The sequence below is a fragment of the Quercus robur genome, chromosome 2 (assembly GCF_932294415.1).
Source record: "Quercus robur chromosome 2, dhQueRobu3.1, whole genome shotgun sequence".
Taxonomy (NCBI): domain Eukaryota; kingdom Viridiplantae; phylum Streptophyta; class Magnoliopsida; order Fagales; family Fagaceae; genus Quercus; species Quercus robur.
This window is the reverse complement of record NC_065535.1, coordinates 56,201,119-56,273,207: the sequence shown is the minus strand read 5'-3', so window position 1 is coordinate 56,273,207 and position 72,089 is coordinate 56,201,119. Positions and strand designations below refer to the sequence as shown.

The window sequence follows — 72,089 nt, the reverse complement described above, 5'->3', positions numbered from 1 at the left end:
CAGATCTTTAGTAAACCCCAAGGGATACCACAGTCAGTTGAGAACCCTCTTGAAGTGAGGTTAGAAGTTTGAATCTTCCCTTCCCCTTGGGTCTAAACCTTACTAATAAAAAAAAAAAAAAATTGTGACTAAAAAATCCAGTGGAACCTCATTATGTTGGAAGAATTTGCCTTTTTTATGTAATCTTTACATCTATGAATTCATATTGCAATTATGATTAAGGCTTAATCGAGTTGACTAATGTTTGCTTTGTTATTTTAGGTGTTGAATTTTTTTTTATTCATGTTGAGGTTGTTCCATTTTGTTAGACATCTCCAGCCAAGAGGCTTTAGGCTTTACTTGAGGACTTGTGTTGTGTTGGTTATCTTTGTTTTTGTTCTGTGTGTTTGTTTAAATTTCTCAGTGAATAAAATTTGTTCTACACTATTTTCTTGCATAAAATCTATATTTTACATCTAAAATCTGCAGTTTTTTACAACCAAAATTTGGATTACACTGCACTGTTTCAAACTTTCTACACTGCACTATTTCTCTTCTATTAATGTTATTAATGTTTCTTAAATGTCGGTTGGAAATTGGATTCTTATTGTTTTGCAAATAAGGATTTGGCATTTTGTTATCTAGGTTATTTGAACTATGGATCTTTATTTGTGTAGGACTCTTAATACTACTGCAAGATGACAACAGTCAGGTATTTATCAGTCTTCTCCTTTATTCAATACTGTTTCTTGCATATTTATTGGTAATATGTTTCTATAAGAATTTGAAGTTGGAATGTGATTGCATATTTAAGTTTCTTGGTCATCTCAAACTTGGTTTTATGTACAAATTTGATATTTAACTTGTATATATTGTAATAGCAACTTATCAAGTGAACAAAGTGGTGATTCTACAAAGTTTCAAAAATTTGATGTTGAAAGCAATGTACAACTCACACCAACATTTGTAATCAAGGAAAACAAAAGGAGTTGTTCAATGACTTCTATGAAGCAACAAGGAAGAAGATACAAAGATTAATTTAAAGTTGTTTTTCAATTTATTTGAAACATTGATTAATTAGTTTTTTAAATTTTTGTTTCATACATTTAATGGATAATTGATGAAGTTAAGGATTGGAAACCTAATTTTAATTTAAGTTTGATTTCTATTTTTTATTATGTAATTTAATTTTTCATATCAAGGATAGGAAACTTTGAGATTTCCCATGCATCGCATAGATTAGCGATTAGTTTCTTATAATTTGAAAACTCTCAACTCTTGTTCCCATAACTTATAAGTCACTCTCACTTTCTTGAGTGATGAGTTATGAAAGTTGAGAGAGAGAGAGAGAGAGAAAAAAAAAAAAAAAAACTAGAGAAGAATTGTTGGAGTCCACATAAAACAAGAAATAAGTGATGGAAACAGAGTGATATGGGCTAAACCAAACATAACCTAAATTTTTGTGAACAATTCTGATGAATATATATATATATATATATATATATATATATATATATATCATATACTATATAATAAAAATTAGGTTTAGAAACCGTGGTTGCGCCAAGTAGTTTTACCAAATTATAGAAAATTTTTAAAATTTTTTAAGAAATATATTCTTCTCCTATAATTTCTAAGTTCATTAGAATCTTAATTTGATTACAATCAAAATTCTAAACCTTTTATTATTAATTTATTTTTTTACTATTTTTTTCATCTTCATAGTCATACATGGTTACTTTTTTTTTTTGGCTTTGGATTAAAAAATTATTAAAAAAAAAACCCAACATGCATAGTTAAGAAGAGTTAGACATGTGCATGAGTTGGTGAGTTATAACTTATATCTATTTGATTATTGAGATAAACCGATCTTCATTGTGATTTTTTCCTCTTCACACACAATTACTTTTTTTTCTTTTCCTTTTTACGTGAATAGAAGGAGTTACATACATATTGGAATATACATACACATCCAAGTCTACTTGGTAACCCCATGAAGTCATTTATTTATTTATAAAAAAAAAACATAAATTCATTATCTGATATTTTGTATTTCTGATAACTCAAGTCTTTTTCCTGTAGAGACAGACCAATTAGAGAGAAACATTCACGGTTAGGACTCTCTGAAATTATCAAGTTAGGACTATGGGTGCCATTTATGTGAATTGAAAAATTATTATGATTATTATTAGGGTAAATTCCACAAACCACCCTTGAGGTTTGTGATAATATCAACTAAGTCCAAAACATTTTAAAACCTACCAAAAAAAAGCACAACATTCACAGAAATGAAACCCAAAAATTCACACACCCAGAAAGCAGAAACCCACAAAAGAGAGTGTGATATAAAGTGAAGCAAATATAGAAAGAGAGGATGTGGGGGTGGGGGACCTAGGGTGGTCGGAAATGGCATTCCAGTACTGTAGAGAGATGAGTGGGATCTGATGTGGCACGATGGGATCTGCGGGTCTCTCTCTCTGACTGGATGTGTGTGTGTGTGTGTGTGTGTGTGTGTGTGTGTGTGTGTGTGTGTGTTAGATAGAGAAAGAGAGAGAGAAGTGGAAGTGAGGTGGTTTTGTTTTGGTGGTATATTGTGGGCAATTGTTGTAATTGAAAAATTGTAAAATTATGGGAAACTTATGGCCTATTTGGAAGTTTAGAGAGGGAGGAGAGTAGAGGGAAGTAGAGGGGAGGAGAGTAGTGGAGAGGAGAGTAGAGGGGAATGGTTCTCCTCTACCTTGTTTGGATGTTTTTAAAATTAGTAAGAGGGAAGGGAGTAATTAGCCCTTCCTCTTGTTTGGATGTTTTAAAAATTAGGATGAAGAGGAGAGGAAATGATTTAAATAGACAAATTTACCCCTATTTGAAAATGGAATTGCAACATTGGTCTATGATTAATTTATCAGTTTTGTAAAGTCTTGAACCTGATTATCATTTGTCCAAATCTTAGAATATGTTAGCGATTTTTTTTTTGAGAAGAATAAATAAAATTAAAAAAAATAAAACAAAATAAAGTATATACCTAAAAACTAAAAAAAGAGTAAAAATCCTTGTCTAGACCCATAAATTTTAATTACACAAAAAAAAAAAAAAAATCAAGAGAGTTTAGATTGACCAGTGAGGATCATCAGGCCTGGTGGCACACTGATGAAAGGCCATGACAACACGGACCTTCAAACCGCACCGTTTTGCTAAGGCAACAAGGTCCAAATACCCTTGCCAATTGTAAACCCTAGGTTCGTCTCTCTCTACTAGTCCCCACCAGACCTCGACAACGACGCCTTCGACATTAGCGACTGATAGAGCTTTGAACGACTGCGCCATGGCCTTGTGACGCGGGACTTGGCTGCTGGTACTAAGGGAGTTGACGGGGAGAGTGACGAACACCAGCGATCCTAGCCTTCGGCGTTATGGCGAGGAGAATTTGTGGTAGAGCTCATATTGGATGTGTTCGCTTCAGCCTCCGTTATCCAGAGAGATGAAGCTGCCGACGTCGGAGGGTTTGGAGGAGTTGAAGCTGAGAAAGCTAAACAACAATGAGGTTCAATTTTTTTTTTCATTCACTTAAATTTTCTCAGGAAACAAACAAAGTTTATTTATATAATTGGTTTATAATTTTGTTAATTTAGAAAGGGTAAATTGGAGAATTCATTTGATTAATAATTTATCTACTCTACTCTCTCTCCAAATCTCTCCAATTTGGGGAATTAAAAATGAGGGGTTAGAGGTAGTTGAAACCCCTCTAAACTCCTCCTCCTCTTTCCTTAAAAAACTTCCAAACAAAGTAATTAAATTACTCTCCCTCCCTCTACTCTACTCCCCCTCCTTTTTTCATCATCCAAACAAGCCATTAGAGAAGAGAGGGGGAGAGGCAGAAGAAAAATGAAGAAGAGAAAATAAAAAAAGTAACAGTGTTTTTATTTATTTATTTTTAAGTTTAGGGACAAAATTGTCTTTTAGGATGAAATTGGTAGGTTTAAGATGTTTTGGACTTAGTTGGTAGTATCACAAATATTAGGGGTGGTTTGTGAAATTTACCCTTATTATTATTTTTTGAGATTATCTATTAGATGAATTATTATGATTATTATTATTTTTTGAGATTATCTATTAGATGAAAACTTTTGAATCCTAATTGAGTTAGGATTTCTAATATATATAGAAAGTTTTTTTAGTATATTCTTATATATTTCTACCACAACAGCTTCTTCTTCTTTTTACGACTTCTACTTTCTTTTTCTTTTTCTTTTTTGATAGAAAGTAGAAACACTACTTATTATTCTAATCAATTCTCTCCACCATTATCAATAAATCTCCTTCTCTAATAATTTCTATGTTGATTATAAATCTAACTCTCCTTTTGTTTTGTTTTTTCTTATTACTTAAGCAATTTGATGTTTGTGAAATCCATAGTAGAATGTTTTATCAAACCTACCATCCATACTATTGCAAGTATGTATTTCTCTTCTTCGTTTTTGTGTTTTTTTTTTTAAAGGTTTTGCTTATAAGTCATAAAGGCAATTTTAAATCCATGAAATCCATTATATAAACCCCTATAAATATTTACACTTTATCTATTTATTATTTAAGAATGATCAAATTTTGTATTTTCTCCTAAAAGGGCTTCATCTTTTTATTTCAGCATTTTTGTATTTGTGTTATGTTTATATGTGCCTTATTACATTTTTATTTTTGCTCAAAGAGTTAAAATCTCCTTTATAAGTTCAAAGTTTTTAATTTAATTTTTTTAAGATACGTAATTTAATCATATTATTGAAATAAATTGTTTAATTTACATATACTTTTTTATTAAATTGTGTATTGCATGAGTATAATATTAATATTAATATATATATATATATATATATATATATATAGACGTGGCAAAGTGGCCCTTTAGTATGTGAAAGAATTTAATGTGGGCTAAAAGATCGGGCCCTTATTTGTAAAAAATGGGACTAGGCACACAAGTCAGAAACGGGTCGGTTCGGTTAAAGTTAAACCCAAAAAAATAATCAAACAACCCATCAAAAAATCACTTGTGTTTCGGAAAAAGCGTTGGGAAATCCACGCATCCCATCCCATTTCCTCAAACTTCTTCATTCAAACCAAACCCATAATATAATATATATATCAGAAGCAGCAGCCAGCAAGAGAAGCTGAAGCTCACTCACAAAGAGACACAGAGATAGTGTGACTCAAAAAACAACATTCATGGGGTTGGGTATGCTCGCCTCAAGGGTCATCAGACCCACTGCTTCCAAGCTCTCTCGATCATCGTCCCTTCATTTCATCCGACCCATTGTCTCTACTCCGGAGACCTCGTCCGCCCAATCCCAGCCACAACCCGACCCGACTCCAGATCCCCCTCCTCCGTCGCCCCGACCCTCTGTGGCCGGAGCCCGAGTCCATTTCCCCAACCCGGAAGACGCGATCGAAGTGTTCGTCGATGGGTACTCCGTGAAAGTCCCAAAGGGCATGACGGTCCTTCAAGCCTGCGAAATCGCCGGCGTCGATATCCCTCGATTCTGCTACCACAGTCGCCTCTCCATCGCCGGAAACTGCCGCATGTGCCTCGTCGAGGTCGAGAAAACGCCCAAACCCGTCGCCTCTTGCGCCATGCCCGCTCTTCCCGGTTTGTTTTTCTCTCTCTCTCTCTCTCTCTCTCTTCTCGCTCTTCATTTTAGCTCACGAACTTTGTAGCTCAAGTAACAGAAAATTCACTTTATATGCTGATTGGGTATGTTGCTAGAATTTGTAACTCTTACATTTCAATTGGGTCTTCATTATATCTTGATTTTTTTGCTCTTATAATTCTATAATCTGTAATGTATTCACTTTTGGTTTTGGGCTTAGTTGAGTTGAGTTGACTAGGATGGATATATGGTGGTTTTATGTTTGGTATTGTGTTCCAGTGTAAAGTCAAATAAAGGTCTTGGGTTTGAATCCCGCGTACAAGGAAAACCCAATTGGTGTCTTGGTCTATTGATAACGAGCAATCATACCATATGTTCAAATTTATTGCATCTATATATATATATATATATATATATATAAGTTTTATGCTTTGTTAATTTTTGTTCATGTCATGATATGAAGCATTTGCTTTTCATTATCATCTAGACTTTAATTGTACCGTTCATATATTGTAATCTGTAATACTGCTATTTGATTTTGAATGGTTTTGGGCGATTAGGGATGAATAGTGAATAGTTAATTTTATTTGGATGATTTTTTAAAATATTTTTGACTCATATGAGAGTGCTTGGTTTATAGGGATGAAAATTAAGACGGATACACCGTTGGCAAAGAAGGCTCGGGAAGGAGTGATGGAATTTTTGCTGATGAATCATCCCTTGGATTGTCCTATCTGTGATCAGGGTGGAGAATGTGATCTCCAGGATCAGTCTATGGCTTTTGGATCTGATCGTGGTCGGTTTACTGAAGTGAAGAGAGCAGTGGTAGACAAGAATCTTGGTCCTCTAGTGAAGACTGTGATGACTCGGTGCATTCAATGTACAAGGTCAGAAGCCAGCATTTCATCTCCTATCTCCTATATATATAAATTTTTCTTCTAAATGCAAATGGCCTTTGGCCCAAATGGCATTTCCATTCCCCTTTAGAATGTGTTAGCATATGGTCAACTTCCATTGGGTGTGTGAATTACTGACTTAGGGAAAATAGGAGAACTTGTCTACATGTGCTTGTTGTGTGTTTAGGGTTAGGAGAATTTGTGGGTCTAAGGTTTAAAATTGTGGCAGAACAACTTTTGTGGTTGTGTTGGGAATTAATAGGTGGTTTAATGAGTTATATGGCTATGTTGTAGAGAAAGTATATGGGGTTTTAGGTTTTGATAGGTAAAATAAAGGGCTTATTTGGGGTTGTAAGGAAGAAGGAAAAGAGAGAATTTTATGGCTTTTAGGGGCTATATAAATAGTATCCCTGTATAGTACCATAAGAAAGATAAAAGGTGAAAAACACACAGGCTAACTTGCCTCAATGCTCAAATCACTAACTAATTTTTTTTATCGACTCCATCCTCCTTTAAGTACGTTGAACACAGATATATATAAGGACTCTTTCTTGTATTAGTAGCATTAGGACCCCTAGTTTGAATAGTAAACTAAAACCTAATAAAAGACTAACTTGGATCTAAAGAAAATAAAATATAAGATACTTAGGACCTTCTGACTGCAAAACTGACCAGAATAATATTGTTTTAAAACCTAAAAAAAGGCTCATACCTAAACCTTTAGAAAAACACATGATGTTTACTTGAATTAGACTTCACACGTGGACCCCCTAATATAATTTTTAAATAGGTGAATTTGCAAAGTAATAGAAAATCAATTTTCCATGGCCCCCTCTCCAGAAAAAAAGGAAGGAATGAAAATGGGGCTGAGGGATGTGGAGATGGAAATTATATCTAGATACTTGTTTTACTTGGAGCAACATGAGTTGGGTTGTCCTGGTACTACTAGAGTTGAATGAATAAAAGTTCATGCTTTTTAGCTACTTCCACAATAATATTTCAGTGGCATTTTGTTTGCTGCTTAGGCAAGGAATGTTTGTAGCTATAGAATGCCTTGCTGATGTGGATTTGAAGAGAAGACACTAGTTTTGCGTTAGGGATTGCAACTTCAAGGAAAATTATATTTAAGGTGCCAGTATTGGTCTTTTATAGTAGAACTATATATATATTATTTTAAATGCTGAAGCAATGACTTTTTATTATTTTTATTTTATAGTTAAACCTGTACGTTTTTAGACCCCTTAAACACAAACAGATTAACTTAGTTATTTAGCCAAGTGATTAATTTAGGTAAATTATATAGATCTAGGTTAACAGAGATAAATCATATCATTAAAACAGTGCGGAAAATAAAGAACACAACGATATGATAACCTAGGAAAACCAAACCGGTAAAAAACCTAGGGAAGATTTAACCTAACTATCCTCAAGGTAAAACAGATCCATTATGAAAGAATTGAAGTTTTACAATAGTGACTTAGACCACTAATATCCTATTGCTACCTCGAGTAGAAAACTTACTACCAGGACTACGTGACAGCTCCGAGTTCACGGACTACTTCTTTCTTGGATTCACAGCAACCACAAGTACTCCCACTTGTGTTTTCTTTAAGCTTTTTATGCAACAATTGAAATGATTACCAAGCTCTTGACATCAATCTTGATCTTGATAACCCTAAGGGTACGTTTGGTATACTGTAATAACTTTTGTAATGGAATAGTTATTCATGTGTAATAGCAATTCGGTCATTTGGTTGCATATTTATTACATGGATTAGTTATTACATTGGAATGACTATTCTTTAAATTGAAGAATAACTATTCCTCTTTAAAATGGATGTAATAGATATTCCTTAGTATATATAATAGGTTTTAAAATTAATATATTTCCAAAAATATAAAGTTTCCTTATACGTCATCTTTTACAAGTTTTCCATATGTAACAACCAAACTTATGAATAGTAATAGTTATTCCATTACAATGTCTTCTATTTCCATTAATAAAGATTACTATTCCTAATGTAATCTATATTTAGTGTACCAAACGTACTCTAAGTATGTATGAAGGCAAACACCTCTAGATCTCACAAGAGATTCACACACACAGCATAAACAACAACGATAAAACGTGGTTAGGGTTTTTCCTTTTATACTTAAGGCAAAACATAAAACCTTACACGTCATATGGGCTTGGGCTGAATTGGAAAATTTTGCAGAAAAACAATCTGCACGAGCTTTGATCAATCGAGTCTCATTTTCGATGGATCAAGCCTTGCAGATTTACATAGTAAATCCTGCAGTATACTCGATTCCAACTTTACACAAAAACACACTTTGAGCAGCCTAAATCTAGACTAAATGTTTTGATCATAGTTTGCCAACATTACACATTGAAGTTCTAATACATTAGTTTCTAATTCCTTAGAACCTAACAAAACCTATAAGTAATTAGTTCAGCTTTGAATTGGCAACTAGGCATCAATTTGGATTTAGATTGTATAATGTATTGCAGTACGAAGTTATAGAAGTTTTACTCTGCCGTTTATTCTCAAAAAAGTTATGGAAGTTTTATTAATTTCATTGCTAGTTCGGGTTGAAAACTATTTGTCGCAAGATCACGTTGTTCCATTCCTTAACAATTAAAAGATAGTTTATGCCTTGTTTTAGTCTTTGACATTTCTCGTATTTAGTTTTTTGACCTGCTTAGACCATTTTTCTAGGGTTTCCTGGTAGCAATACTTTTGGGCTTCATTGCAGAGGTTTTTATTATTATTATTATTTTTTAATTTTTAAAGTTAGTTTTCTGTTTAAGAATTACCTCTAATTCTCTTGATTTGATGCATAGCTATTTGTACATCATAGAAGCTTTGTTTTAATCTATCTATTTTGTGAGTCCACTAAATCGTAGATTAATTAGATTGCTTGTACAGCTTTGCTAACGTGTGATTACTGCTTCAGCCATGGGTTCTGTGAGTCTTAGTAGTACTTCTTGGTTGCTATTGATATTTTTTTGGCTTATGAGACTTGGTAATTGAACATTATCAACATATAAAATATTTGATGGCAGCATCCAATAAATAAGAAATTCTTGAACTTTTGTTACAGAAACAATGCGTATGCGGCTTAGTTGTAGCTCCATGAGCCTTAACAAGCTTCTGATGTTAACATTTTTGGGTTGAACAGGTGTGTTAGGTTTGCAACGGAGGTTGCTGGGGTTCAGGATCTTGGCATGTTAGGTCGTGGCAGTGGAGAGGAAATTGGAACGTATGTTGAAAAACTAATGACTAGTGAGCTTTCTGGAAATGTGATAGATATCTGTCCTGTGGGAGCCCTTACCTCAAAGCCTTATGCATTTAAAGCTCGAAATTGGGAGTTAAAGGGAACAGAGAGCATTGATGTTACTGATGCAGTTGGATCCAACATTCGAATTGATAGCAGAGGTCCAGAGGTCTTGCGCATCCTTCCGCGGTTAAATGAGGTACTCTAATCTACATTGTAGGTTATGTTTGTTATTTATTTGAGTGTTACTTGATTGTATTTGCAAAAGCATCATAGTCCCTCTTTTATTTTGCAAAACTGTCTTGTGCAGCCGAAGACTTGAGCTTTTCATTCATCACATATATGACGCCATTTCTGATTTTTGAAATAAGAGGGCCTGACAAGTAGATTTTCCATGTACCAATTAGCTTTTCATTCATCACATATAATATGATTGTCACTAAATTTGAGTCCCTGATAGAACTTTGGTAAAATGAACTGTCTCGTATGCATTGATTGCCATAGATTTTGTTAACAAATCAATCTAAGTAGTTATATTTTATTTTGATAAGTCTCAATCTGACTAGTTATGGATGCCATTTTACTCTGGTTGTTACCCCAATTTACTGGTTCTTAAAGGCATAACAGTTAAACGTGTTCGATAAGATACAAAAGTAGAAGATGATTGACATATCTTAGGAAGTCCTTTGATAACATGGATTCCTAAATATATAATTATTTTGGCCGTTATATTATCATGTAAGGTTTCTATTTTTTGGCTAAGTGTGTAAAGATTAATATTTGACATTTTTTTTAATCAGGACTTAAATTTTTGTTTTATCTTTCAACTATAATATGTTTCTTGCATTGAGTTTATCTGAAAATTGAGGTGTGTGTTTTTTAGCTATTTTTGGGTATAAGTAATAACCTTTTATTGAAATGAGGAGATATGTAAGGTATCTAAGACCATTGAAACAACAATCATCTTTAAAAGTCTGACTGTTCCTTTCCCAAACCAGTTTCTCCATTTAATAAGCAATGCAGCTTCATGCTCAGTTTTTCATTTTTATTGGACACTTATGATTCTAGGAACTTACCTGGCTTAATTATTAACTAAATGAAACCCTAATATGCGTGGTCTGGTACCAGACTTGTCTTTTACCTTCTTTTAATGTGCCAGTCTATCTGATAGCTGCTCTGACTTGTTGCAGGACATAAATGAAGAATGGATCTCTGACAAGACTCGTTTTTGTTATGATGGTTTGAAGAGGCAGAGGCTAAATGACCCTATGATTCGTGGTGCTGATGGGCGGTTTAAGACTGTTAGCTGGCGTGATGCTCTTGCTGTGGTTGCTGAGGTAGCACTTCAAGTTAAACCAGAGGAAATTGTTGGTATTGCTGGTCAGCTGTCTGATGCAGAATCCATGATGGCACTGAAAGATTTCTTAAACAGAATGGGGTCAAATAATGTATGGTGCGAGGGAAATGGCCAGAACCCTGATGCTGATCTCCGATCAGGATATATAATGAATAGTGGTATTGCTGGTCTTGAAAAAGCAGACGTTTTCCTTTTGGTCGGTACCCAGGTAAATATCTTACATCTTTAATTCAATTAGTAGGGTGCACATGGTCCAAAGTAATTCTCAATTTACTGAAGTTTCTTTCATATATGTACTACTATTACAGCATCTATCAGTGCACCCTCACTTTCTTTTCCCTTTTTCCATTTTAGTCCATGTTTCTAAAAATTGCCAAACCCTTATTTTTTATTTCTTTAGTTGTTCGGTAAAATATGTCCTCTATAGTTGTTTGATGTGTTGGGCTTGTGGATGGGTGGGGGTAACTTGGTAAGTTTCATGTTTTGAGTATTCTGGATGATGGTGTCTAATGCTCTGTAACAAAATTGCCAGCCAAGGGTTGAAGCTGCCATGGTAAATGCGAGGATCAGAAAGACAGTTCGTGCAAACCAAGCTAAGGTTGGTTACATTGGCCCTGCAACTGATTTGAATTATGATCACCAGCATCTTGGTACAGGCCCTAAAACACTTATTGAACTTGCTGAGGGTCGCCATCCCTTTTGCTCAGCCCTAGCGAATGCCAAGAACCCAGCAATAATAGTTGGTGCAGGGCTTTTTGAGAGGGAGGACAAGGATGCAATTTTCTCTGTTGTTGAAACAATTGCAAAGAATGCGAAAGTTGTCAGACCTGATTGGAATGGTTTCAACGTATTGCTTCTTAAGGCTGCCCAAGCTGCAGCACTTGACCTTGGACTTGTGCCCGAATCTGCAAATAGCATTGAATCTGCCAAGTTCGTGTATCTGATGGGTGCAGATGATGTGAACATGGAAAAGGTTCCATCCGATGCCTTTGTGGTTTATCAAGGGCACCATGGGGACCAGAGCGTGTATCGGGCCAATATCATTCTTCCGGCAGCAGCATTCAGTGAGAAGGAAGGGATCTATGAAAATACAGAAGGGTGCTCACAACAAACATTGCCTGCAGTTCCAACAGTTGGTGATGCCAGGGACGACTGGAAGATTATTCGAGCACTGTCCGAGGTGGCAGGAGTAAGGTTGCCCTATGATTCACTTGGTGCCATTCGAGCCCGGATCAGGACTGTGGCACCAAACCTCTTAAACATGGATGAGAGAGAGCCGGCAACCTTTTCAGCTTCATTGAAGCCTGACTGCAGTCATAAGATGAGTTTGACTGATTTCCGGCCTGCCATTGATAATTTCTATATGACTGATTCCATTACAAGGGCATCAAAGATTATGGCTCAATGCAGTGCAACACTGTTGAAGAAGTGAGCAGTATATGTATGGTGCTTTTCTAATAAAAATGCAGATTCACTTTTTATTTTTTGTATTTCCCTCCTGTGATCATCATTTGGGCCGTGTGAGGCCGAGGCCCTGATTGACCAGAGCTTCCGGAACATTGGAAGTACTTCCAATAAAAGTTTTTTAGGCAATGTTTGTTTCACTGTAATATGTTATTTCAATGTAATAGAATTTTCCCTGTAAAACTGTTCGCATGTAAACTTTGGGATTTTCTAATGCATATTCTGTTATATTGGCTCAACTATGAAAATATGCTCAAGTGTCCTCCACATTTTTCTCATCCATCTACAGCAGCAGTCTCTCAGAAATAATAAACCCTCTGTTTGGATCATGATTTTACATTATTGTTCTGTTGGGCATTACATTAGCAAGAAAGTATCTGTTACAGCCGACATACAAGGTAAGCTATCTGGTTTTGTGTAGCCAATCAATGCAAAATATGTTACATCTGCAAAATGCAGATACCAACTGTGTCAGCATTGGAGTTGCTTTGAATTTCAAAACCAAATAGTTGGGAGTTGGGACAAAGTTTTCCTCCAAATATAAGAATGTGGGGGTTAGGACATGAAGGAAAAAAAATATATGATGTGCTATTACAATACTAGGCCATGGGCACTCCACTGCATAGGATCTTTTCAGCTACACAAAACCGTGACAGCATTCAATTTTTTGGGCGGGTTGAAGACATTTTTGCAGGTCCAAATGCTTAGCACCTCCACGGTCAGACGATCATATTATTCTTTTTACCCCAGGAAGTGGTCCAAAAGTGATCCAATATGTGAGGAAGTGACTTGGGAAATGGGAAGATTGGGTGTGTGTGCAATGACTATTTCCAAATTATTCGCTAGAGAACGAGGACCGATTTTAATGGGGGGAGGGGGGAGGATTGTGTTGTCCTTGATAAGTGGTGATGTGGTTTTAGCGTCCTGTTTGAATAATCATGCCTCTTTTTTATTTTTATTTTTATTATTATTTACAAAAAGGGTATTATATATATGTATATATATATACACACAAAAGAAAGCCCATACAAAATTAGTGGTGCATTGGGCACTCCTTAGGAGTCCCAATCGTATCAAATCCCATACATAATAGTGATAAACAAAAGATGGACAACTATAAAATTCTTTCATGGTCCTCAATTGCACTCTTCCCCTCTTTGTTAATCTATCTGCACATCCATTAGCATCATGGTATACACAAGGTGGATGAACGGTCTAGTCGTGTGCTAGCAGAGTCCTATAATCACAAACCAAAACAAAAATATCTGGTGCCAAAACACCATGGGTTGTTAGCGAATTAACTACAAGCTTAGAATCTACTTCTAATATGACATGTTTATAGCTTAATCTCCGTGCGAAACTTAATCCATATCTAACAGTACATAATTCAGCAATATTATTTGTTGTAATATCAAATATTCAACAAAAGCCCTATTACCTAATGACCATACCAAACTCTAATGACACCCCCTCCTCTAGCTAGCCTTACCTGGATTGCCTAATGTACTCCCATTTGTAGTTAAGGTGAGAAAAGGCTTAATCATACTGGTCCTACTCCCATTTTTGGCTCCCGGTTATATATTTATATATTTTTTTTTGAGAAAGAGATTATATATTTATATGATTATATTTATATATGCACAAATTTTAACATTAATCTTTTTTTTGATGATTTTTTTTAATGACATTTTAACATTAATCTTATCCTTAAAGCGGCCACCCATTATGATTTAGGATCGGGAATTGTGTACCCCACAAGCCATGGTCTCTCTTTTGCACAAATTTAACAAAAATATAGCATGCCATTCTATTTGTATCATGAAATTATTGAGACTTTTTTTTTTGGTGTGGAGAATGTGAAATTATTGAGACTCGGTTCTTTTACTATCAAAATTCTACATAATCTCCAAGATCTAAACTCTTTTAATAACTCCATGCATGGACGAATAATTACATAAACAACCCAAACAACTCAACTCTAATAGAATCCAATTTAAAAAAAAAAAAAAAAACTAAACTGTAATACAAGTATATAACATCAAATAATAGGATCTCTCGATATACATATTTTATAACTTAACAGAGAAATAAAACAAGCTATAAAACGGAGAGCTTTATTCAAGAGAAGATGATAATGGACCTTCTACTGCTATGGGAAAGTGGTCTTTTACAAACAATATTATAGCAAATTTGATATGAATGAGCTACAACACAAAGGATCTTTGTTAACGAGTGTCATTCATGTCCATGAAGAGAGTGATGAGAAGTTAGAACCTGTTTTTTTACAAACCTGGTAGCTCATGGGATCCACACATAGACATCATCATAATATTCCCTGATGTGCTCTTCGTAACAGTGAAGTAAGTAATTTGCCATATGTTGATCCACAACTTTGGCAATTTGGAAGCTTGATTCTAGGCACCATTCAGCAAGTAAATAAATTTCTATATCAGCACGTTTAAGATATTTACGATGCTTAGACATGCACCTGACCAAACTTTTGATGATACACTTCCCAAAATCTTTGCTCTCAGGCCTATATTTTTTACAAACACCAGATTTAAATTCAAGGCAGATGTATAATGGACCATGGACTTTATCGAATTGAGAAGGATTAGGAATGCTGATGGGAAGTGAAGAAGGATAGAGAGAAGAAGCCATACCAGTAGCTTGCACTTCAAATAGTATGGGGATAAGTAGCTCCATCAAAACTCTAACTGTTATAATAATTGTGATTCCTAGCCATCGGGTTTCTCTAAATCTAGAATTTTTTATTTTTTATTTTTAAATTTTACATTTGGGAGTTAAATAGATATCAACTATTTTTGGGGATAAAGATAAACCCATAATTTTACTATTCCAATTAAATGGTTTGACATCATTAAAATTAAGATATACTCCCTAGTTTGCATATTGGATTAACTTTTATTAAAAAAATTAAATGAAGATTTGTTTAAGAATCGTGAATTTGGAAAGAATAAAAAAAATCATGAATTTGGAAATATTATTAATTTTCAGGGTTTGTCTTTTGGCTAGGAAATATTACAATCTTTTGGTTCAAGTAACGCCTTTTGGATAGGAATATGAGATCCAAAAGAATTTTTATTGAAATAAAAGAACATGGATGCATGGCAATCGGGATAGGTTATTTGGAATAAGGTAGACCAAATTACCAATTTTTAAAGTTATTTAAAATAAATTAGGATAAAACTTACTACATTTGTGTGCAAGTGAAAAACAGTCAAACACTTCAAAGAAACAGTTATAATAAACATGCCGTATTGGAATTCATGGAGAGCACATAATCATACTAAGAAAAGGCATTAGATTCTCCACAAAAAAGAAAAAAAAAAAGAAAAAGAAAAAGAAAAAAAAAAGGGCATTGAATGATGAAACTTACATATAACGTGACTCATAAAAAAATAACTATTTTGCTCCCCCCCCCCCCCCCCCCCAACCCCCCAAAAAAATAAAATACTAATAAAAAAGAAAACTATTATTGAAAAACACAAAAAAGAGTTATAAAGATTACTAGTCTCTGAGCACGCGCGTAAAACTCTTCAATTTTTTTGAGTAAAAGTTAATAATTTGCATCTATTATAATTTAAATATATATATATATATATATTTATATATTTTTCCAAACAAATAAAAATGATAAACTTTGAAAATAAGCATTAACTGTAATTTTTTTTTTTTTTTTTTAACGTGAAGAGAAAAAAATCCTAAATTTTAGAAATTCACTTTTTGAATTCAAAATGAAATTTGTTATTTGACATTTATGATCCTATTTCTAAATGAAGTTACCCTTTATTAATGAGAGAATTTTTGAACCACATAAAAGTCAAGTTGAAATAAGGGAATCTTCTTATATATAGTATAGATGAAGAGACATTTTGAAATAAGCAATATTACAAATACAACAATTTTGACAACAAATTTCAAAATTGTTGAGTTAGTGTGACATTGATTTTCATATGGAAACACTATTTTATTATCTACTATTAACAAATTTCTACTTCAAACAGTTGTGAAATTTGTTGTGTCTCTAAATTTATTATTTTAAAACAAATTGAATATATCCACATGGTGATATGCAGAAGGAAAACCGAAAATGTCAATAAGAAAGGAGAAAACAAAAGTTAGTAGTTATTTGCCTCCACTAATCCCTTTTTTGTTCTTGACTTGTCCCATTAAATATTCCTAATCTTTAGGTAAGTAATGGAGAAATAAGGAAAAAAATTTAGGTCTATCGGGAGGACTACTAAAGTGATCCTCTCAACCAATGAAATGATACCAGAGTCAGCTTCCTAATCAATACAAGAAAAAAAAAATTATTAGGTGATGTCACATTTGCATAGATAGTAAAGTTTTATTGTTGGGAGAATCACTTTAGTAGTCCTCCAATAGACCTAATAATTTCTTAATAAAAGACGTACAAATTTTTTTTTTTTTTTAAAGACCAAGAGATACCTAGTGCTAAGCGTAATACACATTTTACTATATTAATTTTACAAATTCATGTGTCACTAATCACAAAAAAACAATTCAAATATTCATGAGGTGGTGTGAGAGATCGGGCCCTCGACCCAACTTTTAGAAATTGGTTTGGCATAACCCATGTGAATGGGTGGAGTTGTGTTAGTGCCTCTCAAAAGAAAGTGAAGGTTCTACTGATATTATTATCCCTCTTAGCTCAATGTTTTTATAATAGAACCGCCACTTATTTAATTAAAATAAATAAATAAAAACTAAAAGAATTGAAAAGTACATCTCTTTATCGATGAATTAGAATTGAAATTGTACATCTCTTGAAAATAACTAAAAAAATACATGGCTTTCGTCCTAGATACAATCTAAGAAAAGAACATAACTTTAATTCCTAATTACAATCTAAAAATTAAAATTACAAGGAAAAACATTATCTACTAAATGTTAGGCACCCATCCTACATAGTAAAATCAGTCTTCTAGTTTTTAGTGACCAATGATCATATCGCATCATTCAAACAGTTTATATCATCTAAGAACATGTGATTGAAAAGTTGAAACAAGCATTTAAGAGCATGATGAAACCCTATTCTAGGCGTGCAAAGTGTTAACACCCCATTTTGCAACTCGCATTTAACCTCATATGAAGGGTAAAAGGGTAATTTTACCTTGGAAATATGCATCTTAATTCTGGCAATTGGATTCTTAATCTCATTTCACCAAAATGATCTTTATGTTGTAATGATCCAATCGACTGGTTATAAGTCTTAATCTGACCATTAGATTAAAAGTTATCATCAAATCAAGATTAAATAGTCGAGATGCACTATCACAAATTAAGTCCGACTACATATGATTATGAACAATTGATTTCAGTTGGTTATAATTATAATCAATTTGAGATTAATGACGTGTCATAATTTGATTGGCTAGGATTACATTTTATGGTAAGGTTGCACCCAACTCTCTTGAGTAGAGTAGTCTTGCCATATCTTAGTCTTCCTGAGAGTCAAGGTATTGAATGAGACTCACTCTCTCTCTCCTAAATATTTTTTTCTTCCACCCTTAGGACTTCCACCAAGAGTCTCCTCCTCCATCGTATGGATCTTGCATGAAGGTATAATCCCTTTCCCTAACTTTTTTTTTTTTTTTTTTTTTTTTTTGTGTTGCCATAATGAGAATTTAAGATTAAAGCATGATAGTATTTATTTAAATTCCTTTGAATATGTTTGAATGTTCTTAAATGTTATTATGTGTTCTTCACATATCCTTGGTTGTTCATCACACGTTCATGCATAACACTACCTTTGATCTTAAATTCACATAAAAAATATGAAAAAGATGTTTGCTTCACAATTCTTTCAAATCCTTGAATGTAGGATATCACCATCCACACACATTTACTAAAATTTATTTTTTAATCCAAATACAATGCTTAATAAATTGAATTAGTGTTTATCACATGCACACACATTAAATTCAACATGCAAATTGATTGATAACATATTGGATGATATGATATGAATGTTGGCCACTATAATTTAGAAGACTAGTTTCACCGGGTAAGGTGGGTGCCTAACACCTTCCCATCTTGTAACATAGCCTCCGAGCTTAGATTAAGGGTTGATAGATCAATGTTTATCTTTGTAATTTTCAATTTCAAGATTGTAACTAGGAAACAAAACCATGTACTTTATCTTAGATTGTATTTAGGACCAAAACCATGTAATTTTCCCATGATCAATGTAAATTCAACTTTAAATTAATAAAATAAGGAATTTTTCAATTTTGGTTTTCTTATCTATTCCAATAATTAAGTGTCGACTCCATTGTAAAACCCTTAATCTAAAGGGGAAAATATAATTAGTCGACCTTTCATTTTGAGATGCAATAACATGACTCCATCTATTCACGTGGATTTGGCCCAACATCCAAAAAAAGGGCCGAGGGCGCGGTCTCTCACACAAAGATAGGTTGAAAAGATTGAAATTGAAAGGCATGGAGAATATGTTTTTAATGTGATAAATCATAATATAAGAGCAAATGAGTATGTTATTTGAATTAAAATCCTAAAATATGCAAAAGACTAAGAACGACCTAGATCTAACATACTAGCATTCTTAATAGAAAAACTAAGAACATGTGAAGAACTAGAAATAAAAGCATGCTTGAATCTAAGAACTATGACATAATTAATAGAAAAAAGGTTTAGAAACCTTATTTGCATGCACCAACACGTCTATGTACTCCAAGCAAGAAAACTTCTCTAGAAGGGTATTCATTAATAGAAAATTGATAGCTTGAGACTAAGAGGACCAAATTAACCCTTCTAGTAAGTTGAGACCAAGATGACCAAAACACCAAAGGAACCTTCTAACTACTAACGTGCGCATGAGAGAGAGAGAGAGAGAGAGAGAGAGAGAGAGAGAGAGAGAGAGAGAGAGAGAGAGAGAGGTTTAAAATATCTCATTTAAAAGTTTTGTAATGTTTGTGTGGGTAGGGGTGGGGGTGGGGGTGGGGGTGTGGGGGGGGGGGGGGGTGGGAGGTACATTCCCTTATTTCTTTTATAGAATATAAATAAATAATTGAAAATGAACCTTCTATTACTACCCTGGAATATATATATATATATATATATATATATATAATGGCTTTAAAAATTGGTACGGTCAAAAAATCGATTTTGGTTGTGGTTTTCAGTTTTGGTCGATTTTGGAGCTTTTTATTGGATTGAATTGGTGCTTGGTTCCCGACTGAATTGGCCAGTCCAATCTGGTTTTTAAAACTATATATATATATATATATATATATATATATATATATATATATTTATATAGTTTACTACAATATTTTTTAAAGAATGTATAAGCACGAGTCACGTAACAATGTATTCCTCATAAGTGTGTGTAGTCGTGTCCATGAAAACAAAGATATGCCGTTAGGAACCTCTTAGTTCATCAAATCCACGTATAGATGACATCTCAAAGGTTCCTGATTCTTTCTTCATAACATTCAAGTAAGCAAGCTGCCATATGGTGGTTATAGCACCTCCCGCTTCTTTGAAGCAAGATTTTAGGCAACCTATAGGAATGTGATAAATTTAACTATCAGCACGGTTTGTAGAGACGCTGTTGACAAAATTCGTAATAGTACACTTCCTATAGTAAATTTAACAATAAATTGTTCTTTTACGGACACAATAAATTAAATTCCATAATATTTTCACAATAACCTACCTAAGTGTCAATCTATTATAGGTCAAAAAAAAGTAACATAAATTATATTGAGTCTTATCACAACTCAAAACAAAAGTATTGATAAAATGTTGTGAGATTTTTTTTTTTTCATATTCTTACAAATTCTCATAACTAAATAGTTGTTCATGTGTATTTTTTTTAACCAACTAGTTGTTTTAAGTTTTTAATTTTTTCGTTAAAAAACACTTATCTAAAATGAGATTAGAAACATTTCCACATAAAAACCTAACTCTTTTAATTATATTCCTTTGAAAACCAAAACTTTAAATTTTAGTGTTTTTTCACATGCATATTCCCACCAAAGATTAGTTTCAATTGTTTTTATGAATTGCAAGCTAATTAAAATTATTTCTGATATGATTCTAGACAAATTAGATAAAATACAACCATTACAATTTTAAACTAGTTTTAATTTTTTTTACATCAAAACTGGTGCTGTTTTGCTGAACACCTACCATTTCTTGAGTACAAACTACAAACTACAAATTGTCAACCGGTTTTGTTATTGGTATCAACTTCATCTCTCTCTCTCTCTCTCTTATTATTTATTTATTTTCCTTTTTGTGTTTTACTTGTACTCTTCCTCCTGTGGAGGGCATGAAAATTCTTGATCCCCATTGTGGCGGAAGCATTTCTATTAATAATAATTTAAAAACTGGTTGCTTTTAATAGTAATTGATCTGTTGGAGTGTATGCCTTGTACATGTATACAGTTGCTCTTCTTCGTGCTTTCAATTCCTACAATATATTATAAACAGTACGTAGTTCCTTTGATGTTAAGGCCAAAAACCTCAAATCTTCCAAGCAATTCAAACATACCCAAGATCATGATCCCCAGCAGAGTTGCTTTTTCTCTATACTTCTTCTTTATCTTTCACGTTTTCGTGGCCATGGCACGAAAGGTAGTAATCCCACTAAATGTGGGTGTCCTTCTTGATAATGATACATGGGTCGGGAAAATGGGGTTGAGTTGCATCAACATGGCCCTCTCAGACTTCTATGCCTATAGAAATGTGATAAATTTACCTTTCATATGAAACTTACCTTTCATATGGTGGTTATAGCGCCTCTCGCTTCTTTGAAGCGAGATTTTAGGCAACCTATAGAAATGTGATAAATTTAACTATCAGCACGGTTTGTAGAGACGCTCTTGACAAAATTCTTAATAGTACACTTCCTATAATCAGTGCTTTCAAGCTCATTTTCCACTTTACAACCTTCAAGTTCACTTCTAACGCAATTGTTTAACGGGCCATGAACATTATAAAAGTGAAAGGGATGAGGAAAGCCGATGGAAAGTGCAGAAGGATGGAGATAAGGGGGCATAAGGTCATTAGCACACACTTCAAACATGATGAACTCCATCGTCACCATCATAAGTGAAAGCTCGAAAATGTATTAAAAACATAAGAGCTGTTTAAACCCCCAAATAAAAGTTATGGCTCGATAGATTTTACACTAACTTAATTCTAAGTGCAGAATAGTGTAAATGTGAGCGGATAAACAAACAAGCTACTCTAACACATATTCATATAATCATAGCAGTAAAATGAAATGTAAAAGAGTAGGAAAGAAGAATGCAAACACAGATAACACGTCGATGTGTTATTGAAGAAGAAACTGAAGAACTCGACGAAAAACCTTTCCGCCGCCCTCCAAGTGATAATCGATCTACTAGACAATCAATTGGGATACATGGGTTAGCAAGAGACCCTCCAAGCCTAATCTACCTGCTATACCTAAGCCCTCCAAGCTCTTACTCCAACAAGGCTTCTTGGAACCGTGTCTTGTCTAGCTCTCCGAATCCCGCAACAAGCTCCATGTTGCATCTGCCATCCTTGGCTTCTTCCAATGCTTCCCAACAGCACCAAACGATCACTTGACACTCTGAAAGAGTGTGTTAAGTGTTTGGGCTATTAACCTCTCAATGGTATGGAAATGGAGAGGTAGGAGTTGAAAAAAATCCACAAGTTATTATGTAGATGATTGTTGGTATAACAATCTCTAACTCTCAAGGTGTTTGGCTAGGGTTTTCTCTCAGAAGTACTCCTTAGCATTTGTGGGTAATGTGGATATATATAGTGTGGGTACAAAAAGTGTGTATCAGATAGTACAGTCTGGCAGAACAGAATGTCTCGCGGATATCTCGCGGGAAGGCCTTACCCACGAGCTACTCGTGAAACACAGCTGTCTCTATCTGTATTGACTCTTTGCATTTCAGTCATGTGCAAGGCACATGCTTCACTTCGCGGGATGCTTAGTCGCGAGCTACCCGCAAGAACTCTTCTGGCTTCAATTGCTTGAGTCTTCACACACTCTCTCTCTATCACACAACCCTTACAATCAAATCCCACAATAAATACAAGGTACAAAAAATTGAATAAAATTACAATCAATTTTGGTACGGAATAAAAGCCAACTAAAACCATAATTGTAAATCACAACTTTGCAATAAGATTTCTCAAAGGCTCAAAGGCACTTCTATTTTTTTGAGTAAAATTTAAAAATTTGCTTCTATTATAATTTATAAGTATATATATTTTTATTTTTCAAACAAATAAAAGTGATAAACTTTGGAAATAAGCAGTAACTGTAATTTCTTTTTTTAATGTGAAGGGAAAAAAATCTAAATTTTAGGAATTCTCTTTTTGAATTTAAAATGAAATTTGTTATTTGACATTTATGACCCTATTTTTAAATGAAGTTACCCTTTATTAATGAGTGTATTTTTGAACCACATAAAAGTCTAGTTGAAAGAGGGGAATCCTCTTATATATAGTATAGATGAAGAGATATTTTGAAATAAGCAACGTTAAAAGTACAACAATTTTCACAACAAATTTCAAAACTGTTGAGTTGGTATGACATTGATTTTCATATGGAAACACTATTTTATTATCTACTATTAACAAATTTCTACCTCAAACAGTTGTGAAATTTATTGTCTCTAAATTTATTATTTTAAAACAAATTGAATAAATCCACATGGTGATATGCAGAAGGAAAACCGAAAATGTCAATAAGAAAGGTGAAAACACAAGTTAGAAGTTATTTGCCTCTGCTAATCACTCTTCTGTCCTTGGCTTGTCCCATTAAATATTCCTAATCTTTAGGTATGTAATGGAGAAATAAGGAAAAAAATTTAGGTTTATCGGGAGGACTACTAAAGTGATATTCTCAACCAATGAAATGATACCACTTATGTAGGTGTGTGAGACAGCTTCTTAATCAAAAAAAAAAAAAAAAAAAAAAATCAGTAGGTGATGTCACATTTGCATAGATAGTAAAATTTTATTCGTTGGGAGAATCACTTTAGTAGTCCTCCAATAGACCTAATAATTTCTTAATAAGAGCCATGTAGTTTTTATTTTTATTTTTTTAAGACCAAGAGATACCTAGTGCTAGGCGTAATACACATTTTACTATATTAATTTTACAAATTCATGTGTCACTAATCACAAAAACACAATTTAAATATTTATTTATGAGGTGGTGTGAGAGATCGCACCCTCGACCCAACTTTTAGAAATTGGTTTGGCATAACTCATGCAAATGGATGGAGTTGTGTTAGTGCCTCTCAAGAGACAGTGTAGGTTCTACTGATATTGTTATCCCTCTTAGGTCAATTATTTTATAATAGAGCTGCCACTTATTTAATTAAATAAATAAATAAATAACTAAAAGAATTGAAAAGTACATCTCTTTATTGATGAATTAGAATTAAAATTGTACATCTCTTGAAAATAACTAGAAAATACATGGCTTTCGTCCTAGATACAATCCAAGAAAAGTACATAGCTTTGATTCCTAATTACAATCTAAAAATTAAAAATTATAAGGAAAAACATAATCTACTAAATGTTAGGCATCCATCCTGCCAAGTAAAACCAGTCTTCTAGACTTTAGTGTCCAATGATTATATCACATCATTCAAACAATTTACATCATTTAAGTACTTGTGATTGAAAAGTTGAAACAAGCATTTAAGAGCATGATGAAACCCTATTCTAGGCATGCAAAGATAGGTTGAAAAGATTGAAATTGAAAGGCATGGTGAATATGTTTTTAATGTGATAAATCATAATATATGAGCATTGGAGTATGTTATTTGAATTGAAAATTCCTAAAATATGCAAAAGGCTAAGAACAACATAGTCTAACATACTAGCATTCTTAATAGAAAAACTAAGAACATGTGAAGAACTAGAAATAAAAGCATGCTCAAATCTAAGAACTATGACATAATTAATAGAAAAAAAGGTTTAGAAACCTTATTTGCATGCACCAATACTTCTAAGCACTCCAAGCAATAAAACTTCTCTAGAAGGGTATTCATTAATAGGAAGTTGATTCCCCTATTTTTTTTATAGAATAGAAACAAATAATTTTTTTTTTTTTTGATACCACAAAAGGAAGATACAAAGTTATCAGTTTACAAAAGAAGTTGGATCAGCCCAACTATTATGTATTGGCATTCTAACTGCCATAGCTGCAGCATTATAAACAAAATCAAGTACAATCCTAGAAACCTCTAACAGCTTACAAAGTAGTCCATCCAGGTACAAAACATCCAAGTCAGTAATGAGAGACCTCTCATGCCAAGCTGGTTTCTTGGACTTACTAACAAGTTGAATTAGGTCCTTCCTGTTGGTCAAAATAAGGATCCGTTGAAAACCATGATTCTTGACTGTGAAGACAGCTTCCATCAGAGCCTCCTGCACAGCTCTTTTAATTGTACTAGTGTTGCTGCTATGAACACCATAAAATTTGTTAACTCCTTGCCGATCTTTAGCTTCAAAAGCCCAAGCACTCCTATTGAGTCTCGGGTTTCTAGTCCCTGCAATTTTAATTAGGAGCTGCCACTGTTCAATGACATTATTGGGTTCATTGCTTGGCCTGCTTCTTCTAATAAGGGGACTAGATTGGTTAGAGAAGACCTCCTTGTACCTGCAAGACAAAGTTTGGGCTGTTAGGATTACTTCCATGGGGTTGGGCTGTTTACCTTCATGTACCACCGTGTTCCTATGGAGCCAAATGGTCCACAATGTGGTAAAGATGGACTGCAAATATTCAAAAGATCCTTCTTCATTCCAGTTATTGATTGGTGTGTGTGTGTGTGTGTGTGTATATATATATATATATAATGGTTTTAAAAACAGGCACGGTCAAATAATCGATTTTGATCTTGGTTTTTGATTTTGGAGTTTTTTACTTGACCGAATTGGTGCTTGGTTCCTGACTGAACTGGCCGGTCTGGTCTGGTTTTTAAAACTATATATATATATATATATATATATATATATATATATATATTAAAGAATTTATAAGCATGAGTCAAGTAACAATATTTTGCTCATATGTGTGTGCAGTCGTGTCCATGAAAACAAAGATAAGCAGTTAGGAACCTCTTACCAAACCTGATAGTTCATCAAATCCACGTATAGATGACATCTCAAAGGTTCTTGATTCTTTCTACATGACATTCAAGTAAGCAGGCTGTCATATGGTGGTTATGGCACCTCTCGCTTCTTTGAAGCAAGATTTTAGGCAATCTATAGAAATGTGATAAATTTAACTATCAGCACGGTTTGTAGAGACTCTCTTGACAAAATTCGTAATAGTACACTTCCTATAATCAGTGCTTTCAAGCTCATTTTCCACTTTACAACCTTAAAGTTCACTTCTAACTCAATTGTATAATGGGCCATGAAGATTATAAAAGTGAGAGGGATAACGAAAGTCGACGGGAAGTGCAAAGGATGGAGATAATGGGGCATAAGGTCATTAGCGCACACTTCAAACATCATGAACTCCATCGTCACCATCATAAGATATCTCATATGTTTGTTAGCCATTTGTTTTCTCCAACCCTATACGTTTCCTAAATTGTATGATAAATACATAGTAACAACTTATTAAAAATAAACCCTCTGGCCTTTCATCACAATTAAATGGGTTCACCTCATTGAATAAAGTTATTTTCAATTTATATTGATTTAAGAGGACTAGACTAAAACAGAAGGGAATCTTAAAAATTATGAAGGCATTTGAGACCAACATAAGTGAATCCAAACATACATCGACAATGCAAAACGAAAATGTCAAAGAAAGAAGATGTAGAAAAAATCCAATCAAACTAAGCTACATATCAAATCCCCTTTGAGCAGTCTTAAGTCCTAACTAAAAATAAAACAGTGTCACAACTCACAAGGTAGTCAAAGTCCTGTGGAAGCGTCATATGAAAGCTTACATGGGAAGCTTTAAATCGACACAAGACCAAATTCGAATTACAAATTAGTAACAATTAAATCTCGTTAAAAATTCATAATTAAACAATCTGCTATCCATGGTGGCAATTTTGTGGGTTTAGTCTTGGCCGAGTAGTGTGGGGCTGTGGCAACTGCGATGGCAATATTGTGGGTGTGAGCTTCATCATGGGGTCATTGGCGCGAGAAATAGTTAACAACAGTGGTGGTGGTGGTGGCAGAGGAAATGGGGTGGTTGATGTCATCAGAGTGAGAAGGTTACCAATGGAAAGAGGTGTGAGAAGCTCTGTCAATGAATCGGCTGACTTGGAGTTGAGTTGGATTTTTGTTTGATGTGGTGAATTTTGTTGGTCCAATTAAGCCACAATGCAGGAATTGTATGTTGATATATAGCTCCCTGAAAAGATTCAAGGAGTTACCATCAAAAGGGTTTTTTAAGTCTCAATATCTAACTTATTACAAGTTAATTGTAGATAACCACCCTTAACTATGGCGGTATTTGTATTTTGTACTCCGCACCCGAAATATTGAAAACCTGCTATCAACACCATAAATAAAACAAATTTGCAAAATAGCACCCCTACCACCCCTAGCATAAGAGGTGCAGTATAATCCATGAAGAGTCCAAAAACATAAATCCCCAATTATTATCTCCATAAGCGTTCTGAAACTAACAAATGTCATCAACTTCCCATTTATTCTCATTCTTGATATTGGTAGCTTGTGCTTGTAATTTACCTGACTTTAAATACATTTTGGCCCTTCAGTTGGCAGAATTTTGCCCCTTTGATAGTGAAGCTATGTCAGCCTTAGCAACTGAGCTTTCCCAATTTCTCCCATCAATATTCTTAATCTCAACATGGGTTAGTGTTCCAGGATCAACACACCTGAATGTAATTGCAACTCCATCTGGGTTTGAACGTGGAAAATAAAATGAGGTTATGCCACAAACTTTACAAAATGTGTGTTTTGCTGTATGAGTGCCAAAGGTGTAGGTCGTAAGGAACTGTTCGGAATCTCCCAGAAGCTCAAACCTTTCAGCAGGGACAATGAAGTGGGTGTTAGCCCTCATGAAACAGTCAGAACAGTTGCAATCCCAAGCTACAATGCTAGTGGGAGCTTGGACACGCCATCTGACTTTCCTGCAGTGGCACCCGCCATTATGCACTACTGTCTCAGAATCCATTCCCAATGATTCTAGTGTTTCAGAGGTGTTACAGAAAGATGACTGTTTAGTACCTGTCAATACGGAACACAATTTAATTACAGATTTCTTGAAAATGGAATCAGTTTATGTTCAGAAATATTCCATGGCGCAGAATTTCTGATAGGATTGGTTTTGATGTCTTATTGACTATTTTTCTTTTAACATTAGAAATAGAATAGTAAGCATAGCTTCTTAATATTCATTACATGGATTGATACAGTCTGTAATGGTTCAATAAGCAGATTTGGAAGAGTTATAATTGCCTAGGCTGAAAATTTTGAGAAAGCAGAAAAGAAGAAAATTAGAGAAAAAGGAGAGTAGAACATATATGACACTAAGTATTTCATTATATTTCAGATGCTGATATCATTAATAATAGAAACTTAATTAAAGGGCATAGCATTGTCCTATGAATAATTGCTACATTGTGTTTGCTTCAATATTACCTAACATGGAAGCTAGAAGTCCATAATAAAAAATACGGGCATCAATAAAAATTAAGCATCATTTTGATTGATGGTATGCAGCAATTTGGATTTCCTTTGACTGAAAGTAAAATTTTTCCAATTCTAAAGGATTTCCCTTTTGTATAACAGCCAACATTTCAAAGATGGATTTCAAACTTCAAGGGCTTTATAGATCTTAAGGGAGCCAAATGGTGCATTTCAGTTGGCAAATACATTTCCAATGTGACATTTGCTTCACGATACCCTTCAACATGAGGATTCATAAGCATTCCATTGGGCAAATGCTTATGAGTGTCTAAATTCCCACAAAACCACTACATTCTCATGGCTTGAGAAAGTTCACTTTTTGGTAAAATGACTGCAATCCCAAAATTTTATTTACGTTTTTAAGATGTCACTATTGGTGTTCTCAAGCAAATTATAATAGCTGCAGTATTATATTGATTACATGGGGAGCAAATTTATAGGCGTATTACATAAGATCATCCTGTACATCTTAACTGGTATTAATATAAAATATAATTTTGCATTGGTTTAATTGTCTACATATGAAATCAGAAGACATTTATAGCTTGGTATTTGTTGATTATAGAGGGTTTTAAAAGGATTATAATTATGTGGAACTTTCTACTCTATTTTGCGTCTACCTAACCCGAAACTTTCTAAAAAGTAAAAACTACCATGTTTATTCAGCACTAATTTGTGAAAGTTACCAGTCAAACCAGGTGATGTTGTACAAGTGTAGCTCTGTGAATGTACATAACCAGCAGTTTCTACAACTCAATAAGATTCCATACTCTGCTACTTGTAAAGCCAAAACCCTCAGATCCTTCTATATGTAGTAGTACAATAAAAATCTGACCAATGTTGCAGCCATTTCATTTGATTCAACCACAAGTCATTAAATTGAGAAGCTAAATAAGTTTTGATAGTTCGATGATTGGGGGATTTGAACTCCGGATAATAGTTGAGCTATAAGGCTTTTTGCAAATTGAGACCCTAAATAAGTGAAGATGCCAAATTGTTCAGGAAACAAATTGATAGAATCCAGAAACTAAACATGGACTCGGATCAAAACACAACATGGGTTGAAAACACTGTAGCAAAGTTTAGACCTAAAATGAAAAGATAAAGGCTCCCTCAAAAAAGAAAAGACTTACCTGACAGGAAGTCTCACTCAAATCCAATAAAAAAAAAACCCAGCACTCTCAGATCAGACCACGCTTATGGTTATGGATTAAACCCCAACTGGGCAGTAGCTATTTGAGGATGGCTAAAAAGGTCAATGACAGTATAAAATTACAAAACGGGCCAGCCAATGAGAGTTTGAGAGTTGAGAGGGGAGTGTTTGAGAGAGTTGAGACAGACAGGCTTGGATAAAAGAAATAGAAGAAAAAAGAACAAACAAATAATATTTTAAAAGGAGGGAGAATAAAAACATAATTTTTAAAATTTTTTTTCTAGCTTTCCGCTGCCGTGCACAGTCATAGTAAAAAAAGAACAAACAAATAATATTTTAAACGGAGGGGGGAATAAAAACATAATTTTCATTTTAGCTTTCCACTGCAGTGCACAGCCAAATATAAATGTGCAGGTAAAAAATTTACTTATACCACTCTTTTTGTATATAATGTTGTTAAAAATAACTTATTTAACTTTTTAGCACCATTAATGTAGATGTTCTAAGGTCTTGTTTGGTAGTTATAATACTTTTTTTTTTCAAAACCAAAAATAGTGGGTTTATGGGTGATTTTGGTTCAGCTTTTTGTAAAAGTGCATAATGAAAAAGTGGAGTTTCAAAAAACTGAGTGTTTGGTAAAAACTGTTAAAAAGTGCATAATGAAAAAGCTGAGTGTTTGGCTAACACTTATAAAAGTGGCAATTTAAGGGATAAATTACCAAAAATGACAATGTATATATAAGGGAATTTATTTCATACTTTTTTTTTTTTTTTTTTTTAATGTGAGTTTGTTTCATACTTAAATCAATTACTTCATCATACTTAAATCAATTTTTCTCTTTCTAAAAAAGTTATTTTTTTCTCACCAATATTAGCTAATAATAACCTACCATTTAAGATTTATTATGAAAGTATTGTGAAAATATTGTGATAAAAATTGATACTAATTTTAATTTTAATATACTATTAAAATTATTTTTTTCTCACCAATATTAGCTAATAATAACTTACCTTAGGATTTATTGTGAAAATATTGTGATATAATTTCTTTTTTTTTCTCTCTCTTTTTTTCTTTCCACACATGTGGGCTCTCCTTCTTTTCTTTTGTTTTTTCCTTCTTTCCTCTTTTATTCCTACCATACCAACACTGTCCAGAACATTCCACAGCTTTTTTTTTTTTTTTTTTTTCCTCTTAGCACTTCAAAACGAACGAAGGAACCAGCTCTCCTTCTTCTTTTTCTATTTTTTTTTCTTATTCTTGGATGATCGGGAAGATTGGATGGTTGGTAAATCTCTCCCCCCCCCCCCCCCCCTTTTTTCGTCAGTCTTCTTGATCCGCCAGAGGGTCTTGATCTGCTGTTGTTCTAATTTTCTTGTTGTTATTGTTGATCTGCTGTTGATCCGAAAGAGTTGTTGTTCTAATTTTTTTTTTTTTTTGTTCTTGATCTGCTGTTTCCGAAAGAGTTGTTGTTCTAAATTTTTTTTTCTTGTTTTTGATCTGTTGTTTCCGAAAGAGTTGTTCTTTTTTTTTTTTTTTTTTTTTTTTTTTTTTTTTTTTTTCTGTTCTTGATCTGCTGTTTCCGAAAGAGTTGTTGTTCTAATTGAATGGGTATTTCCGTAATTCTACTGTAGCAACGGTAACCCATCCAAAACGCACACTGCGCGTTTTCATTTATGGACCCTCAGAGGTTCATAAAAATTTCCGCGTTTGTCCGTGTTTTTGGTCTATGCCCAAAACGCAACTTTTATCAAAAAGTTGCGTTTTGGGCTTAACCAAACGCAAATTTAGGTTTGGCTTTTTTCAGAAAGCCCTTTTTGGGCTCAAAATGTGGAAACAAACGGGCACTATATATATTATGTGGTTGATGTTTTCTAAATACAAATTTCAGAAATCTGTTTTTTGAATTTCATTGTTGAAAATAGCTAAGGGGTGTTTTTAAGATTAACTTTTTAAATAATATTGTTGTAAATAAATTGAAAACAATAGATCTTAGATATTTGCATATACTATTATCATGAAGAGAGAGCACAAATTGGTGTGGAGTGTGTGGTGTATCATTTGTGTCTTTTTTTTTTTTTTTTTTTTAATTTTTTTTAAAACTTTTTATATGTATCTACCACCTATTTTTTGTCACAATTTTTTTTCCCTTTAAAAATATAAAACAGTCTTCCATAATGACTTGTAAGTTTTGGAATTTGTAAACTAGGGTTTCAGAGTGATATCTAAACATATTCTAGAGTTGTCATTGAGAATGTAGTGACACAGAGACGGTAGGAGAACACAATGCTCATTGGGGAAGTTACTAGGACATCTGTGAGGCTAGGATTCTATATTAAGGTGCATCTCCGGAGCATATTGGAGATCATGTGTTCTTGTGAAGTCATCTGCACCAAGACCAGCTGCAATCAATTTTTGTTTTTGTTAGGACATATGTGATTCACTTGTTAGGAACATATGTCACTATTTTATGTAATTGACTAATCCTCTGACAAAACGCACTCTACTTGTATTTGGGTAGATCTAGGATGTGTTTAATACTTCAACAAACTTTGTTTCAAGATCAAGTGTTAAAGACATGTAAGTCTGTCCAAGATTCAAGCTGAGAAAGTGCTTGTCATTAAAGCTTGACAGCTAGCTCAACAGCTAGCATCTATTGAGCTTGAAGAGCTATTCCAGCCCCGTGGCTCAACAGTAGCTTGACAGATAGCCATCTGTCGAGGTTTATGAAAAACAAAATTTCAGTTTTGTTTTGACTCCAATTTGTGATTATGTGTTTGAGCTTTCTTTTCTCACAACCCTAGACATATAAAAGAATTATTTTAAGGGCCGTAAAAAGTGGACACAAGTTGCACAAGTGTTGAGCAAAGTTTGTTCAAGAAAATTGTAACTAGAGACAGAATTTACCATAGTCCATCTTTCTTGTGTAGAAGTTGCTGTGTTTGTTCACCATAGGGTTTTGTGACCAAGCATCTTCTCAATTTTCATCGTGTGATGAATTGAAAAATTTTGCAGTCAACAACCTTCTCTAGTTGGTGATTGAAGTTGAATACTGGGATCCGCGCAATTGGTTAGTCACGTACTGGGAGCCGTGCATTACAAGGAGAGATTGTCATTACAAAACAAGTCCAATTGAGTATTGGGGTAAGGGTTCAATAATAGGTTGGTATAAGGTATTGGGATTCCTTTACTTGTAACCGCTTGTTGTGATAATAGTAGATTCTTGGGAGTGGTGACCTTAAAATCACCTAGTGAGGTTTTTGCCATGTAGGTTTTCCCCATTTGTAAACAAATCACCGTGTGAATTTATTTTCCACTGCACTTAGTTTAATTGATGATTTGTTTGTGCTACCACACATTTGCATGTTAATTTGATTAATTAATAAATTTAGCTAATTAATCAATTAATTCTTCACAAGGGGTCAATTCGTTTTTGGTCTATCAGTTTTGCTTGCAATCTCCAATACTTGCAAACAATACTCAAGAAATTAACAAAATATTAAAAGAAAAAAAAAACAATTTCTAAAAGTTTACCCAATTTCCAGATAGAAATTTCTTAAAAGTTTACCTAGTCTCCTCTCCAAATGGGAAAGTTTTGTTCTAGTTCCTATTTGCCTTTGACCACCAAAATTTTTATTGTAGAGCTTCAATTTGCCTTTCCCACATCAAGAGTTTGGGGTGCATGGAAAATCACAAAACCAGATCAATCAATGACAACATATAACTAAATTATTCTTTTACGTACATAATAAAATTTCATAATATTTTCACAACAACCTACCTAAATGTCAATCTATTCTAGGTTAAAATAAAGTAAAATAAATTATATTGAGTCCTATCACAACTCAGAACAAAGGTATTGTGTTGTGAGAATTCTTTTATATCCTTACAAATTCTCATAACTAAATAGTTGTGTGTGTATTTTTTTTTTTGACCAACTAATTGTTTTAAGTTTTTAAATTTTTTCGTTAAAAACACTTAGCTAAAATGAGATTAATTAGAAACATTTCCACATAAAAACCTAACTCTTTTAATTATATTCCCTTGAAAGTTGAAAACCAAAACTTTAAATTTTAATGTTTTTTCACATGCATATTCCCACCAAAGATTAGTTTCAATTTTTTTTAATGAATTGCAAGCTAATTAAAATTATTTTTAATATGATTCTGGACAAATTAGATAAAATACAACCATTGCAATTTTAAACTAGTTTTAATTTTTTTACATCAAAATTGAAGCTGTTTTGCTAAACACCTACCATTTCGTGAGTACAAATTGTCAACCAGTTTTGTTATTGGTACAACTTTCTCTCTCTCTCTCTCTCTCTCTCTCTCTCTCACATTATTTATTTATTTTCCTTTTTGTGTTTTACTTGTATTCTTCCTCCTGTGGAGGGCATGAAAATTCTTGATCCCCATTGTGGCGGAAGCATTTCTATTAATTATAATTTAAAAATTGGTTGCTTTTAATATTAATTGATTTGTTGGAGTGTATGTCTTGTATATGTATATAGTTGCTCTTCTTCATACTTTCAATTCCTACAATATATTATAAACAGTATGTAGGTCCTTTAACGTTAAGGCCAAGAACCTCAAATCTTCCAAGAGATTCAAACATACCCAAGATCATGATCCCCAGCAGAGTTTCTTTTTCTCTATCCTTCTTCATTGTCTCTCGTTTTCGTCGCCATGGCATGAAACGTAGTAATCCCAATAAATGTGGGTGTCCTTCTTGATAATGATACATGGGTTGGGAAAATGGGGTTGAGTTGCATGAACATGGCCCTCTCAGACTTCTATGCCTATAAAGATTACTTCAAGACTAGGCTGGTCCTTCAAACTAGGGACTCCACCAGCGGTGTTGTTGAAGCAGTTGCTGCAGGTTCTCTCTCTCTCTCTCTCCTGGAGCTGTAGTAACAAGATGATCATACTAAAAGTGATAAGTTTTTCTTATATTTTAAATCATTCTCTTCTGGAGCTAGAAGCCCAAACTGATTTGCAGTTAGGAGGATTTCTATCTCTAAACTGATTTGTGGTTAGGAGGATTAGGATCTTCTAGAGTTTGAGTCAATTGTTTCTCAAAAAAAAAAAAAAAAAAGAGTTTAAGTTAATTAAGCTTGGGTTTTGGGCTGGGGTGTAATGGGTTTTACAACAGTTTGATAGGATTAGATGATTGAGTTAGTTGATGTGGGTTATTTGAAATGGACATTTAGGAGAAAAGGATTTGTTTACCAAAGCTTATTTTTAATTTTTTTCCCCTTTTGGATGGGAACATAGATACACACTTAAGGGGACTTTACATTCCTATAAAAATGAGATTGAGTGGGAATGATTCCCACAGGCGTTTGAATTTCCTTGTGTGATTTATAAACAAATATGAAATGTTAAAAATTCTTTCAACATTTCTAGGAATTCACATGCATGGTACAAACTTATCAAAATAGAAATTAATTACATGTGTATATTAATCAAAGATGGCACTTTACTGTAGCTAGACGTTAAAAATTTTGACTTTTGACATTTTTGATGTAATGAGGTTTTGGTAATTTCCTGTAGCTAGAGATTAAAAATTTTAACTTTTGGCACTTTTGATGTAATGAGGATTTTTAGTGTTTTGAATGCTCTAAGTAACGGCCAGGTAAACCTAATATATGGAATCTTGAAAATAAGAAGAAGAATCAAGGAGCAGGTCAACCATATGTATTATTGAGCCCCGATCTATGTTTTGCTTTTTTTTTTTTTTTTTTTTTTTTTTTTTTTTTTTTTTTTTTTTTTTTTTCAAACTGTAACTCAAAACCTAACGCAACTCATACCCAAAACCAATAAGCTTTTGAATATGAAATATAAGATTGTAAAATTGATGCACTTGTTGTCCAACAGCGTGTCAGGCACACGAATGGCGATATCAATGGTAGTTTGATTGAGAGATCCTCTCTCTCTCTCTCAAATGAACTCTAGTTGCTCTCTCACTCCTCTCAATTGGTTAAAAAGTTGAAAACATTAGACTAAGGGTTCGTTTAGATACAACTTATTTTGCTAAAAACAAAAAATTGAAAACTGAAAATACTGTAATAAAATAATTTTTAAATGTGTGAAAAATTACTGTTCACTCTTTTTTTTATTATTCATATGCCTTAGTGTACTGTTTTTTTCCCATGAACAGTGCATCAAGCGCTGATCTTAAAAAAAAAGAAAAAAAAAAGAAAAGAAAAGGAGAAAACGCGCAAACATGGATGCAGAAACGTGGATCCAAACTCCACCTTAATGGTTTTTTAAGTGTCCACATGTGTCACATGAGTGTCGCTAGTCAATTTAATGGTAGACAAGTAAATGTATAATGCAATTTGGCATATGTGTGAAGTTTAGGGAGTAAATTGATTAATGTAAAAGTTCGAATGATATAATGACCATTACCCCAAAGTTCAGAATATCAAGGAGTTTTTCTCATGTATAAAATTTCAACTTTTGCACACACACACACAAAGACTTAAGTTTTAGTTTGCTTGTTAAGAACCCAATAGAAAAATTTGCATGAAGTGGATTAAATGTTTAGATAATTTGTTAAATTATTAGGTACTCCTGAAGTATAATAACGTGGTGTTCTTTTTTCTCATATTCTTAGTAAAACTTATCATGAATTTAATTTGTAAAGTTCATCATAAATATAAGAGAAGAGAATATTATGTCACTGTATTATAAAAGTACGTAGTAATTACTCTACAAAATTTAAGCTCCTAACCATTTTGAGTTTTGTCATTGTCCTTACGCAGCTATGGACCTAATAAAAAATGTACAAGTACAAGCCATTATAGGGCCAGAAAATTCAATGCAGGCAACCTTCGTGATTGATCTAGGAGCCAAAGCTCAAGTACCGATTATTTCATTCTCAGCTACAAGCCCTTCTCTCACTCAATAACAGCTCCGTCAATGTCTCACTCCCTCTCGGAGACCTTACTTTTTTCGAATTGCTCAAAGTGACTCATCTCAAGTAAAAGCCATTAGTGCAATTGTTCAAGCCTTTGCATGGAGAGGAGTAGTGCCGATCTACATAGACAATGAGTACGGGGAGGGAAATAATACCCTTTTTGATTGGTGCAATGCAAGACATTGATACCCGTGTCCCCTATCATATTATGTATTGTAAGTAGTTGACTTTTGTTTTACCATTTATTTGTCTTATTGAGAAAATACCTTTTGATTGTGGACTTGGTAGAGGGCACAAAGAAATTTTCAAAATCATTTTGTTTACATTTTACTAACTGAATGGCAGATACTATTATATTCTTGATTTTTTAATTTTTATATTATTCCCTTTTTATTATATTTTCTAATCACAAAAAAAAAAAAAAAAAAATCTATGAGTGTGATGAGTATTATGCATTTGTGGGTGAAATAATTTTTTCATCACAACCCTAGATCTTTTTGTGATTGGAAAATATAATAATCCCAAATTATAATGAATGCAAATTATTAAATTTTACTAGCCTCTGAGTGCATGCTCAGATGCTCTTCTATTTTTTGGATAAGGGTTAATTTAGAGCATTTATTATAATTTGGAATTACTACATTTTTCAATCACAAAAAAAATCCTAGAGGTGTGATGAGTACTCCTTATTCAAAAAATAAAAGAGCCTCTGAGCACGAGCATGCTAAGAGGCTAGTATATATTAAAGAATTTATAAGCATGAGTCACGTAACAATATTTTGCTCATAAGTGTGTGCAGTCGTGTCCATGAAAACAAAGATAAGCAGTTAGGAACCTCTTACCAAACCTGATAGTTCATCCAATCCACGTATAGATGACACCTCAAAGATTCTTGATTCTTTCTACATGACATTCAAGTAAGCAGGCTGTCATATGGTGGTTATGGCACCTCTCGCTTATTTGAAGCAAGATTTTAGGCAACCTATAGAAATGTGATAAATTTAACCATCAGCCCGGTTTGTAGAGACTCTCTTGACAAAATTCGTAATAGTACACTTCCTATAATCAGTGCTTGCAAGCTCATTTTCCACTTTACAACCTTAAAGTTCACTTCTAACTCAATTGTATAACGGGCCATGAAGATTATAAAAGTGAGAGGGATAACGAAAGCCGACGGGAAGTGCAGAAGGATGGAGATAAGGGGGCATAAGATCATTAGCGCACACTTCAAACATGATGAACTCCATCGTCACCATCATAAGATATCTCATATGTTTGTTAGCCATTTGTTTTCTCCAACCCTATACGTTTCCTAATTTGTATGATAAATACATAGTAACAACTTATTAAAAATAAACCCTCTGGCCTTTCATCACAATTAAATGGGTTCACCTCATTGAATAAAGTTATTTTCAATTTATATTGATTTAAGAGAAGGATGGAGATAAGGGGTCATTGGCACGAGAATAGTTAACAACAGTGGTGGTGGTGGTGGTGGTGGTAGTGGCAGAGGAAATGGGGTGGTTGATGTCATCGGAGTGAGAAGGTTACCACTGGAAAGAGGTGTGAGAAGCTCTGTCAATGAATCGGCTGACTTGGAGTTGAATTGGATTTTTGTTTGATGTGGTGAATTTTGTTGGTCCAATTAAGCCACAATGCAGGAATTGTATGTGATATATGGCTCCCTGAAAAGATTCAAGGAGTTACCATCAAAAGGGTTTTTAAAGTCTCAATATCTAACTTATAACAAGTTAATTGTAGATAACGACCCTTAACTATGGTGGTATTTGTATTTTGTACTTCGCACCCGAAATATTGAAAACCTGCTATCAACACCATAAATAAAACAAATTTGCAAAATAGCACCCCTACTACCCCTAGCATAAGAGGTGCAGTATAATCCATGAAGAGTCCAAAAACATAAATCCCCAATCATTATCTCCATAAGCGTTCTGAAACTAACAAATGTCATCAACTTCCCATTTATGCTCATTGTTGATATTGGTAGCTTGTGTTTGTAATTTACCTGACTTTAAATACATTTTGGCCCTTCAGTTGGCAGAATTTTGCCCCTTTGATAGTGAAGCTATGTCAGCCTTAGCAACTGAGCTTTCCCAATTTCTCCCATCAATATTCTTAATCTCAACATGGGTTAGTGTTCCAGGATCAACACACCTGAATGTAATTGCAACTCCATCTGGGTTTGAACGTGGAAAATAAAATGAGGTTATGCCACAAACTTTACAAAATGTGTGTTTTGCTGTATGAGTGCCAAAGGTGTAGGTCGTAAGGAACTGTTCGGAATCTCCCAGAAGCTCAAACCTTTCAGCAGGGACAATGAAGTGAGTGTTAGCCCTCATGAAACAGTCAGAACAGTTGCAATCCCAAGCTACAATGCTAGTGGGAGCTTGGACACGCCATCTGACTTTCCTGCAGTGGCACCCGCCATTATGCACTACTGTCTCAGAATCCATTCCCAATGATTCTAGTGTTTCAGAGGTGTTACAGAAAGATGACTGTTTAGTACCTGTCAATACGGAACACAATTTAATTACAGATTTCTTGAAAATGGAATCAGTTTATGTTCAGAAATATTCCATGGTGCAGAATTTCTGATAGGATTGGTTTTGATGTCTTATTGACTACTTTTTTTCTAACATTAGAAATAGAATAGTAAGCATAGCTTCTTAATATTCATTACATGGATTGATACAGTCTGTAATGGTTCAATAAGCAGATTTGGAGGAGTTATAATTGCCTAGGCTGAAAATTTTGAGAAAGCAGAAAAGAAGAAAATTAGAGAAAAAGGAGAGTAGAACATATATGACACTAAGTATTTCATAATATTTCAGATGCTGATATCATTAATAATAGAAAGTTAATTAAAAGGGCATAGCATTGTCCTATGAATAATTGCTACATTGTGTTTGCTTCAATGTTACCTAACATGGAAGCTAGAAGTCCATAATAAAAAATGCTGGCATCAATAGAAATTAAGCATCATTATGATTGATGGTATGCAGCAATTTGGATTTCCTTTGACTGAAAGTAAAATTTTTCCAATTCTAAAGGATTTCCCTTTTGTATAACAGCCGACATTTCAAAGATGGATTTCAAACTTCAAGGGCTTTATAGATCTTAAGGGAGCCAAATGGTGCATTTCAGTTGGCAAATACATTTCCAATGTGACATTTGCTTCACGATACCCTTCAACATGAGGATTCATAAGCATTCCATTGGGCAAATGCTTATGAGTGTCTAAATTCCCACAAAATCACTACATTCTCATGGCTTGAGAAAGTTCACTTTTTGGTAAAATGACTGCAATCCCAAAATTTTATTTACGTTTTTAAGATGTCACTATTGGTGTTCTCAAGCAAATTATAATAGCTGCAGTATTATATTGATTACATGGGGAGCAAATTTATAGGCGTATTACATAAGATCATCCTGTACATCTTAACTGGTATTAATATAAAAAATAATTTTGCATTGGTTTAATTGTCTACATATGAAATCAGAAGACATTTATAGCTTGGTATTTGTTGATCATAGAGGGTTTTAAAAGGATTATAATTATGTGGAACTTTCTACTCTATTTTGCGTCTACCTAACCCGAAACTTTCTAAAAAGTAAAAACTACCATGTTTTTTCAGCACTAATTTGTGAAAGTTACCAGTCAAACCAGGTGATGTTGTACAAGTGTAGCTCTGTGAATGTACATAACCAGCAGTTTCTACAACTCAATAAGATTCCATACTCTGCAGCTTGTAAAGCCAAAACCCTCAGATCCTTCTATATGTAGTAGTACAATAAAAATCTGACCCATGTTGCAGCCATTTCATTTGATTCAACCACAAGTCATTAAATTGAGAAGCTAAATAAGTTTTGATAGTTCGATGATTGGGGGATTTGAACTCTGGATAGTAGTTGAGCTATAAGGCTTTTTGCAAATTGACACCCTAAATAAGTGAAGATGCCAAATTGATAGAATCCAGATACTAAACATGGACTCGGATCAAAACACAACATGGGTTATTTTCCAGAAACATAGATTTAACATATGTGACAACTTCCCAATTTTTGATGATGCAAATAACCATGCTACTAAAGCAGATTTATATATGTTAGTCCACAATGACTCAGTGACAGATACGAATAATTAGTGACCTTATCAACTCAAGAATTCAGGCAAATATCCAGTTAATATTCCCCTATTTAAAAAAAAAAAAAAAAAAAAGAACTTTGAATTATTATAAGTTCATCAATCCAACAAATTAAAAATCTTCCTAGGTAGATATCTAGCATATGCTATTTTAAGAAAGCTTGTTTTTTTAGATATGACTAAAATATTTGACTTTCTCTAGACCACCAAAAAAAAAAAAAAACTATGCCAAACATCAATCTCAAATTCACAGCACAAAAAGTTTAGACCTAAAATGAAAAGATAAAGGCTCCCTCAAAAAGGAAAAGACTTACCTGACAGGAAGTCTCACTCAAATCCAATAAAAAAAAAAAACCCAGCACTCTCAGATCAGACCACGCTTATGGTTATGGATTAAACCCCAACTGGGCAGTAGCTATTTGAGGATGGCTAAAAAGGTCAATGATAGTGTAAAATTACAAAACGGGCCAGCCAATGAGAGTTTGAGAGGGGAGTGTTTGAGAGATTTGAGACAGACCGGCTTGGATAAAAGAAATTGAAAAAAAAGGAACAAACAAATAATATTTTAAACGGAGGGAGAATAAAAACATAATTTTTTTTAAATTTTTTTTTAGCTTTCCGCTGCAGTGCACAGCCAAATATAGCTGTGCACTGTAGCAATGTTGGTAAAAAATTTACCTATACCACTTTTTTTTTTGTATATAATGGTGTTAAAAATAGCCTTTTTAACTTTTTAGCACCACAATTGTAGATGCTCTAAGGGCCTGTTTAGTAGTTATAATACTTTTTTTTTTTTTCAAAACCAAAAATAGTGGGTTTATATATATTATGTTGTTGATGTTTTCTAAATACAGATTTCAGAAATCTATTTTTTGAATTTCATTGTTGAAAATAGCTAAGTAGTGTTTTTAAGATTAAATTTTTTTTAATAATATTGTTGTAAATAAATTGAAAACAATAGATCTTAGAGATTTGCATATACTATTATCACGAAGAGAGAGCACAAATAGGTGTGGAGTGTGTGGTGTACCATTGGTGTCTTTTTAAATTTTTTTTTTTTTTTTTAACTTTTTATATGTATCTACCACCTATTTTTTGTCACAATTTTTTTTCCTTTAAAAATATAAAACAGTCTTCCATAATGACTTGTAAGTTTTAGAATTTGTAAACTAGGGTTTCAAAGTGATATTTAAACATATTCTAGAGCTGTCATTGAGAATGTAGTGACACAGAGACCGTAGGAGAACACAATGCTCATTGGGGAAGTTACTAGGACATTTGTGAGGCTAGGATTCTATATTAAGGTGCATCTCCGGAGCATATTGGAGATCATGTGTTCTTGCATGTGAAGTCATCTGCACCAAGACCTGCTGCAATCAATTTTTGTTTTTGTTAGGACATATGTGATTTACTTGTTAGGAACATATGTCACTATTTTATGTAATTGGCTAATCCTCTGACAAAACGCACTCTACTTGTATTTGGGTAGATTTAGGATATGTTTAATACTTCAAGAAACCTTGTTTCAAGATCAAATGTTAAAAACATGCAAGTCTGTCCAAGATTCAAGCTGAGAAAGTGCCTGTCATTAAAGCTCAACAGCTAGCATCTATCGAGGTTGAAGAGTTATTCCAGCCCCGTGGTTCGACAGCAGCTCAACAGATAGCCATCTGTCGAGATTTATGAAAAACAAAATTTCAGTTCTGTTTTGACTCCAATTCATGATTATGTGTTTGGGCTTTCTTTTCTCACAACCCTAGACATATAAAAGGATTATTTTAAGGGCTGTAAAAAGTGGACACAAGTTGTACAAATGTTGAGCAAAGTTTGTTCAAGAAAATTGTGACTAGAGACAGAATTTGCCATAGTTCATCTTTCTTGTGTAGAAGTTGTTGTGTTTGTGCACCATAGGGTTTTGTGACCAAGCATCTTCTCGATTTTCATCGGGTGATGAACTGAAGAATTTTGCAGTCAACAACCTTCTCTAGTTGGTGATTGAAGTCGCATATTGTGATCCGTGCAATAGGTTAGTCACGTACTGGGAGCCGTGCATTATAATGAGAGATTGGCACTACAGATCAAGTTCAATTGGGTATTGGGGTAAGGGTTCAACTGTAGGTTGGTATTAGGTACTGTGATTCCTTTACTTGTAACCGCTTTTTGTGATAATAGTAGATTTTCAAGAGTGGTGACTTTAAAATCACTTAATGGGGTTTTTGCCATGTAGGTTTTCCCCATTCGTAAACAAATCACCGTGTCAATTTATTTTCCACTGCACTTAATTTAATTGGTGATTTGTTTGTGCTACCACACATTTGCATGTTAATTTGATTAATTAATAAACTTGGCTAATTAATCAATTAATTCATCACAAGGGGTCAATTCATTTTTGGCCTATCAGTTTTGCTTGCAATCTCCAATACTTGCAAACAATACTCAAGAAATTAACAAAATATTAAAAGAAAAAAAAAACAATTTCTAAAAGTTTACCCAATTTCCAGATAGAAATTTCTTAAAAGTTTACCAAGTCTCCTCTCCAAATAGGAAAGTTTTGTTCTAGTTCCTATTTGCCTTTGACAACTGATGAGGATAAAATCATGCTGACAATGGTGACGGGACGGACTTGACAAAGGTGACGGAACAGACTTGACGAGATGGTTTTGCCGTCAGCATTCCTCCAAGGCTGACGGTGACGTGAAGTAAAAGAACTACACAGGGCTGAACGTCCTAAAGTTGACGGGATAAGCGTAGACTGACGGGATAACATAAACTGACGGCGTCAGTCTACGGAATGATTGTTCTGCACGTTTACGTGTACAAGTAAATAACTTGCTCCCCACGTTTCATGAAACCTAAGGACTCCTATATGGAAAGAATCCCGTAAAATATGCCCAAAAAGACTCCTATAAGGAAAAGACTTCTACTCCAAGGAAAAGAGGGGCAGCCCTCGCTACTATAAAAACCCAAGCGCCCTCACAAACCAAGGTACGCATAATTTACCCTCTCTAGCACTCTAGAGCAGTGAGAACAAGTCTAACTTGACCTTCGGAGGGTGTTTGGCCGGTACCACACCGGTACCCCCCGCTAGGTTATTCCTTTTCGTTGTGCAGGTGCCATTTGCGATCGACGAGGAACGTGTGACTCACTGGTGGTATTATTTCCAGCATCATCAATTGGCGCCGTCTGTGGGAAACGCTTTAACACGTTCTCGCTTCCAAGACAAAAGAGTTACATGGTACTCACTCGCTCAATGGCGACCACCAACGACGTTCAAGAAGAAGAAACTCCTACAACTGCGCTTGAAAGACAGGTGAGGACGCTCGCCGCCGCCGTGGAGCGCCTCACAAAACAAAACCACGACCTAGAAGAGCAACTGAGGCAGAAGAATGCAGCTCCCAACAACCAAGGAGCAGAGCAAGAAGGAACCAGCGCCGACAGGAGAAACCAGGAAGGACCCCAGGCCAGCAACGCCCCGAGCAAACCTGAGCGACAGAACACGAGCATCCCCTCACTCGCAGAAACCACTCCGCCACTCGTTCTCGCGGAGATGCAAGCCATGAAGGAACAAATGGAGGTTATGATGAATGCTCTCAAGGGACTAGTATCAAGCGACCTTGACGACCTTGTCAACCGAACTGACTCGCCGTTCACCGCCGCCGTCAACTCCTACCCCTTACCAAGTAAGTTCCGCATGCCGCAGATAGACAGTTATGATGGGGTCAAGGACCCACTGGACCACCTGGAGACCTTCAAAACCCTAATGCACCTTTAAGGAGTAGCGGACGCCATCATGTGTAGGGCCTTCCCTACAACGTTGAAGGGCGCAGCAAGAATTTGGTTCAGTCGACTGGCACCAAACTCCATCAGCACCTTCAAAGAACTCAGCGCTCAGTTTACCGCACACTTTATTGGAGGCCATCGGTACAAGAAGTCTACGGCTTGCTTGATGAGTATGAAGCAGCGAGAAGACGAAACTCTAAGAGCCTACATCTCCCGCTTCAACAAAGAGGCACTCTCGATCGACGAAGCTGACGACAAGATACTTGTCGCGGCATTTACAAATGGCTTGAAGAAGGGCAAGTTTTTGTTTTCCATATACAAAAACGACCCAAAGACCATGTCAGAAGTACTTTATCGCGCCACAAAGTATATGAACGCTGAAGATGCACTGTTAGCTCGGGAAGAGAGGCCTAGGAAAAGAGAACGGCAGGAAGACAGTCGGCAGGACCAAAGCCGAAAGAAGGCAAGAGTCGCGGACCGAAGGGACGAAAGACACCCTAAGCCCCTGGGGGGAAGGTTCACGAGCTTCACTCCGCTAACAGCCCCAATAGATCAAGTCCTTATGCAGATCAAGGACGAGGAATCGCTGACATTCCCAGGAAAGCTGAAGAGTGACCCCAGCAAACGTTCCCGAGATAAGTACTGCCGATTCCACCGCGACCACGGCCACGACACAGCTGATTGCTATGACCTCAAGCAGCAGATTGAAGCCCTTATCAGACAAGGAAAGCTGCAGAGATTCGTTAGCAAGGAGAGAGCGGATCCCCCCGCGCAAGACCAACACCCCCGACGGGATAATGAGCGACCAAGGCCCCCAATCGGGGATATAAGGATGATCGTAGGAGGGATGACCGCCGCCGGGTCATCCAAGAAGGCTCGCAAGACCTATCTTCGGATGATACAAAATGTTCAACTGACGGGAACCGTGCCGAAGATAACACGAAGAGGAGGTCCCGTAATCGGATTCTCGGAAGAAGACGCACGACGCCTTCACCATCCACATGACGACGCACTCGTCATCAGCTTACGTGTAGGAGATTACAATATGCACTGGGTGCTGGTCGACAATGGCAGTTCAGCAGATATCTTATACTACACCGCGTTCCAGCAAATGAGGATCGACAGGGGGCGACTGATCCCAACAAATGCCCCGCTTGTTGGCTTCGGCGGGAGCCGAGTATTGCCACTGGGCGCGGTCACCTTACCCGTAATTGTGGGTGATTACCCCCAACAGATAGCCAGGGACGTGACATTCTTGGTTGTTGATTGCTCATCAGCCTACAACGCTATCCTCGGGCGACCCACACTCAACTCATGGAAGGCAGTAACCTCCACCTACCACCTGATGATAAAGTTCCCAACTGACTACGGCGTAGGGGAGCTGCGCGGGAGTCAGATGGCCGCGCGCGAATGCTACATAGCCATGATGGAAATGGAGGATCAGGTTCAGGCTTTAAATATAGAAGAGCACCGGACGGTAACGGAGCCGGTTGAGAAGTTAGAAGAGATACCCCTTGACAGCTCCGATTCTGGCCGAACAACCAAAATCGGAACACTTGCTAACCCCACCGTCCGTCAGGAGCTCATAACCTTCCTTAGACGCAATCGAGACGTATTCGCATGGGGTCATGAAGATATGCCAGGAATAGATCCTTCAGTCATGGAGCACAAGTTGAATGTGTCGCCCGCCTTTTTACCCGTCAGAAAAAAGAAAAGGGTGTTTGCCCCCGAGCGAGACCGAGCCATAGCAGAGGAAGTCAGAAAGCTACGGGAAGCGAGCTTCATTAGGGAAGTGTACTATCCCGACTGGTTAGCAAATGTAGTAATGGTGAAGAAAGCGAGCGGGAAATGGCAGATGTGTGTGGACTTCACTGACCTTAACAAGGCCTGCCCCAAGGATAGCTACCCCCTCCCCAGGGTTGATGTCCTAGTAGACTCTACGGCCCGACACCAGTTGCTGAGCTTCATGGACGCATTCTCGGGATACAACCAAATCTGGATGCACGAAGCCGACCAGGAAAAAACGTCGTTCGTGACCAGCCAAGGCCTATTCTGCTACAAGGTCATGCCCTTCGGCCTGAAGAACGCGGGCGCAACGTACCAAAGGCTCATGAACAAAATGTTCGCGCAACAGATTGGGAGGAATGTCCAGGTCTACGTAGACGACATGCTAGTCAAAAGCCGAAGGGAGGAAGATCATCTAGGAGATCTCAAAGAAACATTCGACACCCTTCGCTCCTACAACATGAAGCTCAATCCGGGGAAATGTGCCTTTGGAGTAACGGCAGGAAAATTCTTGGGATTCATGGTGTCTCAAAAGGGAATCGAGGCAAACCCGGACAAGATCCGGGCCATTATGGATATGACACCACCGAGAAATGTGAAGGAGGTGCAAAGCCTCAATGGAAAGATAGCGGCGCTGAATAGGTTCGTGTCAAGAGTGACGGACAAGTGCTTGCCCTTCTTCCGAACATTGAAGAAATCCTTCGAGTGGACTGACGAATGTCAACAAGCATTCGAAGAATTGAAGGCTTACCTCTCCTCCCCGCCATTGCTAATCCCGTCACAGCCAGGGGAAGAACTTTTCCTCTATCTAGCCGTCTCCCCCGCAGCCGTTAGCGCGGCCCTGGTCAGAGAAGAAGAGAAGGTGCAAAAACCCGTGTACTACGCAAGTCGAGCGCTTCACGGTGCCGAAGAAAGATACCTGCCCATGGAGAAACTTGCCTTCACATTAGTTACGGCAGCCCGTAAGCTCAAACCATACTTCCAAGCTCATACTGTAAACGTCCTAACTAACAAGCCCTTACGACGGGCGATGAGCAGCCCTGAGGCCGCGGGATGATTGGCGCTGTGGGCCATAGAGCTGAGCGAATTTGACATTCAGTATCGCCCGCGACCCGCCATCAAGGGACAGATCGTCGCCGACTTCATAGCTGAGTTCACTCATGAGGAAGACAAGGGGGCAGCAGAGTCCCCTCAATGGAGCATATATACGGACGGATCGTCCAACAGGCAAGCCGCAGGGGCCAGCATCGTGCTACTATCGCCCGAAGGAGACACCATCGAATGTATGGTCCGTCTCGACTTCCCTGCCACCAACAATGAATCGGAGTATGAGGCTCTGATAGCAGGGCTTGACCTTGCCAAAGCAACAGGAGCCACGAGGGTAGTCATCTACTACGACTCACAGGTCATCACTAACCAAATAAATGGAGACTACGATTGCAAGGGCGAAAAGATGAAAAGGTACCTTGACGAAGTAAAGACAAGGGTGGGAGACCTAGAAGCCAAAGTCGTCCAGATTCCCAGAGAAGAGAACGAGAGAGCCGACCGCCTCGCGAAGGCCGCTTCAGCTGAGAAAATGGTCATCCCTGGTAATGTACTCTCTTTTGTACAGCTTTCCCCGCTAATAGATCTCAGCAACACGCAGGAAATATGCTCCGACAGCAGCTGGGCAGCACCGTTAGTTTCGTACTTAAAAAACGGGGTCTTACCAGGCGAGAAGGAAGCCGCAAGGAAACTTAAAGTCCAGGCGGCGAGGTTCGTCCTGATAAAAGATGTCCTGTACAAGAGAGGTTTCTCCCGACCGTATCTGAGGTGCTTGGGTACGGAAGAGGCAAACTACGTCATGAGGGAAGTACATGAAGGAATCTGCAGAAACCACTCAGGGTCCAGATCGTTGGTACACAAGCTTGTACGAGCAGGGTATTATTGGCCCACCATGCAGAAGGACGCCGAAGCCTATGTCAGGGCCTGCGACAAATGCCAAAGGTTCAGTAATATTATTAGACAACCAACCGAAGAGCTGACCCCAATGACAGCCCCATGGCCGTTCGCACAGTGGGGATTAGATATTATGGGACCATTCCCTACAGCCGTACGACAGCTGAAATTCCTGGTAGTAGGTATCGACTATTTCACGAAGTGGGTGGAAGCTGAAGCTTTGGCAACGATTACAGAAAAGAACGTGCGGAGCTTTGTCTGGAGATGTATCATATGCAGGTTTGGCATTCCTAGAGTCTTTGTCTCGGACAACGGGAGACAATTCGACAACGACCCCTTTCGGGATTTTTGCTCGCAGTTGGGGATAAAAAACCACTACTCCTCCCCGGCCCACCCCCAAGCTAATGGACAGGTCGAAGTCACGAACCGATCCTTGCTCAAGATCATCAAGACTCGGCTCGAGGGGGCAAAGGGTATATGGCCCGAAGAATTGCCAAGTATACTATGGGCATACAGGACGACGGCAAGGACGCCCACAGGAGAGACACCGTTCCGACTGACGTACGGTGGCGAAGCAGTTATCCCAGCCGAAGTTGGACTCACAAGCTACAGGGTGCACAACCATGATGAGAACAAAAACGACGAGGCTATGCGACTACAGCTCGACCTGGTGGACGAGATCAGAGCAGCAGCAGAACAAAGGCTCGCCAGGTACCAGGACCGCATGGCCAAACACTACAACTCTCGAGTCCGACATAGAGACTTCCAAGTTGGAGACCTTGTTCTTAGAAAGGTCATGGGTGCCGCTAGGGACCCTACTCAAGGGAAACTCGGCCCCAACTGGGAGGGACCTTACCGAGTTACATCGTGGCAGAGAAAAGGTACTTACCACCTAGAGACATTGGAAGGACAGAAGCTACCACACCCATGGAACGCCGAACACCTACGGAAGTATTACCAATAGGAGCGGCAGCCTGAAGACCGACCTATTTTTGTTATTCCAACAAACTTTAGTTTTACTCGGATTTATCATTTACTTCAGTTTTTTCTTTTCTTGCAACCAATACTTTTTAGCCCGAAGGGCAGGATTCGGTTTTAATTACCTTTATTTAAATCCATGCCAATAAGAGGAGTTTATTCAGAAATTGCTGGAGGATTTATTCTTTCTATGGTTCACTAATTTCATATTCTAGGACGACTAAGTCCACAACACAAGGTCCTAAAAGCTAATGGCCCAAAAAGGCTAAAAGCTAAAGGGCTGACGGTCCAATAAGATGGAATAACCATCATAGGGACAAGATCCTCAAAACCGACGGATCGACAAAGATGTCAAAAGACATCAACGCCTAAAAAACTGACGGGCTAAAACGATGTCAAAAGACATCCAAGGCCAAGGCCAAGAAGCTGACGGCCCGAAAAGGCTAAAAGCTAAAGGGCTGACGGTCCAATAAGATGGAATAACCATCATAGGGACAAGATCCTCAAAACCGACGGATCGACAAAAATGTCAAAAGACATCAACGCCAAAAAAACTGACGGGCTAAAACGATGTCAAAAGACATCCAAGGCCAAGGCCAAGAAGCTGACGGCCCGAAAAGGCTAAAAGCTAAAGGGCTAACGATACAACAAGATGGAGTAACCATCATAGGGACAAGATCCTCAAAACTGATGGACTGACAAAGAAGTCAAAAGACAACACTTGTAAACCGACGGTCAAAAAAGGCTAACGGTCAAAAAAGGCTAACGGTAAAAAAAAGGCTAACGGTCAGAAGAGGTTGACGGCTTTAAGAAAGGTGCGACCAACCAAAAGCTGTAAACCGACGGTCATAAAACTGACGGGGTTTTCAACAGTTTAAAGAGCTGACATATTCCAAGCAGACGAGAATTTCCAACAATTTCGCCTGAAATAAAGAGATAAAAGCGACGGAAATGAAATACGTACATAAACGACAAAGGCACTTAAACATTACAACTGTTTAAAACTACAACTGTTTAAAAATTACAACTGTTCTCCAAAAAACCGTCTGAAGATTACAACTATTCTCCAAAAATTTGAAAAAAGAAAACAAACTGTCTAATACATAGCTATAATTAAGCAGCAGGAACGTCAGCAGGGTTGCCGTCAGCATGATGGTCTTCGACATCCACGATAACGGCTGGAGAATCAGAAGCTGTAGGATTAGCAGCAGGCTGAGCCAGGACTACACTGCCGTCATGCTCCGGAGTAGGTTCAGGCTGAAAAGAGACGTCGTCTCCATCATCCATTGTAATCCCAGACAAGTCCAACTCCGGGAAGGCCGACGCGACCTGTCGAAGGCAATCATCGAACCCAGTGCCGTAATACTGACCACATGAGTCGATAAAAGACTGCGACGTTTTGAAGTCTCTAATCGCGTCAGCCCCCGCCGTCTGTAACTTCTCTTCCAGAGCCGTCACCTCTCCTTGGAGCTTGACGTTCTCGCCACTGACCGCCGTCAGTTTATCCTTAACCTCCTGCAGCTCCTGGTTAAGGATACGGACGGCTTCCTTGTACTGAGCCGGCTGATTCAACAGGTTCTTGTTGTGGCTGCGAACTCGACTGACGACCCCCTCCTTCGCCACGCAATGGTCATGAAGGGCTTTGACACGAACCAAGGCCTAAAAGAGCGTATCCGTCAGATAAAAAGTACACCAAAACAAGATACGGCATGTTCAAACAAAAAATGTGAGAAACCTACCCTGGAGAGATCAAAGAGGGCCGACGCCCCTAAATCCTCCGTCCCCACTTGATCACAGGGCTCCATGTCCGTCGGTTTTATCAGAGATTCAACCTCCCCGACGGCATATTCCTTGTGGGTTAGGAGACGGCACGGACCCTCGTTGACGGGACCAGTGGAAGTCATCACCCCCTTTCCCGCGCCATGGCCAGACGTTGGAGGGGACTTCTCCTTCAATGGTTCGTCTGACGGAGTGACGGCAGTCTTTTTTGATGGACGGCCGTCACTCCCGTCAGGTTTCCTCTTTGCCACTTTGGCGACGGCCGTGGGGGTTGAAGAGGCTTCCCCCCCTGCTTCCTTGGCCTTCTTCTCTTCCTTCTGACGAGCTGCGGCGGCCCGTATCCTTTGCTTCGCGGATTCCATCTCTACAACACAAAGAAACACTTTAGGAAAAGTGACGGAAATAATGAAATTGACGGGAAAATAAAAGTCTACTCACGTCGTTGCGCAAACTCTTCCAACCTACGAGCTTCCGCTGACGGATCTGGGCCCCCACAGTACAAATGGAGGGTGTCAAGGGTGATCAAATCCCTACACTTACGGTCTTCCAAAGGGATTTCTAGAATCCGTTGGATGAACTCCTCCTGCTCGTCAGTTATATGCGGACGGGTATAAGCTGAAAAAGAAATAACAAGTGTTAGTACTGTCGCCTCAAAAAACGCACGAGCCTCATGGGTGACGGGATTAACCTGAATCCTTGACAAAGGCCCAGGTATTGTCAAAATAACCACGGGGCATCGTCGCCCACTCCTCCTGACGGCAGACCCAGTCCGTCCCTTCAACAAAAAAATACCTACTCTTCCAGTTCCTATTTGAGTCCGGCATATCTGACACTAACCGTAGCCCTTTCTCTCGAGCATTAAAATGATAAGTCCCCTTAGACGAGGCAATGTGGTGAGGCCTATAACAATAAAAGAATTCTCCTAGTGTAAGCTGACGGTGCCCTCCACTAAGGCTGCCTCATAGGATTTCAACTCCTATAAAAGTCCTTCAGGCGTTTGGGGCAACCTGGGTGACGGATATTCCAAGGAAGTCAGCTAGTTGACGGTGCAGAGCCGTCAACGGTAACCTCAGGCCCGCAGGAAACATGGCGTCATACATGCCGACGTCCGCTGTCCGCCCGGAGTAACACCTCTCACCCTCTCTAGGGAGACGGAGGGGGATGTGGTCTGGGATTTGATAGCGAACCTGTAACTCCCTAAAAACTTTACCACTCATCCCAGGCAAAAATCTGTTGACGGCCCAATCCTCAGGAAGAATAAAGGGACGGTTATCTACGGTACCCTCCGAAGTTCCTTCACTGGATCTCTCATCCCCGTCACTATCCTCTCCGTCAACATCCATTCCACCCCCGTCGTTTTCATCCCCTTTTCCCTCAGCCTCATCTCCCTCAGCAAAACTCTCATCGCCGTCAGGAGATTGGGCTGACGACTCTCTCTCTGACGGGAGGGAGAAGTCTGACTCGTTTCCAGAACCAAAGGTCTCATCGTAGCCCGCTCCTTCGCGGATTGACGACTTGTCACAAGACGCGTCACTCGACATCTGACTACCTACAAGTGACGGGTTCAAACTAAGTACCTAGGCTGACGGCCTCACTAATGAGGCAAAAATAAAAAGAAAAGGAAGGAAGGAGAGAAGATGAAAACTTACCGGTATGGAAGCCTTCTGGACGGCTCTAGAGACAGCAACGGATAAACTGACGGAAGTGAAGTTGACGAAAGGTGAGCGACGATCTGTCTCTCCACAAGATCAGCAAGGATGAAATAGTGAAAAATGACTGGAAGCGCTGTTTATATATGGAAAAAATGGCGCGGAAGACGAAGCGACGTCTCGTCAGAAGTGAAGCCAATGGGAACAAGCCACCTGTCCAAGGCATTAAATGCGCAGATCCACGCAAACGATATTTTTGCCTCTTTTCGAAAACAAACTCCATAACCCGTCAGTACAGAATCTGACGGAGGTATGGAGTAGGGGGCAAGTGATGAGGATAAAATCATGCTGACAATGGTGACGGGACGGACTTGACAAAGGTGACGGAACAGACTTGACGAGATGGTTTTGCCGTCAGCATTCCTCCAAGGCTGACGGTGACGTGAAGTAAAAGAACTACACAGGGCTGAACGTCCTAAAGTTGATGGGATAAGCGTAGACTGACGGGATAACATAAACTGACGGCGTCAGTCTACGGAATGATTGTTCTGCACGTTTACGTGTACAAGTAAATAACTTGCTCCCCACGTTTCATGAAACCTAAGGACTCCTATATGGAAAGAATCCCGTAAAATATGCCCAAGAAGACTCCTATAAGGAAAAGACTTCTACTCCAAGGAAAAGAGGGGCAGCCCTCGCTACTATAAAAACCCAAGCGCCCTCACAAACCAAGGTACGCATAATTTACCCTCTCTAGCACTCTAGAGCAGTGAGAACAAGTCTAACTTGACCTTCGGAGGGTGTTTGGCCGGTACCACACCGGTACCCCCCGCTAGGTTATTCCTTTTCGTTGTGCAGGTGCCATTTGCGATCGACGAGGAACGTGTGACTCACTGGTGGTATTATTTCCAGCATCATCAACAACCAAAATTTTTATTGTAGAGATTCAATTTGCCTTTGCCACATCAAGAGTTTGGGGTGCATGGAAAATCACAAAACCAGATCAATCAATGACAACATAAAACTAAATTATTCTTTTACGTACACAATAAAATTTCATAATATTTTCACAACAACCTACCTAAATGTCAATCTATTCTAGATTAAAATAAAGTAAAATAAATTATATTGAGTCCTATCACAACTCAAAACAAAGGTATTGTGTTGTGAGAATTCTTTTATATCCTTACAAATTCTCATAACTAAATAGTTGTGTGTGTATTTTTTTTAACCAACTAATTGTTTTAAGTTTTTAAATTTTTTCGTTAAAAACACTTAGCTAAAATGAGATTAATTAGAAACTAGTTTTAAATTTTTTCACATGCATATTCCCACCAAAGATTAGTTTCATTTTTTTTAATGAATTGCAAGCTAATTAAAATTATTTTTGATATGATTCTGGACAAATTAGATAAAATACAACCATTGCAATTTTAAACTAGTTTTAATTTTTTTACATCAAAATGAAGCTGTTTTGCTAAACACCTACCATTTCGTGAGTACAAATTGTCAACCAGTTTTGTTATTGGTGTCAACTTTCTCTCTCTCTCTCTCTCATTATTTATTTATTTTCCTTTTTGTGTTTTACTTGTATTCTTCCTTCTGTGGACGGCATGAAAATTCTTGATCCCCATTGTGGCGGAAGCATTTCTATTAATTATAATTTAAAAATTGGTTGCTTTTAATAGTAATTGATTTGTTGGAGCGTATGTCTTGTACATGTATATATATAGCTGCTCTTCTTCATACTTTCAATTCCTACAATATATTATAAACAGTATGTAGGTCCTTTAACGTTAAGGCCAAGAACCTCAAATCTTCCAAGAGATTAAACATACCCAAGATCATGATCCCTAGCAGAGTTTCTTTTTCTCTATCCTTCTTCTTTATCTCTCTCATTTTCGTCGCCATGGCACGAAACGTAGTGTTAAAATAGCATAGCAGGATGCTTCCTTGCATCAAGGAGAAGTCCATTTTGCCTATCAGATTAGCTCACAACTTCAAGGTGACAAAGACATTGATCAAACGGCTGCTATGGCTATGATTGAAGTAATGCCTCACTATGATCAAGTGCTGTACTTAATGCAGTAGATGATGCCACGTATGCAAGGATGTTCAGAAGGTGATTGGACACGTGTGCATGAGTTGGAATGTAACTGTAACACACTTTCCCCTCTTTTAGGAAGTTAGTTTTTTAATAGTTTTCTTTGGTTACTTTAGTACTCTGTATATAAATATAGGGCCAGGGCTAGTATGTACTTTATTGTTTTCATTTCACTCTTTCATCAATAAAGGTTCAATTTCTATTTAGAGTGAGCACAATATTTTATATGGTATCAGAGCTTCAAGGTCCTGCAATGGCGTCCACTAAAGCAAACAATCAATCCACACACACAAACTCGAATTCACTGAATACTTCAGCCTCTGTTACTCCTAATCCCTATTTCTTAAATTCCAGTGAGAATCTAGGAAACATTCTTGTTACACAACCTCTGTTAGGAATGAGAAATTATCAATCCTGGTCAAGAGCCATGGTACTTGCCCTCACTGCGAAGAAGAAGATTGGTTTTGTAAATGGAAAGGTTACAAAGCCAGATCTTGATTCACCTCTGTATGAAGATTGGGAGAGCTGCAACACTATGGTGCTTTCATGGATGATAAATTCTATGCATGTGGATGTCTCAAGCAATATCATGTACTGTGAAACAGCAAGGGAGATGTGGATTGAACTTTAGAATGTGTTATCACAGGGAAATGGACCTAAGATCTACAATTTACAAACTGAGATTTCTCAAATTCGCCAAAATTAGATGTCGGTGACTGAGTTTTATACCAAATTCAAGCGATTATGGGATCAGTTGCTAAATTATGAACCAATGCCAGAGTGTTCTTGTGGAGCTATGAAGACTCTGAGTAATTCTCATAATAAGGCTTATGTGATGAAGTTTCTGATGGGGCTAAATGAGAGTTTTGACATTGTTCAAAGTCAAATTCTTATGATGGATCCTTTTCCCTCAATGAGAAAAGTCTATTCACTGATTTTACAAGAGGAATCTCACAAGAATGTTGGCCATGGAAATTCTGGTTCTTCTCAGTTTGATACAATGGAAATGTATGCCAATTCCAAGGGAAACTTCAAAGGAAATGGGAGAAAGGAAAGGCCTTTCTGTACTCACGGTAATATGGCAGGGCACACTGTTGAAAAATGCTACAAATTGCATGGCTATCCGCCTGGTTACAAGCCTAAAGGCAAGCCAATAACCAATGCAAATCAAGCATCTTTCAACTCTGGAGATGGTTCCTTGGTTACTGGAAATCAATGCCCCATTTCTAAAGCACAATGTGAGAAATTGTTGGCATTTCTCAACTCAGGAACCACTGGGACAGGGATTGCTCCTGGTGATACACATCATGCTGCAAATGCAAGCGTTTCTTGTGTGGCTACTGGTGTAGGAGGAGTCTTTGGTGAGGGTTCCGGATTGGTAGGATCTTCTTCATAGTCACAGGTCAATACCTATCCTATTTTCAATCCTGCACTCATGTCAGGTAATCATTCCAATCATTTCTTTAATCCTTCTTTTCAGCATTCCATTTTTTTTGCTAGAAAAGTTGATAGGACTGCCTTCAATGGATCTGATTGGGTAATTGATACAGGAGCCACATATCACATTGTGCATTCTGTGTCTTGTTTTAGTTCTATTACTACTATTTTGAATACTTTTGTTAATCTTCCAAATGGAGAGTCAGCCTTAGTCACACATATAGGAATTGTTGAAATCTCAACAAAACTTGTTCTTCACAATGTTTTGTGTGTTCCTTCATTCACTTTTAATCTTCTTTCTGTCAGTAAATTGGCTAAGTCAATTTCTTGTTGTCTCATGTTCTTTGGAACTCTTTGCTTCATCCAGGACTTGGCTCATTGGAGCACAATTGGTCTGGGTAGGGAGTACAAAGGATTATATCTGCTGGAAGAAAGCATCTCAGCCTCATCAAATTATTCTACTATTTTTCATTCTGTAAATGATGTTCATGCTATCAATAATGTTCATGTCCAGTCACATGTTTGGCATTTCAGATTAGGACATTTGTCAAATGCTAAATTGGCATTATTAAAACATAATGATGTACCACTTTTCAATGTTAATAAAATGGTTGATTGTGAAATCTGTCCTTTAGCTAAGCAAAAGAGATTACCTTTCACTTCTAGTTCTCATATCTCTAGTCATTGCTTTGATTTGATTCACTGTGACTTATGGGGACCCTTTTCAACTTGTACCATTGATGGTTGCAAAATTTTTTTAACAATTGTAGATGACTGTTCAAGATGCACTTGAGTTTATCTCCTTAAACATAAATCCCAAACTCAAGCCATCTTGGAACAATTCTGCATCATGGTAGAAACACAATTTTCAAGAAAGGTTAAATGCATTAAGACAGATAATGGGACTGAATTCATCATGTCTACATTTTTTTTCTCAAAAGGGCATCTTGCACCAATTAAGTTGAGTTGAAACCCCTCAACAAAATGCAATAGTTGAGAGGAAACATCAACATCTCTTGAATGTTGTAAGAGCACTTAGATTTCAATCCAACTTACCTTTGTATTTGTGGGGGCATTGCATTCTTACTGTCACTTACTTAATCAATAGAACTCCATCTTCCATCTTCAGTTTTAAATCATAAAACTCCTTTTAAGGTTCTTTTTGGTCAAGTCCCAACTTACTCTCATTTGAGGGTCTTTGGATGTCTATGTTATGCTTCCACCCTCTCTCACAATAGGACTAAATTTGATCCAAGAGCATCTAAGTGTGTCTTTTTGGGTTATCCTATTGGGGTTAAAGGTTACAAGGTAATGAATCTATCCACCAAAGCTGTGTTTGTTTCCAGAGATGTTTACTTTCATGAAAATATTTTTCCTTTTGCTACTACTGTACAAGATTTTTCTGATCCTTTTGTTATTGAGGTTGATGCTTCTGCTTCTGCTATAGATCCTTTTGTTACTCCTATCAGCATACCAGATGCTCTCGTTGAGTCTTCTCCTCCTTGTACTTCTTTGATTTCACCTTCCCAACCTTCTTCAACTCCTTCACCCAGTCCTACTCCTCCTTGTGTGCCTTTGGTTACCTCTAATTCCCTTGATACTGCCTTTTTTGTTCCTAACATTCCTAATGCAGATCCTCCACTAACCAGAAAGTCCACTAGAACTCACAAAACTCCAGTATACTTACAGGACTATGCTTGCAATTCAGCTGCCATGTCACCTTCAGCTACCTCTTCTCATGTCTCAGGGACTCCTTATGACATTGCAGATTGTCTCACTTATTGTCATTTGGATCCAAACTACCAGTCCTATCTCATGACTGTTAGTCATGGTCATCAGGCACCTCAGTACTTCCATCAAGCTGTCACAGATCCTCTTTGGAGGGAGGCTATGGATAAGGAGATTCAAGCCTTAGAACAGACTTATACTTGGGTGCTTACCCCTTTGCCACCAGGTAAAAGACCTATTGGGTGTAAATGGGTCTTTAGAGTGAAGCTAAATCCTGATGGCACTGTAGAAAGGTACAAAGCAAGGCTGGTTACTAAAGGGTACACCCAAAGGGAAGGGCTTGACTTCTTGGAGACTTTTAGTCCTGTTGCTAAGACTGTTTCTGTGAGGGTTTTGATTGCTCTTGCTTCAGCCAAAGGGTGGCCTTTGCACCAACTAGACATAAACAATGCCTTTCTCCATGGTGATCTTGATGAGGAGGTATACATGGATTTGCCTTCTGGTTTTCACAGTAAAGGGGAGTCTCATAGTTCCACTTCTACTCCTTTGGTATGCAAATTGGTGAAGTCCTTATATGGTCTTAAACAAGCTTCAAGACAATGGAATGCTAAACTTTCTACTTCCATTGTGCAGCTTGGCTTCAAACAATCTCAGGCAGATCATTCCTTGTTTGTCCATGCTGATGGTTCTTCTTTTACTGCATTATTGGTGTATGTAGATGATATGATAATTACAGGAAATGCCTCAGCTTGTGTTGCCAAGTTAAGATCCTTGTTAGACCAGAAATTTGGAATCAAAGATCTTGGTTCACTCAAGTACTTTTTGGGTTTGGAAATTGCAAGAAGTGCTAAAGGTATTAGCATTAACCAAAGAAAGTATGCTCTTGAGGTTTTAAAAGAGGCAGGAATGCTTGGTTGCAAACCTGTCAAGTCACCAATGGAACAACAATTGAAGCTATCCAAGGCAGATAGGGAGTTACCTAAAGATGCGGGGCAGTATAGGAGGTTAATAGGAAAATTGATGTACTTGACTTTGAGCAAGCCTGATATAGGCTATGCAGTTCATAGACTTAGTATTTGACTCAACCTCGAATTCCACACATGAAGGCAGCCACTAAAATCCTCCAATACATCAAAGGTACACCAGGACAAGGAGTATTCTTCCTTGTTGAATCAGACCTATAGCTAAAGGCATTCTGTGATGCTGACTGTGCAGGCTGCCCTGACACAAGGAAATCCTTGACTGGTTACTATGTTTTCTTAGGTGATTCTTTAATTTCTTGGAGATCTAAAAAGCAAGACATAGTGTTCAGATCCTTTGCTGAAGTAGAGTACAGATCCATGGCCACCACCACATGTGAAGTTACTTGGTTGCTTTACTTGTTAAGAGACTTGCACATTCCACAGGAGAGGCCAGTGTTGCTGTACTGTGACAACCAGGCAGCCATCCATATCTCTGTAAATCCTGTATTCCATGAGAGATCAAAACATATAGAAGCAGACTATCATATAGTTAGAAACAAAGTGTTGGATGGTACCATCAAGATGTTTTATGTCTCTTCAAGGAATCAACTGGCAAATATATTCACAAAAGCACTTGGGGTTGATCAATTTTCTAGATTATTAGCAAGGCTGGGAGTCATCAACATTTTTGCTCACAAAATACAGTATCCAGAGTATAAGAAGCACAATCAAGAAACAAGAGCTTTGCTCTTGAGGGGGAGTGTTAAAACACCATAGCCCTGCTTCCTTGCATCAAGGAGAAGTCCATTTTGCTAATCAGATTAGCTCACAACTTCAAGGTGACAAAGACATTGATCAAACAGTTGCTATGGCTATGATTGAAGTAATGCCTCACTATGATCAAGTGTTGTACTCAATGCAGTAGATGATGCCACATATGCAAGGATGTTGAGAAGGTGATTGGACACGTGTGCATGAGCTAGGATGTAACTGTAACAGACTTTCCCCTCTTTTAGGAAGTTAGTTTTTTAATAGTTTTCTTTAGTTACTTTAGTCTCTGTATATAAATATAGGGCCAGGGCTAGTATGTACTTTATTGTTTTCATTTCACTCTTTCATCAATAAAGGTTCAATTTCTATTTAGAGTGAGAGCACAAGATTTTATACGTAGTAATCCCAATAAATGTGGGTGTCCTTCTTGATAATGATACATGGGTTGGGAAAATGGGGTTGAGTTGCATCAACATGGCCCTCTCAGACTTCTATGCCTATAAGGATTACTTCAAGACTAGGCTGGTCCTTTAAACTAGGGACTCCACCAGTGGTGTTGTTGAAGTAGTTGCTGCAAGCTCTCTCTCTCTCTTCTAGAGCTGTAGTAACAAGATGATCATACTAAAAGTGATAAGTTTTTCTTATATTTTAAATCATTCTCTTTTGGAGCTAGAAACCCAAATTGATTTGCAGTTAGGAGGATTTCTAGCTCTAAACTGATTTGTGGTTAGGAGGATTAGGATCTTCTAGAGTTTGAGTCAATTGTTTCTCCAAAAAAAAAAAAGTTTAAGTTAATTAAGCTTGGGTTTTGGGCTGGGGTGTAATGGGCTTTACAACAGTTTGATAGGATTAGATTGAGTTAGTTGATGTGGGTTATTTGAAATGGACATTTAGGTGAGAAGGATTTGTTTACCAAAGCTTATTTTTAATTTTTTTTCCCTTTTGGATGGGAACATAGACACACACTTAAGGGACTTTACATTCCTATAAAAATGAGATTGAGTGGGAATGATTCCCACAAGCGTTTGAATTTCCTTGTGTGATTTATAAACAAATATGAAATGTTAAAAATTCTTTCAACATTTCTAGGAATTCACATGCATGGTACAAACTTATCAAAAGAGAAATTAATTACATATGTATATTAATCAAAGATGGCAGCTTACTGTAGCTGGACGTTAAAAATTTTGACTTTTGACATTTTTGATGTAATGAGGTTTTGGTAGTTTCCTGTAGCTAGAGATTACAAATTTTAACTTTTGGCACTTTTGATGTAATGAGGATTTTTAGTGTTTTGAATGCTCTAAGTAACGGCCAGGTAAACCTGATATATGGAATCTTGAAAATAAGAAGAAGAATCAAGGAGCAGGTCAACCATATGTATTATTGAGCCCAGATCTATGTTTTGCTTTTTTTCTTTTCAAATTGTAACTCAAAACCTAACACAACTCATACCCAAAACCAATAAGCTTTTGAATATGAAATATAAGATTGTAAAACTGATGCACTTGTAGTCCAACAGCGTGTCAGGCACACAAATGGCGATATCAATGGTGGTTTGATTGAGAGATCCTCTCTCTCTCTCTCAACTGAACTCTAGTTGCTCTCTCACTCCTCTCAATTGGTTAAAAAGTTGAAAACATTAGACTAAATGGTTTTTTAAGTGTCTACGTGTGTCACATGAGTGTTGCTAGTCAATTTAATGGTAGACAAGCAAATGTATAATGTAATTTGGCATATGTGTGAAGTTTAGGGAGTAAATTGATTAAAGTAAAAGTTCGAATGATATAATGACCATTACCCCAAAGTTCAGAGTATCAAGGAATTTTTCTCATATATAAAATTTCAACCTTTGCACATACACACACAAAGACTTAAGTTTTAGTTGCTTGTTAAGAACCCAATAGAAAAATTTGCATGAAGTGGATTAGATGTTTACAAAATTTATTAAATTATTAGGTACTCTTAGAATATAATGACGTGGTGTTCTTTTTTCTCATATTCTTAGTAAAACTCATTATAAATTTAATTAGTGGAGTTCATCATAAATATAAGAGAAGATAACATTATGTCACTGTATTATAAAAGTACATAATAATTACTCTACAAAATTTAAGCTCCTAACCATTTTGAGTTTTGCCACTGTCCTTACGCAGCTCTGGACCTAATAAAAAATGTACAAGTACAAGCCATTATAGGGCCAGAAAATTCAATGCAGGCAAACTTCGTGATTGATCTAGAAGCCAAAGCTCAAGTACCGATTATTTCATCCTCAGCTACAAGCCCTTCTCTCACTTCCTCTCGGAGACCTTACTTTTTTCGAATTGCTCAAAGTGACTCATCTCAAGTAAACGCCATTAGTGCAATTGTTCAAGCCTTTGCATGGCCAGAAGTAGTGCCGATCTACATAGACAATGAGTACGGGGAGGGAAATAATACTCTTTTTGATTGGTGCAATGCAAGACATTGATACCCGTGTCCCCTACCATAGTGTTATTCGGGAATTGGCCTCAAATGATGAAATTGGTGAAGAGCTTCACAAGTTGATGACAATGCGAACAAGGGTCGTCATTGTGCACATGTCAGCTGAACTTGGTTCCTGGCTTTTCACCAAGGCAAAAGAGATTGGAATGATGAGCAAAGGCTATGTTTGGATCATGACTGATGGGATAACTTATCTCCTGAGTTAGGTAGATCCTTCAGTTCTTGAATCTATGGAAGGGGTTTTAGGTGTAAAGACCTATGTTCCAAAGACAGAAGAGCTTGAGAAATTTATTCGAGACTATCAAACTATTGAGAATGCTGATTTATATGTTTTTGGACTATGGGCTTATGACACTGCTTGGGCACTAGCCATTGCAGTTGAGATGATTGGGACAACAATCTTTGGATTTGACAATTCAGATACTCATACTCCCAACAACTCAACCTGTCTTGAAAATTTTGGGTTGTCACAAACTGGACCAAAACTTCGTGAAGCATTATCAATTATTAAATTTAGAGGCCTTTCTGGAAAGTTAAATCTCGTTAATGGGCAATTACAGTCATCAACTTTTGAAATAATTAATGTGAATGATAATGTAGAAAGAAGAGTAGCGTTTTGGACTCAACAAAATGGACTCAATAGGAAACAAAGTTGGACAAACACAAGAACATATTCTACTCCGACAGCCAATAATCTAGGGACTATTACATGGCCAGGTGATACAACCTCTGTCCCCAAAGGTTGGGAGATTCCAACAAATGACAAGAAATTGCGAATAGGAGTTCCCAAGAAGGATGGTTTTACTGAATTTGTTGGTTTGACACTTGATAACAAAACTCATAAATTAATAAAGGTCCAAGGTTACTGCATAGACATCTTCAATGCTGTAATGAAAACTTTACCCTACGCCGTTAGTTATGAGTTCGTTCCCTTCGTGAAAGATAAGAGTGAAAGTGCCGGTACATACGATGACTTGGTCCGTGAAGTATATCTTGGGGTAAGTAAAACTCTTTCTTATTATTCATCAAAGAAGTGCAAAAATAAAACAAAAAACTTCTCCTATTTTTAATAAATAAGATTACATTTGATATATATATATATATATATATATATATCAAACCAAAGAAGTATAAGCTATAAGAACGTTCATGAATATATGTAAAAAATTCAGTTGATCTAACATGTATATATGTAAAAAATCTCTGATATCCCATAATGATAGAAAATATTTCCACACAGTTTGAGTGGGACTTGCTCACAACTAAATAGGCTACTGTCCTCTTTTTATTTATTTGTAGAATCAAATAAGCTACTGTCTATCCATGCATCATAAATGACATTGTATCAAAAGCATAGTCCCCTCCCAATATAGTAATATCAAAGATAATATAAACATAGAAGTGCTCAATTTTTTTTTGGTTGATGAATATAGAAGTGCTCAAATTATTCACTGAATTGAATATAAATTTTAACTAGCTTATAACTTGCATATGAATATGCAAGGACATAATAAAAAATAACCACATATATCGACCGACACACACATATAACATGATTACCTAATAAGTCATAAGTTGTAAACATTCATAATATTATATAATAGTATAATAAATTCCAATTAAGTTTTTTTTTTTTTATATTTTCTAAGTTTAGAGCATAAGTTTTCATTTCAATATAATTGAAATAAAAGTAGAGTCTAATTTGAAAGAACACTTGGCATGAAATTAAAGTGAATTGAAAATCTAAATACACTTGGTATCAAATTATACCTCAATTATAAGGATATTTTGCAAAAACTTGGAGTGCACTTAGAATTTAATTTGGACTCTTATGTTGCTTATAAATAATTAGTGTGTAATCCCATGTATATGCACGAGTACAATTAAAAAAAATTACAATTATATGGTTCAAATTATACTTTTTTTTAGAAGATGTTCAAATTATACATGGTATTAGTTTACCCTTTTTTTAAACCATAAAATTTTAAAATACGTAATGGTTTCTTATTATATATATATATGATTTAGAATTTAATTGGTTTCAGACTCTTCGATTTTTGCACCCAATAATTCACTTGCCACAAAAAAAAAAAAAAAAAAAAAAAACCTTAGATGGACACATGGCGGAAAAATAGACTTTAATTGAAATCCAATTTAAAATTTAATTGAATTTGAACTCTTCGATTTTTACACTCAATAATTTACTTGACAAAAATTAAAAATTAAATGAGACACGTGGCACAAAATTGACAATTTAATTGGATTTTATCTAAGTTTTACCTATTAATATATATATATATATATATATATATATATATAGATTATGATATGATATGCAAAACTACGATGCTGTAGTGGGAGATGTAACTATCGAAGCAAAAAGGTCTTTACATGTTGATTTTAATTTAAACTTGGAGTGCACTTAGAATTTAATTTGGACTCTTATGTCGCTTATATATAATTAGTGTGTAACTCCATGCATATACACATATATAATTAAAAAAAACTACAATTATATGATTCAAATTATACTTTTTTTTTTTAGAAGAGGTTTAAATTATACATGGTATTAGCTTACATTTTTTTTTTAAACCATAAATTTTTAAAATATGTAATGGTTTCTCATTATATATATATATATATATATATATATATATATGATTTAGAATTTAATTGGTTTTAGACTCTTCAATTTTTTGCATCCAATAATTTACTTGCCACAAAAATAAAAACTTAGATGGATACATGGCGGAAAATTAGACTTCAATTAAAATCCAATTTATAAACTAATTGGATTTGGACTCTTTGGTTTTTACACTCAATAATTTACCTGGCAAAAAATTAAAAATTAAATGAGACACGTAGCGTAAAATTGAAAATCCAATTAAAATCTAATTAGATTTTCTCTAAGTTTTACTTATTAATATATATAGATTATGATATGATATGCAGAACTACGATGCTGTGGTGGGAGATGTAACTATTGAAGCAAAAAGGTCTTTACATGTTGATTTTACATTACCATACACAGAATCCAGTGTATCAATGGTTTTGCCAAACAAAGACAGCCAAAAGAAAAACGCATGGGTGTTCTTGAAGCCTTTGACTATAGACCTTTGGCTGACAACTGGTTTCTACTTTGTTTTCATTGGGTTTGTGATATGGTTTCTTGAACACCGAATAAATAGGGAATTTCATGGGACTCCCTCTGAACAGATTGGTACAAGCTTGTGGTTTTCCTTCTCAACCATGGTTTTTTCACACCGTAAGTACTCCATCTTCTAATTTCAATGTTTAAATTCTAAACAAAAGGCATAACCACAATGCAGTGGCTATGCACCTCCTGTACATATAACATGATCCTCTGTATTTCACTTGAAATAGAGAGTGGAAGGAGTCTATTTCACAGTTAAAATTTTATTTCTTGATTTAACAAAGTACAAATTGTCAATTCACTTAAAATTTTTAATTATGTGATGTTAAATACTTACTGTGGGGGCCAGTCAATCAATAGGCCCATTGAGGTCAGGATCGTTGGGTCGGTGGCCCATCCGAGGAGGCCCAAGTCAGGTCATAAGGGTAGTTGCCAAGAGGGGGGTGGTAGTCAATATCACGAAAGTAGAGTTCCGTGTTCGTCCGAGGACGCCATACTCCTCGGCAGTATGCGTCCGAGGACGATCAGGATGCGGTCTTGTTACAATCGGACCTCGGAATTATGTCACCACTGAAGATGGGATAACAGACCAAGGGTAAGAAAGAAAAGGCAAACAAATATCTATAATTACAGTTGTCTCCGCATTAATTGCCTTTCAACTAACTCTTTGGCCGCATTAATGTGGAGGTGATACCTGAACAGTAAGGAGGCAGCCTTACAGCTGCCCATAGGAAGTTCTAGGAGGCACTAGATGGGACAGAAAGAAATCCCCTGAACCCAACCTACACGTGGGTGGTGAGGATAGAACACAGAGGATGGTATATAAACTGAAAGAAGAACATGCAGAAAGGGGGATCGGAAGATAAAAAAAAAGAGAAGCAAAGACTGAAGAAGAAGAGCGTGAAAAGCAAAAGAACTGTATTGATTACAAGAAGAAAAAACCGATTGTTGTGCCATCTCTGAGCCTTCAATATACGTGAGGGTGAAACTTTTCTTTCTACAAAAGTTAATCTAGTTCTTAATACCCACGCTCTACAAATTATATTGTTTGGGCCTGTTTACGTGCGAACCCAATATCATTTTGAGTCGTTACAAATCAAGTCCTTACACTTATCATGAAATTAATCAATTTCAAATGGATACGATCATTTTCTACATGTTAAACTTGTTTCTAAAATATTTTCTAAGATTGTCCATTAAATCAAGCCTAAAAAACAAGTAAATACCATGATTTTGGATGAGTTGTAAATATGTATAATTAATCAATCACGTTCTTTCTTAATTTGAGTTAATTTAAGTCATAGGAGAACCAGTGATTAGTAACACAACTAGGTTTGTGGTGCTAATATGGGTTTTTGTGGTGCTCATACTTTCTCAAAGTTACATTGCAAGTTTGTCGTCTCTCTTAACAGTTCAACAACTACTACCAACTGTTACTGATATTGATCAGCCGATTAAGAATGGGGAATATATTGGTTATCAAAATGGTTCTTTTGTTTTGAAAATCTTACAAGGGTTGAAAATTCACAATTCAAAACTCAAGGAATATATAACTCTACACAACAATGTCATGAGCTTTTGTCGAAAGGAAGCGAAAATGGTGGTATTGCCGCTGCTTTTGATGAAACCCCTTATATGAAACTTTTTCTAGCTCAATATTCCTCCAAATATACCATGGTTCTGACAAAATATAAAACTGATGGGTTTGGCTTTGTAAGCTCTCTCTCTCTCTCTCTCATTGGTCTTATTTAAGGAAAAATCTTATATACACTTTGTACAAACTCCATTTTGAAATCATATTTTAAAAACGTAGTTTCAGTCCATATGGCTGTGTACGGTGAGTAACTATTATTACTCCTTACTTAATTTTTGATAACTTATAGGTCTTCCCAAGAGGATCCCCTTTAGTAGCTGATGTTTCAAGAGCAGTCTTAAATGTAACCGAGGGAAAGAAAATGAATGACATTGAAAATAAATGGCTAGGAGAACAGAACAATTGTCTAAACTACTCCAGCGCCCAGGGTTCTTCTAATAATAACAATCTCAACCTTGCCAGCTTTGGGGGCCTTTTCCTCATTGCAGGGATTGCTTCATTAATAGCTGTCATCATATCCGTGTGTATGTTCTTCCATAAGGAGAGGAAAAAAATCTTTATGCCCTTGGATTCAGAAGGATCAAAATGGAGAAGGATAGTTCATATTTTAAAAATCTTCTATGGAGCGGAGGACGTAAATCGTATGGATGGTGATGACAATGAAAGAATGAATTTTGAAGTGGATGCCCAACTTATTCCAATTGCTCAACCATCTCAAGAGACAGTACCTACTATTGAATTGGCCAACACAATCAAGAGCGAACCAAGAGTTCGGTTTCGGTCCTTAACCTTTAGGCCTTAAGGTCAAAAGGGGCCTAAACTGAGTTTCCCATGCATGTATGAGACCTAAGCTATAGCTTTCCCCACTCTATATTCACAGGCTGAAATTCATTTCTGATGTATGAACATCATGAATTATGTCCTTACATAAGGATGGATGAAGAAAGATTGAATCCGAATTCACCAATAACTCTTAATTAATAACAATTAAAATAAAATTTTCATGTCTTTTATATATATATATATTTTTTCAAGATTCAAGTTGAGTCTTCTATACTTAAGCCGCTTTAAAGTTTCTGTGTTGGTGCCTCTCAAGAGTGGAGGTTCTACTAATGTTATCTACCCTCCTAGATTTAGGGTTTTACAATGGAATCGTCACTTAATGTATTGTTAAAATAAGAAAGCCACAATTGAAATGTGCATCTTTATTGATGAATTGAAATTGTACATCTTTGTGAAGTAACTAAATATTACATGCTTTGGTTTTAAATACAATCTAAGACAAAAGTACATGGCTTTAAATCCTAGTTACATTCAAGGAAAATAAATACATGGGAAGGAATTGATCTAGAATCCTTGATCTAAGTTTAGAGGGTAGGTTGACTTTGGTGGCTAATTGCATATCACATCATTCAATAATAGTTTATAGTATCCAATAAGATGTGATTGAAACATTAAAACAAGTACTAATATACATGGTGAAAAGTGAAAATCCTAATCTAGGCATGCATACATGGGTTGAAAAGATTAAATTATAATGTAGTGAATATGTGTGGGCTAGGTGATAAACTCTAATCTAGAATATGGGATTTTCATTTTTTTTTCTTTAAACCCTAGAAACATATTGAATATGAAAAAGTTAAGTACAACCTAGATCTAGCATGCTAAGATTAAAAAAAGTAACAAAAACATGCTTGAAATGGAAAAAAAAAAAAAAAAAAAAAATACACACACACATTTGAAAGAGAAGGATTAGAAAGCATACCTCCATGCACTTGTGCTCTTAAAATATTTTAACAAAGAGGCTTCTTTGGATTGAGATTCATTAATAGGAAGTTGATAGCTTAAGATCAAGAGAACCAAGCTACCCATTCTAGTGAGTTGAGCCCAAGAGGACCAAACCACTAAAGGAACCTTCCTACTACTAACTCTAGAGAATAGGGACAGAGAGAAGTGAATAAATTTTATATTTTTCTCTAAAATTTGAAGTGCTTTGAATTGATGTTAGAGGGTGGTATTTATCAGGATTTCATGGGGTTTAGATTGAGAGCATTTCAATGTGGGATTGTGAAATTTTGACTTATGAGCATTAATTGAGAGTTTGGAGGGAGTGGAGAGCAAGTAAAAGAGTTGAAAGTCAGGTTCTTCCTATAACAGATAGCAGGGTAAACTTCAAAAAATCATATCGCACTCTTTTCTGATGTAGAACAGGCAGCACATGCCTTCCTAAAGTAACAGGGGCACCGAAAGTCACAATGCAAGATCAAAGAGGAGTGCCAGTAGAGAGCATCAGGGCAACAGTGTCGGAATTGCATGAAATTTGGCAAGTTGAAGGAAAATGGCATTTTGATCTAGAATCATAACCATGAACGTCACCTAAGTTTAGGCGAATTCCTTTGTTAAGACCTCGAAAATAGTGTTTTTGCAATTTATAGTAACATTTGTTTTTCCTTAATAACTTTTAGTTTAAAAGTTAGAATAAGGTCCCATTTGTTTTGGAATGACCCTTAAGATTAGTGGTTTACGATTCTGCATTTAACTCAATTTTACAATTTTTGGTAAATTTCGGTATTTTGTCACCTAATCACGTAATTAGTGCGAATTAGGGTTTTAGACATTTTTCTCAATATTTATATGTTTTGTAGCCATCAGAGGCAAATCAAACTATTATCAATAAACACAGATGTTTTGTTAAATTTTCTTCTGGTGGATTTCAATTTTTATCTCCTTGTGGATTTAGGGAAATCTTTCGTGGATTCGAGGTTTACTATCAAAAACTAACGATTTAGTCTCTGTTCCATCAAGAGAGCATCATGTGTGCATTCTTCAGACTTCTGTGACATCATTTTCTTAACTAAATGGGTCTGTTTTTGTGATCAAATTGAATCACTAGACGTTTAGTTTCCAGAAAAAATGGCCTAACTCAAGAGTTCAAAGTGGTCTAAGAGATATACTTGAAATAGTGAGAATAGCTTATTTCTTGGAGAAGAGTTTCAGCCCAATTATCATCTAATCGCTTCAAAATTAATTTTTTTTTATACCATAAATAAGCCTCAATTAACATCATTCCATAATTTTCATTCCTTTAAGGAAAATGCTATAGATACAAACTTTTTTCTCAAAAACTTTTACAGTTGCTGATGTGATGAATGATTATTAGTATTATTAGTGGGCCTAAATGAGAACCGGTAAGAAGTTAGCCACAATAATAATTTGTAAAAATGTTTTAAAATAATTTGTGGGCCTTCAATAGAGTAATTTCAACAAAAATAAAGGAAATCATTAATGCTTTGACAAACGAATTAATTTAGTGCATGCAACTCCATGGTAAATCATATCCCCAACCAACAGTATTATGACAAACCATTAAATTTAATTTGGACTAAAAAGAGACCAATTAGAATTAAGATTTCATAATCACACGTGGTCGGGATTTAATTTATACAAGTGCACATTAACCATTAAAGCTTACATGATATATTTCAATACGTTGGTCTAATTAAAACTCATGAACTATCATTTTGATCATTATGATTTTAAGATTTATTTCATGAAATGCAATTAGAAATAAAATGATCAAAATTACAATTTTACCATTGTGATGTGATGATGATATGCACATGAGATGCAAATGTAGTTAAATGAGAGTTGCAAAATAAGGTTTCTATAGAGTTACCAATGAATCCAGAGAACAACTCTTCTAATTTTCATGTATGTTTCCAATAGTATTTTTTTTTCTTATTTTTATTGACTTAAATTAATACTTTATAATTGTATTAGTTATTGGGCCAACCCTTTCGGCTTGAGATGGAACCAAAGGAAGATAAAAATAATAGTTCCAATGGGCTTTGGACCGCTTGTCAACTTTTGACAAACTCAAAATTATGATTAAGTTATTTTATTCTACTATAAAATATAATTTCATTTTAGGTTTATATTAATAAAATATTTATCTTGAGATTCTATTATTTTACACTAGCTTGTAACCTTATGTATATGCATGAATACACTTAAAAAAATATAATAAAATGCATAATATAATTCTTATATATATAATTTAAATACTATTAATAGTCATTTTTATATTTTGTTAACACTTTAAAAAACTTTGTAAGGATATTATTAAGTATAAAATGTAAATTGTCCATGTTTTTAAATATAAAAAAATTATTGTGAAGCACTTTTTTTTTTTTTTTTTTTTTTTATGATTCATTTATTCTAAACTCTTTGGTTTTTGTACTAAATAACTCACTTGGATGAATATTTATGATATGGTCTCACATTTGATTATAAAATTAAGAAATAAAACTCTTTAAGAATAAATATTTTAGGACACATGGCGCAAAATTGGAACTCTAATTTGGAATTTTAATTTGAGTTTCTCTCAATTTCACCTATTATTATATATATAGATTGGACCCTTCAATGAAATCAACCATGGTGAAACAAAGTCATGAAAGTTACTATCACTTTGTAAATTAATCACTATATCTTATTTCCTTGGGGCCTTAATTTAAACTTTTGATTACTCTTATATTTATGAAATCTAAATTTATCAAATATGAACTTTAGTAAGTCTTTACTAAAGTGGTCAGCCCCAACATTATGGCAAGTTTTGACTTGTTATGGAAGTTTTTATAGGATGAAATTGGTGCTCGATTCCTAGTTGAACCAGCCGATCCGGTTCGGTTTTTAAAACCTTGTTTCCTTCAATTGAATCTCACAATATTTAAGAATTAAATTTCTCATGTAACAAAACCCATAGAGCACAAAACTGAAACTTTTAGATAATGTTATACGTACCTGCATGCAAGCTCAGCTCCAATTAAGAATTTGAATGGCTAATCTCCATGAACAATTCTATCCATTAATGGGAATTCCAATGATCGGTGTGTTCTCTTTGGAATGGTGATACGCGAGCCTTCTTCCTAAGTTTATATGGGGCACCTGTGTTGTAGCTGTTGGTATGTAGATGATTATATTGTTGAAGGGTTTGATCTTCATGATGTGGATTAGTATGATGAACTTGTATTTATTCTTATAAACTGTTAGGAAAAAGTCCCACGAAAATAGGCAAATGAGGAATTTTGGAGGCAGGAAAAAAGATTTCCAATGGGCAATTGGGCACTTCGTTAATAAAAATATCAATCACACTTTGACGCAGATTTTCATAATTCTTTTCCTGATTTAATTCCAATATAAAGGTTAAATTCATACTTTTGATCTGAATAGACTCTTTTTTCTTAGATGAATTAATCTGATGAATAGACACTCTTATTGGATGAGGATGGTTCCAAATTTGGATTTGATCTTCTAAATTATCAATTTATTTTATTTTATAAATATATAACTAGTTTTAATAATTATAAAATTTACTATTA

At 36.1% G+C, this 72,089-nt stretch overlaps 3 protein-coding genes, 1 long non-coding RNA gene and 1 pseudogene across 6 annotated transcripts; 2 read left to right on the top strand and 3 right to left on the bottom strand.

Moving 5' to 3' along the window:
* Positions 1-5,048: 5,048 nt before the first annotated feature.
* LOC126714103 (NADH dehydrogenase [ubiquinone] iron-sulfur protein 1, mitochondrial) lies at positions 5,049-12,850 on the top strand. Its single transcript, XM_050414102.1, has 5 exons — positions 5,049-5,614; positions 6,256-6,502; positions 9,695-9,989; positions 10,981-11,355; positions 11,680-12,850. Exons 1-5 carry the CDS (start codon positions 5,194-5,196, stop codon positions 12,577-12,579), a joined length of 2,238 nt encoding a protein of 745 aa, XP_050270059.1. The 5' UTR covers positions 5,049-5,193; the 3' UTR covers positions 12,580-12,850.
* An 11,901-nt stretch (positions 12,851-24,751) lies between these two features.
* Positions 24,752-27,391, bottom strand: LOC126714099 (uncharacterized). Its single transcript, XM_050414098.1, has 2 exons — positions 25,771-27,391; positions 24,752-25,305 (listed from the first exon to the last, which is right to left on the bottom strand). Exons 1-2 carry the CDS (start codon positions 25,839-25,841, stop codon positions 24,786-24,788), a joined length of 591 nt encoding a protein of 196 aa, XP_050270055.1. The 5' UTR covers positions 25,842-27,391; the 3' UTR covers positions 24,752-24,785.
* A 408-nt stretch (positions 27,392-27,799) lies between these two features.
* LOC126714102 (uncharacterized) lies at positions 27,800-29,702 on the bottom strand. The gene is made up of 3 exons (XR_007651541.1): positions 29,459-29,702; positions 29,012-29,096; positions 27,800-27,863 (listed from the first exon to the last, which is right to left on the bottom strand). It is a non-coding gene; the product is annotated as an uncharacterized LOC126714102 (long non-coding RNA).
* Positions 29,703-31,653: 1,951 nt separating this feature from the next.
* On the top strand, positions 31,654-67,510 carry LOC126700883 (glutamate receptor 2.8-like; annotated as a pseudogene).
* LOC126714100 (uncharacterized) lies at positions 38,239-41,095 on the bottom strand. 3 transcript variants are annotated; one of them, XM_050414101.1, is made up of 3 exons: positions 40,880-41,095; positions 40,077-40,161; positions 38,239-38,927 (listed from the first exon to the last, which is right to left on the bottom strand). In XM_050414101.1, the coding sequence occupies exon 3, from the start codon at positions 38,872-38,874 to the stop codon at positions 38,452-38,454; it is 423 nt and encodes a 140-aa protein (XP_050270058.1). In that variant the 5' UTR covers positions 38,875-38,927; positions 40,077-40,161; positions 40,880-41,095; the 3' UTR covers positions 38,239-38,451. The 3 variants fall into 3 exon arrangements, with proteins under 3 accessions (XP_050270058.1, XP_050270056.1, XP_050270057.1); XM_050414099.1 differs by lacking the exon at positions 40,077-40,161; XM_050414100.1 differs by lacking the exon at positions 40,880-41,095 and having other exon boundaries at positions 40,077-40,595.
* Positions 67,511-72,089: the final 4,579 nt, after the last annotated feature.

Excerpts from the sequence above, each read along its gene's own strand:
- LOC126714103 (XM_050414102.1), top strand. The coding sequence starts at position 5,194 with ATGGGGTTGGGTATGCTCGCCTCAAGGGTCATCAGACCCACTGCTTCC. Across the intron at positions 9,990-10,980 it reads TCCTTCCGCGGTTAAATGAG|GACATAAATGAAGAATGGAT; the intron begins GTACTCTAATCT and ends GACTTGTTGCAG. Across the intron at positions 11,356-11,679 it reads TCCTTTTGGTCGGTACCCAG|CCAAGGGTTGAAGCTGCCAT; the intron begins GTAAATATCTTA and ends CAAAATTGCCAG.
- LOC126714099 (XM_050414098.1), bottom strand. The coding sequence starts at position 25,841 with ATGTCATGTAGAAAGAATCAAGAACCTTTGAGATGTCATCTATACGTG. Across the intron at positions 25,306-25,770 it reads TTGATGAACTATCAGGTTTG|GTACAAGGAGGTCTTCTCTA; the intron begins GTAAGAGGTTCC and ends TTTGTCTTGCAG.
- LOC126714100 (XM_050414101.1), bottom strand. The coding sequence starts at position 38,874 with ATGGATTCTGAGACAGTAGTGCATAATGGCGGGTGCCACTGCAGGAAA.